The 54,538-nt window shown below is 44.4% G+C and overlaps 1 protein-coding gene across 2 annotated transcripts; it reads left to right on the top strand.

Moving 5' to 3' along the window:
• Positions 1 to 349: 349 nt before the first annotated feature.
• Positions 350 to 40,748, top strand: Il1rl2 (interleukin 1 receptor like 2). Of its 2 annotated transcripts, XM_032899527.1 has the most exons (11): positions 350 to 422; positions 1,131 to 1,200; positions 2,078 to 2,313; positions 3,627 to 3,825; positions 15,349 to 15,511; positions 18,707 to 18,778; positions 23,775 to 23,904; positions 24,622 to 24,758; positions 30,758 to 30,901; positions 37,392 to 37,553; positions 39,824 to 40,748. In XM_032899527.1, exons 3-11 carry the CDS (start codon positions 2,099 to 2,101, stop codon positions 40,201 to 40,203), a joined length of 1,602 nt encoding a protein of 533 aa, XP_032755418.1. In that variant the 5' UTR covers positions 350 to 422; positions 1,131 to 1,200; positions 2,078 to 2,098; the 3' UTR covers positions 40,204 to 40,748. The 2 variants fall into 2 exon arrangements, with proteins under 2 accessions (XP_032755418.1, XP_032755417.1); XM_032899526.1 differs by lacking the exon at positions 350 to 422 and having other exon boundaries at positions 1,137 to 1,204; positions 2,083 to 2,313; positions 39,824 to 40,203.
• Positions 40,749 to 54,538: the final 13,790 nt, after the last annotated feature.

Here is a 54,538-nt window from a genome sequence, read left to right on the forward strand (position 1 = left end):
TGCCCGCTTAGAAGCTGCTGGTCTGATGGCATTTGCTATTTCTGCACTTCCTAGTGCCCAGTGGGGTTTCCCGTGTCTCTGGGGCAGGAAGACAGGTCCGGGCTAGCATCGCTTTATGGCAAGTTTAAACTGTAGCATTCAACCTGTCGGGAGTCCGTTTTTCTGAAGATCTAGAGGGTTGATCCTAAGCCATGTGGAATGGCTTCCACATCTGGAATAGTCCATATTAGGGCAATGCTGGGCATGTTAAGAACTGCTCAAACAGTGCTTGGAAAGAAATGATAATTTTTTTTTAGCGATGATCTGAGGCATATTTAAGCCGACATTCCTGCCAGATGAACGTGCTGGCCTAGGATCAGGCAAGAAAAGACTGAACGCCTTTCTAAGGACGGATTCTTTCTGTACTGCTCCACTTGGGGAAGGTGAGTCTGCCCCGCCCGTGGCGGAGAGGCGATGCCCAGGCTGCTGAATCCCGTCCCTGGCGTGGTTCCAGCTCTGCTCTAGGAGACCCCGCGCTCTGAGACCTCGTTTGCAGGTGGAGCAGCCTTGGGGAGCAGCATACTTGCTAGGGGAGGGGGAGGGAGCTAGCGATCTTCACTGGGCGGCTAAGCGACTCTCTCCTGGAAAGTGGGCTGGGACTTGGGTCAAACTCTGGGATTCCTGCTCACCCTTGCCCTTCCCAGGTGGTCCCGCGCTCACCATGAAGCCAGCGGGCATCTGGGGTTTCAGGGGAGCCCCTCAAACCCAGGCCGGTCCCAGACGAACGCTGGGCTGGGCGGGGCCATAGCCTGCTCCGGCTTCCGTAGGATCTCCTGGCACTGGATTGATCCAAGCGCCACTAAATCTGGCCCTGTTCCCCCGACTCCCCATTCACAGGCCAGACTGAGTTCCTTGGCTTCTGAGGGTCTGGGCAGAAAAGCAAAATAGAGTGGGGATGGGGAGAGGCGCCTTGAAATGGAGAGGCGGATGTGGAGGGCTCCCCATGCAGAGGGGAAGGCCAGTGACCTGGATTGGAACTGATATTCTGGGTTCTCAGAAGTCTGAGTCCCACTGTGTGCCCCACTGTGTGCAAAAGGTGCTAGCCTCACAGCATCCCTTGCTTCTGCCATTGTCTTCTTTTTCCCATGTAGCCCGAAATGGGGATGCCATCCTTGCTCTTCTGTTGGGTGTCTTTCACGCTTCCACTTTTCGGGGCAGCAGGTAAGTACTGTGGGTCTGAGAGTTCTTGCATCCCAGGGACCTACTGCCTTGTTGGCAGCATCCTTTGTCATTCTTCCCCATGCCCCTGGCTCACCTTTAGGGGTGTCAACTAAGTCACTTCTTCCTCTAGAGGATCCAGCAGGGTGAGTCAAAAGGGCGTGGCTGGGCGTTGGGGTGGGGGTGGGGGAGGAATAGGAAAAATTCTTCCCAAGTTCTCGGAACCCCAAAAGTCACCTTGGAACTTCGGTCTAACTTAGGTGGTACAGAGAAGTCCTCACTCCAGCAGACTCAGTTCCATTGCTTAAACAGAAGGGTTATTAATGGCATCTATTTCATACAAAGGGTTATTTTAAGGTCCAAAGCTACCAGAGAGTACACGTTTCCAAGGAAAACTAACTTGGTAGAAATGGGCTTTAAAAGGAAGCTGTCTTTAAAACCAAGGACTGTGTGGGATGAGGGGACATCTGACCACAACTATAGGCAGGTAAATGACCAGGTTGGATCTGTGCTGGGACAGAGAGTAAGGGCAGAATAGTGGACAGATTCAGACACATGGGCCTTTGTTCTGCAGAGGGACCTGGGGAAGCCTTGTCCTCGATATAAATTTGAAGGTCTTAGTATTATGCTTCTAAGTGAATGGACGCATTTGGGGAAACGACCAAAGTAAACCACTAAATAAAATTTCACATTGCCCAGAGCAGAATATTTCCTAAGAAGAATAGTGATTTTTTTGTTTTAAAAAATTATATTGGGTTAGGGATTTAGCTCAGCAGTGAGCGCTTGCCTAGCAAGCGCAAGGCCCTGGGTTCAGTCCCAGCTCCGGAAAAAAAATATATATATATATATATATATATATATATATACTTTCCTTCCCTAGGTAACTGTAACGGATGCCTATATGCATCATGAGATGATTTCAGAGGGTCAGCCTTTCCCCTTCAACTGCACATACCCTCCAGTAACAAACGGGGCAGTGAATCTGACATGGCATAGAACACCCAGTAAGAGCCCAATCTCCAACAACAGACACCTTAGAATTCACCAGGACCAGTCCTGGATTTTGTTTCTTCCGTTGGCATTGGAGGACTCAGGCATCTATCAATGTGTTATAAAGTAAGTCCTCCATTTATAGTAGAACTAATTCCCGTGTCTCCGACTCCGTTTCTAAACACGTCTTTTAAGAAGATGGGTATTGTTGACCTTTAATTTTGAGACTAGTTATATAGCCTGGACCAAGTTTCCAAATGTTCTCTGAAGTACTGAAAGGACAGATGTGAACCACCACAACCAGCAGCTACACAAATGCAGGATGGTCTTAAACTGCTGTGAGATGGCTTCCGGCGAGCACATTTGGAAGCAGAACAGTTTTGGGCCAGACCAGCGTACGGATTGCTGCCATTTCCTGAAGATGCTTGTGTTTTTGTTTTTGTTTTTGTTTTTGTTTTTTTTTTTTTTGAAAACTGGCTGATCCAGACCCAAATGGATTATTCAAACACTTTTGATAAGGAATCTGCTTAAAGCAGACCTTTAAAAGCTAGCAAATCTGGGAAATGTTCTAGAGTCTACACGAATCCTTGTGCCAGAGGTAATGTTTCTGAGTGATGGTGGACTAGTGAGCTATTTCCATGGAGGACAATTTTGCTTGGAGGGTACTAGAGTCTGCTGGAAAATTCATGTCCCATCAAAGGCTCTTCTCCCCCCGCCCCCGTGTGTATATGTATATTGCTGCTCTGCCTGTCTCTCTCTAGTGCCCCTCCCCTGCCCTTCCCTCTCTCTCTTCCTCTCCTTCTCCTTTTCAGTTTTTAAAGATTTTTCAAGACTTCAGTAAAACCTACCTGTAAAACACATTTGGCCAGAGAATTTTAATTCTGACTTTCCACACAGGCTTGACTGGCAACAATTTGTTATGTGATCTCTCTACATCTTGACTTTTCCACCTGTAAATTGGGCACACTGCATCAGTCTTTTAATCTCTGCTCATCTGGAGCAGCTCTCAGCCCTTAGGTATCATGAAGATCGTTTTAAGGGACACAGGCAGTCGTTTCGTATTTCACCAACCCTTTGGTTTATCAGATGTGTGTTCGCGAGAAGGTGTAAGTGACTTTTATAGCCAAACTGAACTGTAAGCACTGTATGGAGTCTCCAGAAAAATAATTCAAGAGGCTCACGGAGACCCTCAGCTCCTCCCAGGCCATGCTGAGATGCCAGTGTCTACTCTGTATGAATACCACTGACCCTTGGGTAATGCATGGTTTCCAGCTTCCTCTTTACTTCATAGGAGGCAAAGGGTTTGTACAGTGTCTAGAAAATAATTAGGAAAGATGTGAAAATGGCTTACCGAGTCCTGAGACTGCTTGAGAGTTCATTGGCTGTGTCCTGCTGTGCTTCCGTTTGTTTGTTGTTTTGCTTGTTTTCCTCTTTTCCAGGGATGCCCACAGCTGTTACCGAATAGCTATAAACCTAACCGTTTTTAGAAAACACTGGTGCGACTCTTCCAACGAAGAGAGTCCCATAAATTCATCAGATGAGTACCAGCAATGGTTACCCATAGGAAAATCGGGCAGTCTGACGTGCCATCTCTACTTCCCAGAGAGCTGTGTTTTGGATTCAATAAAGTGGTATAAGGTAAAAAAGCTAAAAAACAAAACGACAGCCAAATCCTCTCTTGATAGTGTTTCTCCACTTTCCCACCCCAAGGGTAGCCGGATTCCTTCAGGGCAGGTTTGGTATTGAGGTGGCCTGAGACAGGTGGTAGTAATCCTGATAATTACTTTAAACAATTTTACTGTTTTGAAATGTGGTTGTACCTTCCCTATGCCCATGATTACCCAGTTTTCAAGCTCCTGCTGTCTTTTTGTCACTCACCTTGGTTTGTTAGAATGGCTCTGATATTCGGTGCTTTGAAAATTACAAAGGACACAAATTCACACCTAAGAAAGACTCCTGTGGTCCCTGCTCTGTTACTCACCAAACCTTACCCCAGCAATGGCTGGCTGCTGCGGTCAACTCCTGCCACACGCAGCCTCACGTAGGCTGTATTTGAAAACTCAGTTGTATCCCAGCCATTCCTATTGAAATGTAAGCAGAGTTTCCCATGCTTCTCTTTCTTCATCGTGTTTTCACTCTGACCTGGCTTTGTCTCCACAAGGCACAGTTAGAGCTCTCCTTGTCCCAGTCCAGCCTTGACTTTCCTTTGAGGCAGTGCTTCTCAGCCTTCCCAACACTGTGACCTTAGGTTGTGGTGACCAACCCTCCCCCCCCCAGCCATACAATCATTTTCATTGCTACTTCATAACTGTACGAATCATAACACAAATGTGCAATTTGTGATTCTGTGGGGGTCATGACCCCCAGGTTGAGAACCCCTGCTGGTGCTTTAAGGGTTTTGCTCCCTTCCCCCATTTCTTCTGTGGTTCAGGATTAGTCAACAGTCTTACTGTCTTACTTTTTCCTGTGCTGAACTTCAGTAGGATTTCGTTTCCTAGGGGATGACACATGTCCTTGTAAGCTATTTTTCATCTCTTCTTGTCTGTCTACTTCCGTGGAGGAGATCCAGTTTGGTTCTCATTACAGGGTAGACTCTCATCTTTATCTCCCTAACCCAAGCCCCTTTGCACAAGCAGCTTGTCCTTCAAGACAAAACCTTCTGTCTTGTCAGAAAGCCCGTTTGGCTCTTGGCGATCATCTCTATCTGCTCTGTGTTCGTATTCTTTGCCTCCCTGTGTGGCGCGTGTGGGCAGGAGCATCCTTACACCTGTCTTGTGCATCTGTGACAGAGGGTGAGGCTCTCAAGGGTGCTTTGATTACCAACCCCTAGAATTGACAGGTGCTAAAGATGCAAATAAAGAATTCACGGTTCCACTGATGTCACAGACTGCTCCCAAAACTTTACATTAGTTCGACTCAGGAGGACTATCACCTATTTCTCCCAAGCTTAAGATAACTTTGTATGTAAACAAAATCAGTTAGACCTGGGAAGCAGAACTAATGTGAGATTGTCTAAATTAGGAAAGCAGGTGGATCTTTAGGAATTTAAGGCTAGCCTGGTCTACAGAGAGAGCTCTAGAACAGCCAGGGCTACAGAGAGACCCTGTCTCAAAACAAAACAAAACAAAACAAAACCCAAAACAAACAAACAAACAAAAACCAGAATGAAATCAAATCAGTGTTGTGAGCATGAATTGGGCAGTTTGGTTATCCTCCATGATTAGCCGTCGGATTGACCATTTGCCCTTTGTTGAGCTGATAAATCCTCTTCAGATGGACCCATGTCTTTGGTTGCATTTCTCTGTTAACTTTTCTCCCTGCTTTACTGCAAGCTTATAGGGGATTCTACACATCTCTTTAAGGCCTTAAGAAACAACTGACATGCATTAAAGTACTTTTATTGACTCTTAACATGTATATGTAGAAAATAGATGAATGACCTACAGGTAGGCAAGGATCGTCAGAAAGTGAACATATGTTTAATTGCAGTTACCACCAAGGTCTAGATTAACTATTACCAATAGCTCCAAACACTTCCTCTGTAACTGTAACCAACCAACCAACCAACCAACCACCCACCCACCAGACCTGTGCTTTGTTCATGCCCAGGATCACTGGATCACCAGATCACTGCTTTCCTAATTCAGAGGATGTTCTGTCTGTTTCTGAACTTCATGTTCAAATTATCTGTGTGTAGTTAGCTTCTTTGTACCAATAGTGAACCTGTGAAAACCATCCACACTGCAGTCTGTACTTCCAGTAAATGGTCCATGTGAACTGTTATGTAGCACTGCATTCTCACTGTTAGACTCTCGAGCTGTTTCCAGTTACAAGTAAAGCTGGTGGGAACCTTCCTGTGCATACCACTTCATGGGCACACCACTTCATGGGCACACCACTTTGTGGGCACACCACTTCATGAGCACACCACTTCGTGGGCACACCACTTCGTGGGCACACCACTTCGTGGGCACACCACTTCGTGGGCACACCACTTCATGCAAACACCACTTCATGCAAACACCACTTCATGCAAACACCACTTTGTGGGCACACCACTTCATGGGCACACCACTTCATGGGCACACCACTTCATGGGCACACCACTTTGTGGGTACACCACTTCTTGGGCACACCACTTCATGGGCACACCATTTGGGTCACACATGCTTAGACTTTTGTAGGACATTCTGCAGAAGAATGGAGCAGTTGGGTCATAGAGAATATGGTCAGTGCTAGAATTCTAATGTTTCTGTATCTGATAGGGAAGGATGTAGTCAACTGGCTCTCCCTCTTTTCCCTTCATCCCCCAGTGCTGGGGATGAAACCTGAGAAAGGACTTTGCACTAAGCTCCCTGCAACTCAGCCCCTGTAGCCCAGCCACTGCAGCCCAGCTCCCTAGAAACCTGTTCCTTGAAGTGCTGGCTTTTCAGAGAATAGACTGTCCCATTCTGTCTTTATTACATTTCCTGATGACTGATAGTGGTGGTACCTCTTGAGTTTGCTTGTTGGTAATTGTATATGAGTGTGTGTGTGCGTGTGTGTGTGTGTGCGTGTGCGTGTGTGTGTGTGTATGTATATGTGTATGTGTATGTATGTGTGTGTGTATATGTGTGTATATGTGTGTATATATGTGTGAGTGTGTGTATGTGTACTCCTGCCTACCATGGCATGCATGTAGAAGTCAGGGTAATTGCGGGGCTCAGTTTTTGCCCTTCACCATGTGGGTTCTGAGGTTCAAACTCTTGTCTCTATGCTTAGATGCAAGCCTCTTTACTGATAAGCCTTATCATCAGTCCTTTGTTGAGGTTTTTCTTTAAAGAGCAGAGTGTTCGTTGGGGCCACATTTAACTTACTTTTTCCTCTCTGTGTGTTCATGGCCCACCTATCTTCTCTTCCTCGTTTTGCATGCCCACTCTGTCTTTAGTCAGTCTGATATTTGTGTGAACCCCTGTTTCTGAGCACTTTGTTGTGTGGCACGCTCTCTTTACCTCTTACTTATTGTGACAGTTGTCCCATCTGGAACGTTCTCTACAAACCCTCTAGCCTTAACATTCTCCTGTGATAAAGAGTAAAAATTCACCTGCATGGGTACACAATTTCATAATCAAATCGCTTGTTTTTGCAGCAAGCTTTCTGGAATTTAGCTCCTCTTTTGCTGGACTTACTGTGTTGAAAATATGGCAGGGTTCCTTTCCGTGTTCTCCTTTGAGCGTCTCTAGTCTCCTGGAGTACTTTATGTTCCTACCTGGGTTTTAAAATCAGTGCATTCACTTTCACAAAATAATCTTAGGTTGTTTTTAATTATAAATTAAGATTAATATAATTACAGGATTTTTCTCCTTTCTTTTTTCTTCTTATAAATTTGGCTATATAACCTTCCTGCTCTCCCTCAAGTTCCTGGCCTCTTCTTTCATTAATTGCTATTGCATCTGTAGATGTATATGTATGCATGCGTATATGTATATACATATGTTCCTAAATATAACCTGCTCAAACTGTATAATATCTTAGATTTTAATTAAATGGTGGCACTCAGAAATGTATCAAAGATTGATAGCTTTTACAACTTTGAGTCTTTTAAGCTATGACATGTCATTCTCTCTCATTTAAAATTACTTGTGTACATACATTGCTAGTGCTAAATTTATTCTTGGTGAACTGGTGTTTACTGATACTACTGTCTCAGTGTGGTTGTGTTTTCCTACTCTGTGTGTTGCTACTATAGGAAAATACAATTTCTTTTTGTACATTGGCCTTGTATCTAATAACCTTGGAGGGTTCCTGTCTTGTAGCTCGACTTCCTGTCTAGCAGCTCAACTTCCTGTCTTGTTTCTTAGTTTGTTACTCTTTCCAGGAGTTTGTTAATCTTAAGGATGTTGTGGAAATATTAACTGAAGACCTTATAAATCCGTTTTTATTAGTTTGTTGTTTGATTTATCAATTTCTGTTCTTGTCTGGTTCTCACTCCTTTGTTTGACTTTTGGTTTTAATTTGCTGTTATTTTATGAACACTGTGAGATAGACTCTTCTCTCATTAAACCCAAGTTTCTGATATATAGGTTTAAGGTCATGGCTTCCTTCTAAGCTGCATCTTGGTTGACTTCTGCAGGTTTTGATCTTTCATTCCATAAGCAACCCATTCAGGTCATTCTGATTTTCCTGGTAATTTTGTCTTTGACTCTAGATGTTTTTGAAGGACTTCTTAATTTGCCAATGTAGCAGTGTTTGGGTATTTTTAAAAGTAACTTTCCTGTTTGTGGTAGACGGCAGCTTGACAGAGAACACATTCCAAATAATCTCAGAACTTTGAAATTTGAGGCTGGCTTTTGGACCAGCATGTATTAAACCTCTGTAAACGTGTCTTGTGTGTTGAAGAGAATGTAAACACTGAAAGTCGGGCTCGTAGATGGTGTTATGCAAGCCAGTGAGAGAAAAGTGTTAACGTAAATTAGTGTGGTTATTCATTTCGCTGTACATCTGACATTATTAGTGTCTGCACTTTGCTTTTGAGATATTCTTTACAGAGATATTTTAAGTTACCCTGGCTTCCTGCTGCATTGAGCTTCTGAAGCCTTTTTGATTTTTCTAGACGTCTGCCTCCTTTGGTACTGATACAGTAATACCAGCTTTCTTGTGGTAGCTGGTGGGCTGCAGAATCTTTTTTTTTCTATGTTTTTACCTTTACTTTTTTCTTTGTATTTGTGTAGTCTTGGGGCATATTTACTTTTAAGTAGAAGGCGTTTGGGTTTTTAAAAGCTCTGGGCTGGGATTCTTTACTCCACGTATTTTCTCTGTGACCTTTGAACCCTTTTGCTGCTGTTTCCCATCAGTCATTCTGGTTCCGAACTCATTTCCTATCTTTTTCTTACTGTTGCTTTGAATCAAGCATTTACTATTCATGTTTATTTTTATGAATTTCATGATGGACATCTTCAACTACTATTGACTGGTTACTTCATCCACAGTCAACCTCGACTTACTGCAGTTCTATATGAAATAGTACTTATCGCCTTCTGAGGAAATGAGGGGCTTTAGAGTTTTAAACTCTCTCTAGCAGGATTTTGGCTTATGTGTTACTATAGCTGTTGATTTTAATTTTCTGACGATGGAAACACCAAAGACATTCTGGTTACAGGTGATCGAAACTCTTCTCAATTTTCTTTACACATTTAATTTTACCTTTTTCTGTAGTCCAGCCATTATCTCCAAGCTTGTGTCTCGAATCATTTTTTTTTTAAGATCTCTTTATTTCCGGCTTATGTGTGTCAGTGTTCTGGATGAATGTGTGTGTAACAGAGGCACTACCCATGGAGACCAGAAGAGAACATCAGATCTCAGGAGCTACAGATGATTATGTCCCCAAGTGGGAGCTGGGAACTGAACCAGGTCCTCTGAAAGAGCGACAAGTGCTCCTAAGTCTTAGCCTGAGAGGCCTCTTTCCAGCCCTTGGAATGATTCCATGTATTATTCGTGTGCCCAACTAACATCCCTTAGAAAATTTATGAATTTTCTTAGTGCAAATTATCTCATTTTCTGAAAATGTTTTTATTTGTCCTACCTGTATTTTTTTGATATTTTTGTAAACTATTCTTCATGGGTTGACGTTTATTTTTGCTCTGCGCTTTCAAGCCATTCAAGAATTTAGTATTTCCTGTATTTTTCATGCTCTGTGGACTTTTCCATTCCTGTCTTTCTGCCCCCTTTGAAGGTAATATGCCTGAACCTATGAACTCCTCAAAAATACCCTCCTTGACTTTGGAGTTTAGTAGTATTACTCTGATGAGTTAGGAGAGATTTCTCATCCACTTTGCGAATGCCTTTTGAAATATAGTGTATTGTGCCATTTCTCCATTATTTCTTAGTTACTCCTTTCTTTTGTATTTTCTTAACTTATTTTCTTTTTGTCTTCTTTGGAACTCTAATTAAATACATATTAAATCCTTTATTTTTTTTAAAAGAAATGTGTTTTCTGACTCTCACATGCATTTTCCTGTTTTAGGACTTTGTGTGCATTTGCCTAAGTGGGAATTTCTTCCTGACTTGCTTTCCAACCTTTTATTCTTGGGTGTGTAAAACTGTCTATTAAATCCGTTCATTTGCTTAATTTTAGCTACTGTAATTTTCAATTCTCTGTATAATTTTTCTTCTCCCACTTTGCATGTGTGTATTGTGGGTATTTTTGCATGTGTATGGGCATGTGTGCAAGTGTGTGCAGTGAGTTGGTGCCTGTTCAGATTCACCCTCAATTGCTTTTCTACCTCATTCTTGAGGGAAGGTCTCTTCATTAAACCCAGCACTTAACCATGTGGCCAACGTTGTGAGTAAGCTAACTCTGTGGATTCCGTGTCTCTGCCTTCTGAAGCTGGAATGACAGGTGGTGGCCGTGCCCAGCTGGCATTGAGCTGGGTTTCCACAGATCCAAATTCTGGCCCTCAAGCTTGTGGAGCTAGCACTTACAGCACCGAACTGGCTACTCAGGAGAGGGAGGGAGGGAGGGAGGGAGGGAGGGAGGAGAGGAGAGGGAGAAGAGGAGGGAGGGAGGAGAGGAGTGTAAGTCTATGTGGTGTGTCTGTGTATGTGTCTGTGTGCATGTCTGTATGTGAGAGTATATATGAGTGTGTCTCTTTGTGGTGTGTGTGTGAGAGTGTATATATGTGTGTCTCTGTGGTGTATGTGTGTGTGTGTGTGTTGTGTAAACAAGACATAGACAACAGGTGATTTCCTCTGTCTCTATCTTATATTTAGAAACAACACTGACTTGACTGGGCTGGCTGACCAACAAGCCCCAAGGATCTGCCAGTCTCCTGTGCACCTCCACAGCGATTTTATGAGTTTATGGGGAGAAAGCAAGGTCCTCATGTTTTCATGTAATTTATAGTTGTCATTTTCATAATGTATCTAGACATGGAGGAAGTCCCCTGCACTGCTGTTAAACTCCTGGTCTTCAGGAATGGCCAGGTTTTAACCCTCAGAAACCCTTTGTGGTTTGGGGGTTGTCAATAGTCTATTTGTTGCTGTCTGTCTTTTGTCCATCTGTCTGTCTTAGTTTGTGGTTTGGGGGTTGTTCATTGGTCTGTCTTTTGCTGAGTCTCAATCTGTCCTTGTGCCTGTATTTATTTGTACCTGTTTGGTGACTTACTGTCTCTTGCTGTGTGTCCCTAACTAAGTGTTTTTGTTCTGTATTTATTGAACATTGTAGCATCCCATGGGACAGGAATGAGGGCTACTTTACACAAATTTTCAACAGAAATTTACAAGGGATTGGGTTACTGACTCCAGCTGACCCCAAAGCACTCAGTTCTAAAAAGTATACCATTTTCAAACTATATCTGTATGTTGTACCCAATATTTATGGTAGACGGTTGTATGTAAGATCACCTTACACCCATTTGGTGTTTTCAGGATCTACTACCATAACATGCATACATGCACACATTCCTTTCTGCAGCAGGGAAGTGGAATAGCATGTAATTTAAATTTACAGATATGTACTAACTTATGTTGGAACTGACACATGAGGAATCCAAGGCAAGTAAAGTTGGCTGTTGTATGATTCTCTTAAAGGTAGGTTAAAACCAGGCTGAGCACACAGCAGGAGATCAGGATAAGTCTTGAGAGGATCTTAAGGTGCATAGCAACTTGGCTATATGGCCCAACAGAAGTTCCAGTCTCTCAGAAATAAGATCCATTTTCGTAATAATGTCTTTCCATAACAATCTAACTGGAAAACTATAGATGGCTGCCCTCGTTGTTATTGTTTATGCTTTAAATCTTGATGGTGAGCTATCCCCACTTGGGATTAAAAAAAGAAAAAAAATCAAACCAGTGGAAAGTTTGTACCCTCCAGTAGATTGGGAAAATGGCACTTCCAGTCCTTGCAAGGGGCGGGATGATTCTTATACAGCAAGGTCGGTGTTAGTGTGATTGGTCATGTGGGTAATTGGATGAAGCAATGAGTCAGAGTTGCAGTTGCTCAACCATGAAGCACAGCACAGATCGTGCCTCGCCGGGAACTCCTCAGTTAAGCCCACAGGAGAGAAGTTTTCCAAGTCTAAGGATTCAAGCCTGTGACTCTAAACCCCTGAAGAAGTAGATCATGAAACTCATACAACAGCAAACTAAAGACAAACCCCACACCATAAAACACAGGTAGACAGAAGAAACAAGGTGGGAAGAAGAGAATTCAGATGTGAGTTTGCTTTGGGTCAAATCAATCCAAGGGTTAAGTGCTGGATTTTTTTCCATTAATGTGACAGACACATTTTGGTACCCCTGAGGTCAGCTTTAATGTGTCTAATGAATACATACTGTGAATAATATTCTAAGCCCAAGGTGCCATATAAATTTAAATGTCTCACATTCCCCTATTTTATAGGATATATCTAACTCTGAAGATACATTTCCCAACACTCTTCTGAATGTCTCTTGTATTCAAAATGCTAATTTTATTGTGAGGAGTGATACCTTATCCACCCAATCCCTAATAGAAGGTCCCATCTACTGGTGAGCAGTTGTCAGAGGGTAACTAGTGTTTCTTTACACAGTATCTATTGAAGCAATTTATAAGAAATTTAGGAAGTTGTAGGTTGTAAATGAGCATTCTGACATTATTTATGACCTGCCCATGCAGAGTGGATTTATTTCCTCCTCTGGGGTGGAGATTTAGGACTCACTCCTCTGTGATGGGCTAAGTAATGAGAGAATGTACCACTGAGTTGGTTACACTTTTATTGAATTAGGATTTTATCTGTTTTAACTATTAAGTTGTGGTCTTCATGAGGACAGTAAATGCAACAAATTCCTGCATGGCCAAAGCCTCTCGTTGTGCTGGGAAAGATAGGAACTCAGATATTTGAATAAATAATGGACTCAATTAGCCAAGCAGTCTCACCTTGGAGTGGAGCTCCTCAAAGGAAGGGACTGGTTTGACAAGTGTGAGAAGTGGGTGTGTGCGGTAAAGGCGATTAGCTGGATACAGTGAGTTACTAGAGCAGGGAAGGTAGATGGAAGGTGGCTCATTTGGCAAGATGCTTGTCTTGAAAGCATGAGGACCTTGTTTTCTCCCCATAAATACATAAAAAAAGGCTGGATGTGGAGGTGCACAGGAGACTGGCAGATCCTTGGGGCTTGTTGGCCAGCCAGCCCAGTCAAGTCAGTGTTGTTTCTAAATACAAGATAGAGACAGAGAAAACACCTGTTGTCTATGTCTTGTTTACACACCACACCACACACACACACACACACACACACACACACACATACACTCTCACACACACACAGAGACACACTCATATATACTCTCACACACAGACACACACACAGACACATACACAGACACACTCACATAGACTTACACACAACGCAGACTCACACACAACACACACAGACACACAACACACACAGACACACACACACACCCCACAGAGACACACACATACACACTCTCACACACACACCACAAAGAGACACACTCATATATACTCTCACACACAGACACACACACAGACACATACACAGACACACTCACATAGCTTACACACAACACAGACTCACACACAACACACACAGACACACAGACACACACATACAACACACACAGACACATAACACACACAGACACAAACACAAAAACACACACAGACACACACACACACATATGGGAGGGGTATGTAAGTCTTTCTAAGACACATAAATGGGAGCCTTTCATTGTCTGTGGTTGCTGGAATGACAAGAGAGAAAGATGTTTCATAGACTAATGATTGGTAGTTGTGTCAGTCCTGAAGAAATTCTATGAGGTGTTCTCATTGTAGACTGATGCATGCTCTCTTTGGTCATTCAGGCCTCCTATTAGTTGGTATACACTGGATTCTATAAAGCAAATTCTCTCATGAGTGGGGGGTCGAGTCTCTTGTGTGGTTGAAGCAGTCATTATCCAATTCATCTGGGCTTGTGATGCTGGCAAAGGCACTTGGCATCATGGGGTGGGAGCCTGCAGGGAGAGATGGGACTTGAGGTGGAGAACATTCCTCAGCTGTAGCCGTTCTCCATGAAACCTTCAAAGCTACACGTTTCATTCTTCTCAACTCCTATTGGACTTAGTGTTTGTATCACCCATTTTAGAGTGTAAAATATTCCTTACCAAGTCTTCTTGCGATAGAAATAAACAGATCTCTCTCTGTCTCTCTCTCTGTCTCTCTCACACACACACACAGAGACAGAGAGACAGAGAGACAGAGAGAGAGACAGAGAAAAAGAGAGAGACAGAGAGAGACTAAGTGATGAGTGTCCACACTCCTTTTCTCTATGTCAATTGTCAACTTGAATTGATTGAGAAGTACCAAAGAACTTAAAGAACACCTCTGGGTGTGTCTGCCACGGTATTTTCAGTGAAGACTAATAAGAGGAAAATACCTGCCCAGAATGTGGGTGGCACCGTCCCATAGTCTATGCTCCAGATGAAACAAATAGACATTTTTTCTAATCCTGGCCTCGGAATGTTCTCCCATGCCCCGCCCCACACTTCTCCAAGTGACAGAACTTCTGAAGCCACAAGTACATTAAATCTGTCTTCTTTAAGTTGTTCATGTCAAGTGTTTTTGATAAAGTGACAAAATGTGACTAGCACAGTAACCTCCATCTTTTTGTCCATTAATCCAGTTATTGTCCATCCATCCATCTGTTCAACCATCCATGTATCTGTCTGTCACTCATTTTACCTATGTATATAACTATCTGTCTGTCTATCTATCTATCTATCTATCTATCTATCTATCTATCTATCTATCTATCACCTCTGTCATATTTGATGCATTGTCTTCTGGTTAGATGGTTAATATCTAAGATTTAGGTTGTAAGCGACTAAGTAGATATTGGGCAATGGTTTTCAATCTTCCTGAAGCTGTGACCCTTTAAGACAGTTCCTCATGCTGTGAAGACCTCCAACCATAAATCTATTTTGCTGCTCCTTCATAGCTATAATTTTGCTACTTTTATAAATCATATGTAATGGGAATATCTGATACGTGATCACAAAGGGGCTGCAACCCCCAGGTTGAGAAACAGCGATATAGATGTGTTTCCCCACACTTCATAGGGTGATGCTAACAGAGTGACTAGAATTTGCCAGCACTCACTCCCTTCTTGTGTGTGTACCTTTAGGGTTGTGAAGAGATTAAAGCCGGCAAGAAGTATTGCCCTACAGGAACAAAGCTTCTTGTGAACAACATCGACGCGGAGGATAGTGGGAGCTATGCATGCTCAGCCAGACTGACACACTTGGGGAGAATCTTCACGGTTAGAAACTACATTGCTGTGAACACCAGTAAGTTGTTTTTTTTTTTTTTTTTTTTCAAATATGGTTGCTTGGTTCTCAGCTTTACAGGAGCCAGATGACTTCCTGTTTCAGGCTTTGGAGATTGGATTTTGATTTTGCGGAAGAGTAGCAGAGCCCCAGCCGTGTTAGATCAGAGGGCCAGAGACTAAGACCGATGGACAGAAATGGCTGGGCACAAACAGCTGACTTTACTTTAAAAACAGAACATTCAAAGCTCTTAGCTGGAGATCATGGAAGAGATCGTGTAACAGGGGAATTTCCTGGGTGCCTAGCAAAGTGTTGGCGTCCAAGACAAGGTAGATAGTGCTAATACTACGCTGTTTCCCATCATCTCGGCTGGGTGAGTGTTGTGCTGTATCTTTCCAGGGTTGGTCCTGCCGCAGCCTCAGAATCTTTGGAGTTCAGGGTTTGTGGATAGGGTCCTTAGATAACCTACTGTGTCGGGCCAGTCCTTTTGGGAGCAGTCATGTCACTGCCCTATCACCGCCACCCATTGTCTTTGAATGCATGATAGTCTGCAGACTGTAAGGGAGTGCCTTAGATGAAGCCAAAAGGCTTCAAATACTCATCTGGAGCAAATTCTTATATAGTGCAGAAGGAGCGACTTCTCAGCAACCATAGAGCTCATTAGAAGCATCATCAGGGTCAGAACTGTGGCCTTTGGTACCCAGGTAATTATTTTTCCTTCTTCTCTACACACTGAGTGAAGAATTCATCTCTTATTTGATGGTTCTCCCACTAGGGCCTTCATGTTTATTACTGCACTTAAGGAAATACAGCTTTCTTTTTCTTTCAGATTTATTTTTATTTTACATATGTCTATGTTTGCCTACATATATGTCTGTGTATCACTTGCATGCCTTGTGACCAAGGACATCAGATACCCTACAACTGGAGTACAGATGTTTGTAAGTCACCATGTAGGTGCTGGGAACTGAACCGAGGGTCTATCAGTTAGTGGATGCTTCTTACCATCTTACTCTCTCTCCAGCCACAACATAGCTTTTTTTTTCTTTAATGGAGTTGCACTGTTGGACCATCTGCTCCCTTGGTGGTTTCTTGCTGCTTACCTGGGCTGCTCTGGAAAGCATCAGGGTGGATAGTCAGAGATCCTGCCATTTTCTGTATCTTAGCCTTGTTCTTCCTATCACAGTTCTTCCTGGCTTATCCTGCACTGCTCTTAGCTGAAATTATGAAATTTAAATATTTAAGATATAATTTTAATATACTGTATAAAATAATGAGTACTGAAAATAAAATATTTAATATATAAATATAATAAAATAAATATGCATAACATATGACATATGATATGATATGATGTATAATATATGATCTATGATCTATGATGATCTATGATCTATGGTTATATATTATATAATATATAATATATGATCATATATTATGTAAGTATATAATATGTTTAGAATTTTATATATAAACTTAATATATAAATATTTAAATACTTTTGAATACTCTTCACTTTTGATTTTCTACCTTGTCATTAAGAAAACAGGTTGTAGTTGATTTTGTGATTGTCCAGTTCTTGATCTTTCCTGTTGATGGCGTCTTCTGGAAGCCCCTCACCTTGTTCCTATTTAGAGCCCCCACTCTCTCCTAGGAACAGATCAATTCATTGACTGAATAGCTGACCACCACAATGCTTAGTCTTACATGAGTAGCTGAGGATGTTTCTTAAAAGGTTAAATTCATGTGATGCTGTAGAATCTAAGAGTCCTCAAGCCACATCAATAGAATCAACATTTATGTACCGTCATGAGGTATGAGGCTGTTTTGTGATGGGAGAAACCTGCCACAGGATAGTTTGAAGAAGGAGAAATTAAAGCAAGACTAGGGTCCGGTAGACCCCCTAGGATACGTTAGCAACATCCAGAAAGTGTTGACAGTCTGGGCTTGAGTACAGTGATTATCTAGTGACTCTTCATGGAGGCCCTAGGGAACAGGCCCTATGCCAGGTAGAGAGGAAGTGATGGGGTGGAAAAAGCTGTGTCATGCCATGACAAAGCTTGACGTCTGAAGGCCGGGGAATCAGAGACAGATGTTAGACAATCCACTACGAGACACGTCATTACAGAGGAGATGATTGCTTGCAGATATTCCAAAGTAGTATATTGATTGATAGAATGGCTTAGGTATCTACAGACAGAAGACAAGAAGCTGTGGAGGCCTTAGGACAAGAGGAACCATGTTGTGTCTGAAGGATAGAAGACAGACAGGTTGGATTGGGTTGATGAGATCATGGCAGGTAATGAGGTTAGAGACTCAGTCAGGAGTGAGGAGTAGGTGGAGTTTGAAATCTAGACAGGGCTGTGCAGATTTTACTCTCAGAACAATGGTGAGCACCCGGTGGGTTTGATGGCCTGAGAGCAGCCAGTTTGGTATGCTTTTAATGTTGGAAGTATCTGGCTGTCCCTCAGAGGGAACATCAGGACAGGGGTTAGGGGGCGGGTTCAGGTGAGACATCATGCAAGCATAGGCACGTGGTAACATGGATGATGGGAAGATGCAGCTACTGTAAAACATCTCCAACACCTTTTAGTGTTACTTCCGTAGAAGGGAAGAGAGGTCCTGGGTTCTAGGCCTTGGGGCATATGCTGCTGGGTGGAAGGTGACATTAGCCAATGAAACAAGACAGCTCAAGGGGAAAATAGGTGTTGGAGAATTTGATCTTCAGCAAGTTGAGCACAAGGCATGCAAGGAAAATGGAATAGGTCATAACCTCTGTCGGTCTGGAACTCAGAGCGAGTTCTGGAGTTAAGACTTCCTGAGGACTGTCTTTCGGAAGGCAATTCAAGCTGTGAGCAGGTAAGATGGAGTAGAGAACAGAAGACAGATGGTTCAGAAGTAAAGACAGAGTAGCAGATTGGGAAGAGTTAGAAGGCTAAGTGTGTTACGTTGTTCAGGAGGACAGTGAGAGAGTGGTTGACTGGAGTGATCTCCTGGTTTGATGAGTGTGACCTAGTAGATGGTGATGGTTGGCTACCCAGCTCTACTCATGAATAGTAAACTGAAGAGCTTTATAGAACGTGGTGATATTTTGGTCATCCTGATGTCACACACTTAACTTTTCTTGACCAATGTTTTTGAAGGTCTTCTCTCCGTGCCATTACATTAGGTTTTTGTGGTTCTGACACAATTCTTGTGGGTGTGATTTCTTATCAGAGGAAGTTGGGTCTGGAGGAAGGATCCCTAACATCACGTATCCAAAAAACAACTCCATTGAAGTTCAACTTGGTAAGTGAGAAGCTGTTGGAGCTGTCCAGTTACCATAGGTAATGCTCGCTGCACCTACTACTTCAGTGGATGCATTCAAAGATCAAGGTAGAGACAACTCCTCTACAAGGCTAATTTCCAACTTGGGTGATCCTGAGCTCACCAGGGGAGTCTCACTGAGTTCTGTGAATGCAAAGGCAGCGAGAACAGACATGAAGTGTGAAACTCCAGCTACGGAATAATCTAGATCGAGAATTCTGGATTACATTATCTTGTACGGGAAAGTACATTCAAGGAGTAAGGGAACTAGCTACATTACAGCCTTCATGTACACAGTAAAAGGCCAAAAATTCAATGCTTCAGAACAGAGACCCTCACATGTTCTTAATGTAGAGGCAGTGCCAATAGATAAAAGTACTGAGAGCACTTTCCTCAGACTCAGTCAATGTCATAATTCAGTTAGGATTCTGTTGGTCCAGTAGCATCCTTTTCCAAAAGAGACATGTAAAAGTTCATGGCCCAAAAGATTAAAAATAACAACATTAAGAAGGTATGATTTACAAAAATCATCATAAAAAAACAGTCTGGGTAACCTTTCAAGAAAGACCCCAATGAGAAAATAACAAAGTGAGTTACTTTATTCTAACTAAAACTGCAGTGCCTTTCAAAATGCTTTGGTGTTGTCATTGATACTGGTGATTGAATCAATGGCCTCACACACCGGACAACCAGTGTACCACAGGGGTTTATCCTGAGTCCTTTCACCTCTTTATCTTGAGACTAAATTTAACTCACTCTCTATTCCAGGCAGGCCTTGAATTTCTCATTTTCCTGCCTCAGTTTCCCAACGTACTGCTTTACCAGGCCTAGAAAAATAGAATTTTTATGCCATCATGTATCAACTACATAAAGCTAAAAGTCTTAGAAAATACAAGAATAATACAACATGGCAGGACAATTGTATCTACATAATAGGAAACCTTGATATAACGGAAGCTTTGACAAGTTTATTAGGCATGTGAAAACTCAACAGATTGGAGATGCCACTTGAGGAGGGGACATTGTACAGTTGCAGTGCAGAGTCTGGGAACCTGTAACTACATTCAAAACAATGAAAAGCCCACCCGTTAGATATGTGAGATAGCCCATTTGTTACTTAGCTTTGTTCTAGTTGGGTTACAATGGCTGCAATGGAACTCCATGACCAGAGCAAGTTGGGGAGGTAAGGGTTTGTGCAACTTACACCTCCATAGCACTGTTTGTCATCAATGGAAATCAGGATAGGAAATCAAACAGGACAGGAACATGAAATCAAGAGCTGATGCAGAGGCCATGGAGGGGTGCTGTTTACTGGCTTGCTCCTCATGGTTTGCTCAGCCTGCTTTCTTATTGAACCCAAGATCATCAGCCCAGGGATGGCACCACCCACCATGAGCTGGGTCCTCACCCACTGATCACTAATTGAGAAAATTCCCTACAGCTGGATCTCATGGAGGCCTTTTTCTCAATTAAGGTTATGTCCTTTCAGGTTAAGTTTGTTTGAAGTTGACACAAAACCAGCCAGTATAGCATGATTTAGTTACTCCATAGCATAAACACATAAACACATAGAAACATCATGTTGTACTGTTTAAAAATATACCATTCCTATTTTTTTCAATTAGAATTTTAAAAATCTAAAAGTAAGAAAAGTTAAACAAACCACATTTTCTAATTATTAGCTTTCTTGGTTAGAAGTCAAGTCAGAGAGTCCATTCACAAAATACTGACAGTGAGACACTGCCAATCAAATGTAGTGGCACGTGGCCAGTGCTGCTCCCAAAAGATATTGGTTTTTTAATACCATTATAATTAAGTGCAGGAATAATCAAAACACTTAGGTTTCTTTCTAAACAGCAACTAAGTATTAAAGGTGAAAGTAGAAACAATGTATTTACTGCTTCTGCTAATGGTGGTAGTGAGAGGAACAAGGTCTCAGAGCAGGTTCAGGAGGAAGGCCGGTGGCTGTGACAGGAAGGACTTAAACCTCCAGGGAATTCAAACACCAAATAGCAGACTCAGAAATGTGAACATCTGCAAAACAGTGCCAAGGACAACCAAATCTGCTTGAAAGGCCCAGGTCGGATTGTTTTAGACACTCGTTAAAATGGTTGGAGAGCTCTGAAGTCCCTAACAGCACACTGGTGTACTGACTTCCTTGCCAAGTGGACACCCGTAGACTTCACAGAAGCCTACGAAGACTAGCTATTAATAATTTAATCAACTTTGTCTCTCCATTTCTTTTGAAATTTGTAGCCAATATATTTAGAAAATTAAAAAACTCACAGGGGCTCCAGCAGTGGTTCTTAACCTGTGGGTTCTGACTCCATTGGGAGGGTCACATATCAGATATTTACATTATGGTTCATAAGAGTTGGAAAAAAGTCACAGTTATGAAGTAGCAATAAAATAAAAAAAAATTTATGGTTGGGGTTCATTGCAACCTGAGAAACTCTATTAATGGGTCTCGGCATTAGGAAGATTGAGAACCACTGGGTTAGACAGACAGCTCCGCAGGCAAAATGTGGAGTAAGCATGAAGTCCAGAGTTTGATTGCTAGAAACCATGTAAAAAAGCAGTGTGTGGTATCAAATGCTTATAGGAAAGGTACAAACATGTACATCCCTGGGGCTTACTGATCAACCAGACTAGCTTATTTAGTAAGTTCCAGGCTAATGAGAAATTTTAACTGAAAAAAAATAATAACATGGGCGTTGTCTGAGGGATGACACCTACACATGCTATACACACATGCAAACACATCCCCCATACATATAAACTTACCAAAACACATACCTATACCCAAACATACATACACATACACACAAATGCACATGAGAGAGGCCGGAATAGTGGGTTTTTAAGAAGGGGGGAGGGTAAACATAATCATGTTGAAGGATCTTTTATTTTCCATGTAACTATTCTAAGGAAATGATCTAAAAATGCCACAATAACTAGTATTTTTACTTTAAGACTCTTCTGATACAATAAAACCTTCAAAGCCGGTTTTACACCTTTGAATTACTAGTATAGTATCTTGATATTAACAAGATATTTTTTTTGTAAATGACTCTGCCAGACTGTTTTCTTAGGGACAGAGGTACTACAGAGGATTACAAGTTGGCAAATGTTTGTCCCATTGGGCTCTCCCCTTTGCCACCCATCTCTGAGGCACCAAGAGCACTTTTTCAAAGAATATTGGTATAACTATGTTGATATCAAGACAGATATTAAGGCAAAAGCTTTATTATTAGGCCAGTAGAGGTGTGATGACGAAATTTCATTTTTGAATATGTAAATACTTAATATAGGGTGGCCTTAAAAACTTGTACACACAGAGGAACAGTGTTCACAGTCAAGTATTGACCTTTTTATAGTTCTCTCAATGGATTAAAAAAAATCAGATTACTGTGTTCTCTTCCATAAATTTCTGACCTTGTTTTGGCTTTATAAGAATCCATGAATTTTAAATGATTAAGAACTAGATTGGAAGTTAATGGTTTCAAGATGTATTAGGAGGCTAAAACATTTATATAGTCTATATAATAATTGAAGAGAAAGATCAGAGGTGGACTCACACACACCAGGCTTTTGGTTTTTTTATAAAGATTACAGAGAAGTCGATAAATTATAATGTTTAAAAGGAGAGAGTTACACGTAGCCCAGGCTGGTCTTGAACTCCTGATCTTGCCCCCATCTCCCTTAGTGCTAGGATTATAGGTGTATACTACCATACTGGACTGGGAAATTAAAACTGTTTAAATAAATAGTACTTGCCTATTAGATTTAATATAGAGTAAAATGAAACTTGACCCCTCTAGTACACAATATAAAAATAATTCACAATCCTGTGAAATTGACTATTGATGTAGCCACCACAATGCTGGAGGTTATGCATACCTACCATATGCACAGAAGTATATGCATACACACACACACACACACACACACACACACACACACACACACACACACAGAATATATTCATGTGAGCCTCAGGAAGCATGCATAAGAGAGTTCCAAGAAGATTCTCAATCAAGTGTCAAATATAAGAAATATATACAACACAAATGAGTAGATCTCAATTTTAGAAGAAATAAAGAAAAGTATGTATTCCACTGTGAAACAGCAAAGATGGGCCTGTGAAGGTAAATGGTAAGCAACAGGAGCCAGAATCTGGGGATAAATGTGCAATCAGTGCAAACTAAAGGAAGGGAAGGCAATGTGGGAAACTCCAGAATTCTCAAAATATAGTTTTCTTCATAGAGGAGACAATTTGGATATTTAGTTTATTATACCCCACAGATATTTAGCTATAATCATGGTTCTTATTAAACATGTTATACATTAGAATAAATTATAAATACCATATATGAAAAATAACTCCTCTTGAAAGATGAAGTGGACCTCATTAAACTGAATGATATATTTATTAAATTTGTTAATTATGCTTCGGGATGTGTAGACATAGGGTAAGGGACTCCCTCCAAAGCATGTGTCACCTTACAGGAAGTTACTCTGTCTGTCTGAACCTGAGTTTCTCATCTGACACACAAGAACTACCTTCTAGTTTTCTGCTTTGCTCAATTATTTCAAAGATCCCCAGTACAGACCAGGAGGGAAATGATCAGGGAACACTGGGTAGACAGTAAAGTACTATGCAGTCGTCTGTGGGGGTCGATGAAGTACTATGTAAGTCTCATGCTGTGGGAGACTTTCCTCAGAGGTGTGGCTGTTGGGCAGTGCATGCAGATCTGTTTGCAGCACAAAGGCTTCTCCTTGCTCTCCCTGGCTTTTATGCAGAAGGAGAATCAGTCACATTGCCATCAACCTGGGGGAATGCTTATGGCAGTTAAGATATGTCAGGCTCAAAGGCAAGGCGTATTTGTTAACAAGATGTTGTTAATGTTGAGAAGTCTTGACAGTTTGAGAAGTCGGTAGCATTTCCAGTCAGTGTTTGTAAACTTGATTGCTCCAGGCTCCACCCTCATTGTGGACTGCAATATAACAGACACGAAGGAGAATACGAACCTCAGATGCTGGAGAGTCAACAACACCCTGGTGGACGACTACTACAATGACTCCAAACGCATCCAGGAAGGAATCGAGTAGGTGTAAGAGTTACTCTACCTGTACGGAAACGCCAGTACCACTGCTTTTGATGGATGGTTCCACCAGACTTGGCATTTCTTCTCTTGTCTTTTAATGATCAGTGTGTGCTGTGTGTCACCAGGCATCTGGTTTGGGCAAATGCAAGATGTCTATGTTTCTGACTGAATTGCAATGTCAGTGCAATATGAACTGTAGCTTAGAGAAACGGCCTATGTGTGTCAGCTTCCACTCAAATCCAGCCTGTCCCATCCAATGACATTGCGAGTTGGTGGCTTTCAGTGAGGAGTTAGCAACGTGAAGATCACTGCAGTTTCTTGTGGGAGACTGTGCATAGTCAGTGGTATTTAAGCACAAATTATGGTGCTATGATTATATGTGACGTCAACAGAATCAGGACTAAGGTCCTCAGCGTGCCCAGGGTGAGGCTTGCTGTGCGGACACATTAGGATATAGTCTGGGGGACAGAAGATGCCCGTAAGAGCTGCGCATGGGGCTGTCATTAGCGGAACTACCCTTTCTCATGACTGTCCAGGAGAAAATGCAAATACACCTACAGAATCTCTATGCGTTCAGTCACTCTCATACGTATTCTTAGAGTAAAACAATGGCCAGAGAGTTCTCTAAGGGAAAAAAAACAACAAATTATTTGTGGAAGATGAACTATACCTTACGTTGGGTGATGGCTTGTGTATTAATGGCTCTTTCTTCCTTAGAACCAATCTGTCTCTGAGGAATCACATTCTGTACACAGTGAACATAACATTCTTAGAAGTGAAAATGGAGGACTACGGCCGTCCTTTCACGTGCCACGCTGGAGTGTCCGCAGCCTACATTATTCTGAAACGCCCAGGTAAAGCCCAGTGTCTCGTCTGCTGCTCAGAGCATTGCAAACCATGGCTAGGGAAGGCTTACTAATGAGAAATGATGTCATATCTTCAATAGGAGGCAACAGGGGGCACCAAATAGAGAACTTGGTGCACCCCTATGTTAAAGATAAAATATCTGATAGTCAAGATAGAGAACTCAGGCACACCATTTCATTTAAGATGGTGCTGAGTCATACAGCTGTCTTGGGATAAAGCTGTGATTCTATCAAAGTGTGTTTTAGACTGAGTCATCTTCATCATCATTGAGTTTTTGTTTTTGTTTTTGTTTTCCACACTGAAAGTCCAGAAAAGTATGCATGGTTTCTCTCTAATGACCTTGGGCTAGGCTCATTCTCTCTCTGGTTACATCAGTACGAGTAGACACACAGTACTGGCTTCCTTGTATCCATCTCTTGGGGTCCCTTGTGCCTGGGTTGGGTGGAAGGAGCATTAAGCCTGTCTGTGTCCACTACATACTTGTCCTTCTGGCTTTTCAAGATACTCTTTTCTCAGGTATTCACTGACAAGCACTCCTTTAACCTCTCCGTCCTCACCCCTGGCAACCTTCTTCTCTCTGTGGCTTCCATTACCCCAAGGTAGATGCAAATACATTCTTGTATCCAACTGTGTTCTCTTTTCCCTCATGGCAACTTCGTGGCCTTACCTGCTCTTTACTAGTCTACAAACTTAAGGAACAAGATGAAGAATATATTTAATGTCCTAACTTTGTTTTCTTACCTTTGATAAATAGACCCCCATATTTCCCATGTACTATAGGATCAGAATCTGGTGTCATCTTGACCCTTATCTTGTGACAATGGCTGACTAATGTGTCTCATCTTCTACAGGCCTGCCTGCTACATCTGTCCCACATGCCCATTCAACTATTTGGCTAGATGGTGGGGTGCTTCCAATCTAGGATTTAAACATTAACGTTTCTGTGTTTAAGCCCTGGCTTCAGCACTAGGGGGGCTGTGTGATTGATCACCCAGTATCTGAGTCCTCTTACCTGTAATTGGATAGTGGGGAAAATGTTTTGAGAACAAATTGGAATTTTCTTTTTTTTATTGTCAAACATAATATACACACAAAATGCACACAATAGTTACACTGCCAATGAAATTCAAGTGAGATTACCATGCGCGTTAGGGACAAGGGATGAACATGGAGCTGGAAAGGACTCCATGCACTTCTTCAGTGAAATATCTATTTCCTGCTGTGACCTGTACACCTCCCACTTGCAGGAAAGTTGGGGTTTTTTTGTCCCCTTTGTGATATTTGTTGATTTCCCTAAAAAATAGTTTATATTTTTGCCTGCTTAGTGGCTTTATATTAAGAGTGTTAGATGGCATTATTTCTTCTGTGGCTTGATTCTTTCCTGAGATACTTGGGAAATGTTGGTGCATAGATAATGTAGCACGTCACTGTTTTCCCATCTGAATCTTGCTCTACTCAACAACCAGGTCACCTTTCACCGGTTGCATAAAAAATATGTGGTCATTTGGGTTGTTTCCAGATTGGGACAAGTAATGACACGATGGAAGTTTCTGTGTGCCCCACGTGAAAGCATTCCTTATGATACTTTTTTAGAGTAGAATTGCTCAATAAACTCTGGTCAGGCATCAGCTTTACTATATGATGCCTTATCATGCCACGTGGTAACTGTACCAGTTCATACTCGCTCCCCACAAAGCAGAGAGTAAGAGAATCAAGTGAGATAACTCTGCAAAGCAAACCGAGGCAACCAGCGAGGTCTAAAATATTGGGTTACTATAGTTGGTACTAGTATGGTTTGGGCCATTATTGTGTTGTGTGCTGTTTGGATGATTGTATTAGTTTTCCAAATGATGTCCTTGACTGGAGAACTTTCTCTAGTCCAGTATAAGTTTTTTCTCTGAGGATGGGGGAAACCCTACCATTCCCTGGCTCGACATTAGAGACACTTAATTTCTTCCTGAGATAGAAGAGACACTCTTGGCTTGGCATTCTGGGCCTTCCTTATAGAACTCCACTCACTAGCTTCTCAGCCATATTCTTTGTCTGCCCTGCAGATCACAGTCAGACTAAAGAAGCCCCTTCCAAAGGTGCCATATTTTGATGAGGTAGCTGACTTTAATCTAGTAAAGATATGTTTTCTCAGCCAAGAAGCAGAGAAGAACCTGAAGACATTCCAGGTTCTCAGCTTTGAGCCAAAAACAGGCCCGTCTTAGGTAGGTCAGAGAAAGTGATGTAGGGTCAACCCCAGAGAAGAGAGAAAAATCTCACTGTAGGACACACTTTGGGGGAGTTCCGTGATATCTAACATGGCTTCAGTCTCAATCTAATTTAATGTGTAAGCTTGACTGCTTATTTATTCCATTACTTTTGTGCCTCACTCTCGAGTGCCAAAAGACCACTAAGGAGTCGACTCAGTTGCAGTCAGACCAGGGTCTCTTTTTCAAGAGTCAGCTTGGGCCACAATGCAGTCTCTGACATAGCAGAGAGGGAAGGTGACAGCCTAAGCTCTAACCTAACGAGGTTTTATAGGAAATAGCAAGCAAGTGAGGAAGTCTCAAACCTGGCACACATCTGATAGGGAGGCTATTACAGAATTTTGTTGCTCGGCTGGTGCTGGGAGCCAAACCATAAACTTAACTTCTGCTTCCCTCTTGATTATTGGTTGTTAGGAAGTGAAGTGCCTGGAGTGGGGCTTGTAGTCTGGAAGCACAGGTTTGCTGGGGAATAACCTAGAAACTGGTGCTAGAGAGTTCAACCTTAGGTCAGGTTCTCTAAGATGGAGTCTGAACCCAAGATCTGGTCCCTCATTACCTAACCCCGAAGAGAGCCAAGACAGGCTTTGTTCAGGCTAACTACCTGGAAGCACTATGTTGGGAGGATTTTGAGGCCAAGTCCAGGCTCAGAGGGGCTAATGTTACCAATTAACAAGTTAACACCTCAGTAGGATCATCAGCAGTACACCAGAGGAAAAGAGCATTTTAAAAATATAATATAGATAGGCAAGTTTATTGGGAGGCTGCTCTTGGGTTGGTGAGTTTATTTGACCCATGGATTGAGGCCAGGGAAGTCATTATGGAGAGAAAGAAGTGGGGGACAAGCACTTAGAGCAAGAAAAAGAGAGAGAGAGAGAGAGAGAGAGAGAGAGAGAGAGAGAGAGAGAGAGCAATTTATTTATATGTATATGAGTACATTGTCACTATCTTCAGACACACCAGAAGAGTCCAATGTTACTGGTATTGTAAGAACAAGCCATACCCAGAGTCTCTTTTCTGCCATGGTGTCCCTGACTCGAAGATCCATGTCTTTGAGTTGGGACAGAAGGAAGCAAAAGTGGATGAATTCCCACTTTGTGGCCACATACCGTCAGATGAATCGCAAGAGCTTTCTTCTGAATCACTGGAGGCTGCTCGGATTTGTGACAACAAGTACATGGTGAAGAGTTGTGGCAAGGAAGGCTTTCATATCCGGGTGAGGCTCCACCCTTCCCATGTCATCCGTATCAGCAAGATAATTGCCCTGCGATGGGGCTGACAGGCTCCAGACAGGTCTATTTGGTGCCATTGGGAAGCCCAGGGCACAGTGGTCAGGGTTCACATTGGCCCAGTCATCATGTCCAGCTGCAGAATAAGGAACAACAACAACAAAAAAAAAACAACAACAAGGAGAAGAAAAACCAAACTAGCACCTGCCAGTCATGGGGGAGCAGGAGGGACTCTTTGTTCCTTCTCTTTGGACCCTACTTAGGAAACTTAGGTAAATTTATCTTGGTTTCTCCAGGTGCTCACTCCATCTCCCCACATGATGGCTTTTCAGTGGTTGGTCACGCATACCTTGTTCTGTTTGCCTTGAGTTCTTAGGAACCTCGCCCTCTTAAGTCTAAACTTGGTTTGCACGCTGGCGGCTTCTTCATTTGACTTCCTCAAATTCTTTGCTTCTGAAGATAATCTGCAGATTTGAGTCTTACTTGATTCATTAGGAGCTGGATCACTAGAATGGTTTCTGTGAAAGTCTTTTCCTTTTCTTCTTCTTCTTCTGTGTGTTTTTTTTTTTTTTTTTGGTTCTTTTTTTGGAGCTGGGGACGAACCCAGGGCCTTGCGCTTCCTAGGCAAGCGCTCTACCACTGAGCTAAATCCCCAGCCCCTTCTGTGTCTTTTAATCACCATTTATCCTACACTCTCATGTCTGGAGGCTGCTGATGGATGGTCCGAGAGCTCAGATGACAAATCCCATTCTATTTAAGATTTTACTTGTGTGCATGTTTTGCTTGCACATATATACATGCACCATGTGAATGCCCAGTGCCCATGGAAATCAGAAGAGGGCATCAGATCTCTTGGAACTGGAGTTAGAAGAAGTTGGGATTTGGACCCAAGTCCTTTGGAAAAGCAGCCAGTATTCTTAACCTCTGAACCATCTTTTGAGCCCATACAAATCCTATTCTTAATAAGAGTATCTGGTATACCAGCAGTGAGCTTTACGTTTATTTCCACTTCAAAGTCTCTACTCATCTGAGCTTCTTAGCTAATAAGACAATTCCAATGTCATCATCTTTGAGCGGGTTCACAGAGCCAAACATGTCCACACTACTCAGTGCAAGGAACAGTCAGACCACACTGCGGCTGCCAAGGGTTCTTTGAATCTCATTAAGTTCTGTGGGCTTAGTCATGGAATAGTCATATCACAGTTTATAATTCCAAGATCGCTATCATGGGCTTACGCTCTCCCAGACTAGATCCTCCCAAAGGGAGAGACACTGTTGCTCACACAGGTCTGATAAGAGCTGGCAAAAATGAGCAGAGGATAGACACGGGAGAGAAGCCATCTTATAGTTAGAAGGCAGATGACAAAGGTTATAAAGAGGGGGGAAGGCCAGATTGGGCAACGGCCTGCAGGTCAGTGTCCACTGGCTGCAGAGGGACTTGCTCAATGGACTGATTTGGGGTGGGGTGGTACCAAGTGCGTTTTTTTGTCTTTGTATTCTATCATGCTCTTATATCTAAAGGAATGCAACAATATGCAGGAAATCTTAGGCTCTCAGATGTTTACTGTATGTGTGGCCTGAGAAGGATTTGATAACCTACTTCTTGAAGATTTTATAAACCGGAAGCACTTCTCCGCCATGGGAGACTCAAACACTTCTCCCTCGCCCTACCCAACCCACAACCCCCCTTCCAGGGTGAGTGGAGAACCTGAATGGGCTGATGAAGGAAGTGGTTTATGCGGCAGGTTCGCTTTTTCTCTTCCCTCATTCCTAGGCACCCCTCCTCTGGCAGCACCCTTTTGGGCTGTGGCTTGTTAGGGTGCTGCTTGGTTCCTCTCTGTGGCATTCAGGAGCTGTTCGGGAAGCAACCAGGACTTCCCTTCTGGAGTAGCTGATTCCTCCCCCTGCGGTCTGCTCCCTCGCCTGTCATCAGGACGCTGTGCAGCACACTCTCATAGCAGGGCAGGCATGTAGTGCCACTACAGGAACTCTCAGACAGACGGTGGCCCTGACTTCAGGAGCCCTGGGGAGGGCTGCATGAGGACTGTCTTGTGGAGCCAGCCCAGCCGGTTTCTGAGCAGAGGGCCAGTTGTATTTACCATTTTTTACTAGGAGTCCCTCTGCTCAGCTCTGAGGGTCTTGGAAAGCAGTATGGTGGGACTGAAATCCAGATTCTCCAGGGGGAATCCCTGGGGGACATTCTAGATACAGTCAGATTGTACCCCACGAAGGCACCTGGACCCACACGCCCTAAGACAGTTCCCATGCAGCCCGGAGTCCTGTTGATCCTGCATCAATGCCCAGGGTTTCCCGGCTTTCAAGGAGACCACTGAAGGAGACCCAACCTTCATGGTGGGAATTAAACTTATCCAACTCATATGCTCACAAGGAAACTTAGAGACAGATTCAAACAGCATCCTCGTGTCTCCTACCTGACTTTGACTAAGAGCTCTGTAAGTGTGGAGCTAAAACTAACCTTTGGCCACTGACTTCTGTCATTTGTAGCTCCAGACTTCCGGGCTTACCTCATAGGAGGTCTCATGGCGTTCCTACTTCTGGCCGTGTCCATTCTGTACATCTACAACACCTTTAAGGTCGACATCGTGCTTTGGTACAGGAGTACCTTCCACACTGCCCAGGCTCCAGATGGTAAGTGTGTGTGGTGGTCCTTGGGAGGAGAGCCGCAAAATTGCTGCCCTCCCACCGGAGTGACCTCTTTAGATGTTCTTCTCTTACTGTTACGGGAGTAATCCTTTCTCTTGGATGGAAAATTTAGTGTGCTGTGTCTCAGCAGGACTTCATGTGTGTCAGAGAAGAGATTTGTCTGTGATTATCAGACTCCTTTGCCAATAGGCTGGAATGCAGGTAGCACCCAGGAAATAGTCACTAGGCGGCAGCAGAGGGTGTCAGTGGGCCACCCTGCTCTAAGAACCAGTGGGCCATCCTCCTCCTTGATGCATACATATGAGAAGTAAGATGTCTGCTGGAGCAGCCTGTTCATCCCCCAACCCCCTTAAAGTTCAATGGGTCATACAGTGGATGCTCTCCTCAGGGAAAACTTGCACTTGGTACCTAAGGTAATTTACATCTCATCTTCCAAATGAGACCTGCCTGAACTTACTCAGAGCTCTCCACTGGATGGTCGGGTGAGATAAGAAAGATGTTTTAATCTTTCTCTCAGCTACAGAAGGGGAGGGTCATAAAGAGGGAGGAAGGAAGGGAGAGAGGGAGGGAATGAGGCACAGGAGGGACAGAGGGAAAGGAAGGAACCTGTTTCTTTGTGCTCAGCAGGAGCCTGAGGCACCACTGGGGCCTTCATTGCTGCTCTGAAGGTCAAAGCCTGCTCTGAAGGTCAAACCTATCTTCCCCTGCTCTGCTGGGTGCCCTCACCGTGTCTCTGTCCTGCCACCATTTTGTTTGACACAGAAATGTCTCCGTGTTCCAGAACCAGCATTTCTCTCCATTCAGGTTGAAACACAATGTAATTTTTTTAAAAAAAGTTTCAGAATGAATGGGATCTAGTAAGGCCCTGAAAACAAACAAAAACAAACAAACCCAACAAACCATTCAATCTGCTTTGATGTCCCGTATTTGCCTGTAAAGACTAGTAAAAAAGACAAGAGAAATCTATACAGATGATATGTGCATTGGGATGAGTAAATGCATATCATTTTAGGCCAAACATCTTTCTTGAACAGAAGCAAGAGAATGGAGGAACTCAGAGTCCAAACACATTCAGAGCAGCTAATCAAAAAGAAAAAAGAAAAAGAAAAAAGGCGTTCATTCTAAGCAGCTGTTTGTGCCAAAAGTCACCACGCAAATTATTGTGTACTCGTGGTTGATAAAACACAGATGCTATAATTCAAACTGTATTTAGCTAAATGTCAGAATTCAAGAATTGGTAACTCAGAGGCCGGGGTGTAGCCCAGTGTCGATGGCTGAATGAAAAGGAAGAAAGAAATAGAAAAGAATGTGACAGCTCCTCCATATGGTGGAGGAGAAAATGTATTGTAGATAAAAGGGGAGCATAATGTGTGTGGTGAGGGGAGGGGCTAGCAGGGACATCAGGGGGAGTCCAAAGCCTTGAGGAGAGGGGAGAGCAGCTGCTAACCAAGAGGGCAGCATGGGCTAAGAGAGTAGGCAAAGGAACCAAGTAACCAAGAGGGTTGGCATTTATAGGGAAGGGTAGCTGGAGAGAGGTCAGTCCAACCCCTTGGAGAGTTCAGGTTGGGGGCAGGGTATACCAGTTCAGTCAGGACGATCCTGTGACAGGTAGGGACTGAGGGATACAGGGAGAACCTGACAGCCAGCTTTGATAGGTACCTCAGCCCTTTGTCCTGGGTTTGACACTTAACAGTGGTGAGATGTGGCCATGGTCCTTGCCTGGCCAGCCCAATACAATCTGAGGTGCTTGCCTTTTTCCCTGGCTGTGCCTGTGTGAGGAGACCACACCACTTACTTCTTCTGGAGTAGATAGGAGTGCTCCTCTTTCTTTCTCTGTTGACTCAGAGAGCGTGACATTATTTCGTGTGGTGTTTCTGGAAGCTCCGGCCCCTCTGGCCCCTTGGTGTTCGTGCCTCTGAGTCACTCTGACTCCCAGAAGTGTGACTACTACCTTGCCTTAGTTACACGGTCTGATAGAGCTGCCTGGCTGAGAGGTTGAGTTTTGTCAGCAAGAGACAGAAGGAGGAGTGACTCAACCCTGCAGAACAGGGGAACCCAACGGATGACACATCAGGACCCCTTTCCCCCAGATCAGCACAGTCAGGGGTGGAGGCTGTCGGGATTGGTGCTGACAACCAGCCAGGGAACTTCATGTCTTCGCTGTTGTGTTTTAATTCTGGAAAGTGAGTGCTTCGGTTTTCCCACCTCTCCACCTACTCGAACATCCCTGTGCTAGAACTTTGAATGATGTGTGTTGGGGTTGAAACCTCGGCCAGCGTCCAGACAGAACACACCAAGCCAACATGGTTCCAAGCGGAGAGGTTTAATGAGAGAAGAGTAGAAGAGGGGAGGAACAAAGGAGGCAGGCCACGGGCAAGTGGAGGGAAGGGGGTGGGGTGGGGAGAGAGGGGACAGAGGGAAGAGAGCAAGAGAGCAGAGAGGAAAAGAAGAACCAAGAGCAAGTGAGGAGGGGCCAAGCAGCCCCTCATATAGTATCAGGTACAACTGGCTGTTGCCAGGCAACTGTGGGGCGGAGCATACCTGGCTGTTGCCAGGTAGCTGTGGGGGTGGAGCTTAGACAGATAGCTTCGACAGATATCAACATCATGTCTAAAATGAGCAGCGAGGAGCTTCTGAGGTTGATCACAAATCCTGCTGACAGCCTGAATATTCTTGGGAGAATATTCTGGAACATATACAGTATAGTGAACATGGATGTGGGACAGGAGAAATTATGTCCTTCTTGGCGAAGTTCACTCTAACCCAGTTGGTCAAGCTTTGCCACACATAAGATAATGGACTCCCCATGATACAGTATGACAGTCACTCACAAGCTCAGAGTTTCATATTTCTATGCCGTGCCCAGGTGATGTCAGAACTGGCCTGTTAGGTGTGCCAGTATCTGCAAGATTAAAAAGAATGGTCAGCCACAGGTTGGTTGACAGCTAGGTGCACTGCTGTCTTTATTCAATCCAGACTTAAGCGCAGTGTGCACATGGACCAGAACGGTTAGAACTAACCAGTGCAGAGTAGGTGAGAGGTCTTGGTCTCTAAAGGTAAATTCGCTTTCACAACTGAAGCCAAGCCAGCTCATTTCGTATTTCTCCATACATGTTTCTGTGGTTTGTGAAATAACATAGATCATTCTGGGGCTCATTTCCAAAGACAGTTTCCTGTGGAGAGTCCCCTGTTTACAGTGGTAGTGCTAGTACTACGTAAGGAATCTGGGGCTTTTAGCATTTCCCTGTGTGTAACGTGGGTTCCGTCAATGCTTTCTATGCATGCTGGAGTGTTCCTCTATCAACTGCTTGATTTGCTCTGAAATGTCACATCAAGTGGGGGGCAAGGGAGGGGGATGGGGAGGGGGGAGAAGGGGAGAGGGGAGAGGGAGAGGGGGAGGGGAGAGGGAGAGGGAGAGGGAGAGAGAGGGAGGGAGGGAGAAGGGAGCTGAAAAAGCATTATTCAATTCCTCACAAATACCAACCTATAAATGTGGTATCGTTTGGGTTTTTACCGACAGCAATAGAGGTGTGAACAGATGCTTTTAGTTGAAGGAATGGTTTGATAGCCTCTGGGGGGGGGGGGGGGAGGGGGGGAGGGGGGAGGGGAGGCTTGGCCAGGCCAGAGATAAATTGCCACCTCTACTTTTGGGAGACAGGGATATTGGGAACCGCTTTTGGCATAGCCGAGTTTCCTCTGGACAGCCACTAGAAATTCTAGAAATTCTGGGAGGAAGTGGATTCATCATCTGTGCTGCCGGTTGCTGTTTCCTCCGCCACTATTCCTTAGCTATGGTTGGGAAACAAGTTACCTCAGAATTTTATGGTGCACAGCAGCCTTTCATTGTGAGTGTGTGGTGTGTGTGTTCATGTGTGTGTGTGTGTGTGTGTGTGTGTGTGTGTGTGTGTGGTGGGCTATGTAGATCAGAGCAGGCATTTGAGGCCTCAGTGGTTGACTGGCAGCTACCTTTGGTTCTTGTCCTCACTGCCTCTCCATGAGGGCATATCTTGTCAGTGTCTCTGGGTGGAGGAGGTGGGACTTCCTGGAAGTGTAATGTTGGCTTTCAGGAGATAGGCCAAAGGCTTTTTTTCTTGTGTTTCCTAGATCTGAGTTTTCTGTGTCTGTTCCATCACACAGGACTTTAGAAAAGGACTCAGTTCTAAAGGAGAGGGCTTACCCAGCACTGCTTTGTGAGGATCTAGGATACGGTTCTGAAAACACATGCTTAACCAGAAGCATTCTTGGTACTTCTAGTTTGAGGCATGGAGAAATCTGTCCCAGGTTTTTGATTCAAAATCATGTTAGGGCCTCCTCAGGAGAAATGATCGACTTGGGTTTAGAGAACTCTGCATGCCTTTGAGGAATTCGCAGCCCCGTTGCTCTCAGCTTTCCTCCCAGAATGCTAGATTCAAGCATTTCACAATTTAACTGAAAACACCCCGTGCTACTGTCTGATCCTGTCCTTAAAACATCAGAGGACTTGGGGCTAGAGAGATTAGCAGTAGTGGCTGCTCTTCCAGAGGACCCTGGTTTGATTCTCAAAACCACCATTGCAGGGGACGATTGTCTATATTTTCCAGTTCCTGGGGTCTGATGCCCTATTCTGACCCTCCTTGGGCAAAATGTCCACACATATGAAATGATAATTTTTAAAAATTGAAGGGCTTTGCCAAAAAAGGTAAATGTGGGTTGCAAATGTGTCTTCTAAAGTGATGATGAACAAGTCCTTAAAAGATACCTTTGCACCCGAGCTCCAGATCTTAGTCTGAGGATTGGTGGCTCAGCTAGCCCAATGGTCAAGCATGCTCACCAGCCTGGGTTTGGCCTCCAGCAAGGAAAGAAAACAAGCTTAGAAGAAAAAAAGACATACAACTTGGGGGTTTGTTTTGTTTGAGTTTTCAGAACATGTGGGGCTTTGTGCTACCAGATCTCTCTCCATCTGTTCCAAGTATAGAAAGTTGGAGAACAAGGAGAACTTGTGTCCTCAGATGCCTTGTTTTGAAAGAGGACTGGGATTCTGTCAAAAAAGAAACCACTTGGCAAATGTATTTTCTTTTGTTTTCTATTTAAGCAAAGCCAGTGGGGAGGGGAGATACCAGTGGTGGCTGTGCCTGGGTCTGGGCGTGGGTATAAGGTTGGGTGCTAGCTAACCTGGGAGCTGCACTTTCCAAGGAGGATGCTCCCTGCTGTAACCGGGGCACCAGACCATCAAGGCTTTCTGAGGACTTAAATCTAAACATGTCTAAATCTTTACATGGGAAGGCTCAATTCCTTCTCCATCAGCCAAGAAATAAGAGCTTATGAGCTCTCCACTTGTCTGTCTCTTCATTCTTTTCTTTCCCTCTCACAAAACAGCAGCAGCAGCAGCAGCAGCAACAACAACAACAACAACAACAACAGTAACAATAAAATATTTTTGAACTTTGGAAAGCCATCTTTTAACATTAAAGTCATTGGGTTTGGTTGTCTTCAAACACCAATTGCTCCCCCCTTAGTACATACTTAGGATCCCTAAACTGAATGCCTGTGACCCAGCCCCTCCTCTTCCCGTACCATGGACCTTATTGTCAAACTCTCTTAAGATGTTTGGTCAGCACTGACAGGGTTCTCCCCAGGTCCCAAGGTCTACAGCACTTTCCTTGCCCGACAATGGCTAGGGAGGCAGAAACACTGGTGCTGGCTTCTCTCTCACATGTATGCTGACTTGTGGTTTCTCTCTCACGTGCATGCTAGCTTCTCTCTCACATATATGGTGGCTTCTTTCTCACATGTGTGCTGACTTCTCACATGTATTCTGGCTTCTCTTTCACATGTATTCTGGCTTTTCTCTTACATGTATTCTGGCTTCTCTCTTACGGGTATGCTGGCTTCTTTCTCACATCTGTAGTAATCTCTTCTCCTAGATCCTCACTTTTTTCCTGATCTCTCCACTCTTTCACACGCGGGGGCTGTTACACACCTTCTATGAATACTGTTTATCATCTTATTTTGCATATGTGAGTGGCATGTGCAGTACTATGGTGTGTCTTGTTCAGATGGATACATTGACCACACGTGTTGTAGTGCCGGACTTTTCAATGATATGGGACAGACTAAGAGTCACTAAAATGATGACTTTTCTGGTATGCTAGATTAGGAGACACTCAACTGGTCTTGCTTGGCATAGTTAGTCCAGGTCTCAGTTGCCCACATCTGCAATTGGTGAGAGGTAGTGAGAAACTTTGGGTTCAATTAGGAATTGCAGACCTGTTCAGTCTGGTTTTATTCCCCTGTGCTGAGTGAGGACTGGCATGTCTCTCACAGTTCAGTTGTGAGAATGCACTGACATAGCATAGAATGTCCCATCAACCAGCAGGGCACATGGAGGTCACTGGGCCCAGCCTGCAGTGTATCATAGCAGTGACCCAGGTTTCATGCTGTTTACTTGAGGGATCTGGTAGAATCATTTCTTGAGCTGGTTTCTTTTCCTTTTCAGACGAGAAGCTGTATGATGCCTATGTCTTATACCCCAAGTACCCAAGAGAAAGCCAGGGACATGATGTGGACACACTGGTGTTGAAGATCTTGCCCGAGGTGCTGGAGAAACAGTGTGGATATAAGTTATTCATATTTGGCAGGGATGAATTCCCTGGACAAGGTATGTTCTAACTGAGCCTTTTATACAACAAATGGGAAAGGTATAAAAAAGAAAACAAAAGAGAAGGACCAGGCCTGCAATCTGAGCCTTGGGAATGCTGAACCAGGGTGAATGGAAATACACGGCCAGTTGGGCTTGTACGTACAGACCCTATCTCAAACAGACGACAACAAAAAGAGAAAATCTCTCCCCTCCTCTCCTCTCCCTTCCCACTCCTCTCCTCTTCCCCCTCCTCTCCTCTCTTTTATGTTATAATTGTTTGCCTAATGTCTGTGCACACAGAGACTCCCAGTCTCATTACCCCTTATAATCGAGGTCTTTGCTTCATTAGGCTTTATTGTTAGAACTCAGTGTTAGGGAATGCTGGTTTCAATAGTGTCCGTCTCTTCAGCATCAGGATACAGTCATGGGAACAGTTGGGCAGCAGCCTTGGTCAAAACTGAAGAAAGTCAAGTCTTTCGCTTTACGGTCACTGAGAGTGACTTCGCTATATTTTCTCATTAGTTTGGGCATGCAAATGCTATTGTGTTTAAAGCTGACTGTATAAACCACTCCTCCTCTGCGTCCATCACAGTGAGGAAGGCATAGCTAGCGGCAGGAAGGAGAAGCCAGCGGCAGTCAGGAAGCCAGCGAATCATATTTCATACCTGCATGGGAAGCTGAGAGAGAGAGAGAGAAAGAGAGAGAGAGAGAGAGAGAGAGAGAGAGAGAGAGAGAGAGAGAGAGAATAGGAAGTGGGGCCAAGCTCTAAAAACCTAAAAGTCCACCCCTCAAGACTTACTTCTTCCATTCAGGGTCCATACCCTGAAGTTTCCATTATACCATTATACAGTGCCACCAGCTGGGGACCAGTGTTCAAACAAAGATCCCATGGGAGACATCTCGTATTCAAACCATGGCACCCTCTGACTAAATAAGATAGATAGTTGTTTTATTTCTGTTCACTAGGCATGTAGTTTAGGGCAGTTCATGAACAGCAGCATTTGCATGGGTGAGACAGGAATGGATGGATGTTTTCCTGGCTTAAAAGACCTATAAATGCCATCACAGGGCTGTCTTACATGAACCCTCCCCCTCCTGTTCTTTGCTCTCCTTCTTGGAAGAGCACGCAGCAGAGTAATTGGATACTAAAATAAGCACCCCTTTCTTCTCACTAGGAAAAGCAATTTTTAATATGATTTAATGGATATGTATTGTTATCTCTAAATACTGGGCAGTTTATAGTAGAAATACAAAACCACAAACTGACTGAAAAGAAACTGCCCTTAGAAATGGCACCCCCTCCTCTTACCCCTCACAGGAGGCAACTGCCAGCCAGCTAGAATATGTAGAGTTAATACTAATAGGCTTCTCCCTCTTCCCTGGAAACCATCATGGTGCATTGTTCATCTTCAAAATTAGCCATGCTAACCTTGAGTGTTTAACTAACTATAAAGAACCAGAAGAGACGTTCTTTGCTCTTTAAAAATAAATTTTAAAACTACACCTATTATGTAGCTTACCTGAGACTCAGCTGCTCCAGGAATGCGGTGTAATGAGATAGGCTTGGGGAAAGAGACTTAACAATGAGTAACAGGACACAGGGAGCCGCTAAAGGAAACAAACAAGAGGTGACTGACTGTTGTGTTTTATAAAAAGATAAGGGAGAGAAGGGGTAAGTTTGGTGGATGTGCAGTCATGTGTGGGGGAAGGGGGTGACTCTGCAGGCCCATGCCAAGGCATCCCTTCCCCCTCAGGGACCAGCCACACGATGGTATATATAGCATAGAATAGAGTTTCTTCAGGGAATGGGGAGGGGAGTTGAGAAGGGAGTAGAGAGAGAGAGAGAGAGAGAGAGAGAGAGAGAGAGAGAGAGAGGAAGGAGGAGGAGGAGAAGGAGGGGGAGGAGGAGGAGGAATAAATGAGTAGAGGGCAGACATGAGCATGGGGAGAGAGAGGGGGGGGAGGGACAGAGCAAGGAGAGAGCAAGAAGGCAAGAGAGAGCTGAGGGGGTGAGGCAAGCAGTCCCTTTTATAGTGAGTCAGGCACACGTGGCTGTTGCCAGGTAACTGTGGGGTGGAGCTTAGACAAAATGCTAACACCATTGACTACAGGGGACTGAAGCACAAGCAGCGCAGAACAATGGGAGCGAATGCTCATCCCTCTGAGCATCAGTCCTGTCTATTTGAAAGTCCCTTTCCTTTACCTGGTGCGCTTCCTCCCGTTTCTGGTAGCATCACAGCCCTCGTGTTTCCATGCGGGGTCTAATGAATCCTTCTTCTCCATTCCAGCTGTGGCCAGCGTCATTGATGAAAACATTAAGCTGTGTAGGAGGCTGATGGTCCTCGTGGCACCAGAGACATCCAGCTTCAGCTTTCTGAAGAACTTGACTGAAGAACAAATCGCTGTCTACAATGCCCTCGTCCAGGACGGCATGAAGGTCATTCTGATTGAACTGGAGAGAGTCAAGGACTACAGCACCATGCCCGAGTCCATTCAGTACATCCGACAGAAGCACGGGGCCATCCAGTGGGATGGGGACTTCACAGAGCAGGCACAGTGCGCCAAGACTAAATTCTGGAAGAAAGTGAGATATCATATGCCACCCAGGAGGTACCCAGCATCTTCCCCCGTCCAGCTGCTGGGACACACATCCCGAGTACCAGGCTAGTGCAGTGCCACCACCACGGGGCTCATAACTCCTTGAGAGCGGTTAGTGTGTGGTGGCTCACACTACAACCTCTCTGGATCATCTACCCCGTAGCTTGCTCTTTTGTGCTTGTGAGCGACCTCGTCCTTAGCCACGTCATATTTTGATTTTTTGTTTGTTTTGTTTGTTTGTTGTATGCTTTTAGTCATAGCTGATTTGTACTACTCCTGTTTGCTTCATGGTTCCTGAACCCCCATAGACTCCCCTGAGCATGGGGTGGCTATCACGTTGGGCCTCCATATCAGCGAGATCTTGAGGACGACAGATCAGGTGACCAGGATGCTTAGTCCTGGTTTGGGATGGGAGGCTGGGCAGTCTGAGGATGCCAAGTGGCCAGCCTTGGGGAAGACCAGCAAGAGCAGTAGTTCAATGTCTGTGTTTGTCCAGGGTCCTCCAGGCTCTGGTCCTCAGGCACTGTAGACTGCATTTGAATCCCCTTCATTCTCCTATCGCATTTAGATAACTCACCATTGTGGGAACGGGACCGAGGACTGGGGGTTGAGGGGAAGAAAAAGGTGACGGAGTCACGCGATGAACCCTGGGAAATCAGACTCTGGATACCAGCATCAGGGTGCGATCTGAGTTTATTGCGCAGCACTATGTAGTATTTACAACGTTCGAGCCGATCCCAGGCCCCTACATGTTCAGCCAATCATATCTTGCCACACCATCACCATGCCCCAATGAAAGCCCTGCCCGATGAGGTAACTCAGAAAGAGTAGGGGTGGGGAGCATCATTACATGTTAGGACTTCCGTGACGATGGAGGAAGCAGCCTCCGCCCTGACCCCGGTTCCTTTTTTGCTGCTTCACGGATGCCCCCGGAGCCGCATTAGATCTAGTGCCGTGTGCAGCAGATCAGTACTCTGAGGAGTCGCAGGAGCCTTTGACACCTCACTCTCCACCCACTTTTTCCTTCATAGAGTTGACCTCCACATCCCCCAAACCATGGAACAATAACGATGCCCCTAGAAGCTGCTTAGATGTCACCAGGACCAATGGTCTCCGTTTCCCTCCTTCCCAGCCCCTGTGAAACTGACTATTCTAGGAAATAATAATTCTTGGAATAAGAGACACCCGTGTACCATTTCTCATTTTACTACTGGCTTCTTTCATACACCGCGAATTCCTCAAGATTCACCCAAAGACTCATCTTTGGTTTTTTTATTATTATCACTACTCTGTCTTTCTCTTCTTTTTCTTTCTCTTTATTTTTCCCCCTCCTCACAAGCACACGGAGAGGAGCACAGACTCTCTTCATGCCTGCAGGGTGATGAGCTCACTGAGGGCCCCTTCAACCTCATGCTAAGTTTTGCTTTTCAGTTTCTCTTTGCACCATGGGAATTGAAGCTTCTTACAGAGGATTTGGGGGTTCAGGTAGAGTAAGGCATTTGTTGCTTCCAAGGATGTCACCGACTGGCTCCTTCTTCTGTCTTCCTCATCCTGCATGGGCTTTTGCTTCCGGTTGATTCCTGGAAATTGCCAGCAGTACTGGTGAACCCTAGGGGCAGGGCCGACTAACAGGACTTGGCCTTTCTTCTTGGAGCTCAGGACACAGAGCCTGCCTAGTAGGACCAGGATACACCGGGTGGTTCCACTCTGCTCAGTGGTAACCTATCTGCCTATTTGACTTCCAGGCGGTACAATCTGGACTTTTTTTTTTAGCGGAGTGATGAACATTGGGTCCTTTGGTGAGGATGTGGGGGCATTTCTCCCCATTTAAATTTGGACTCTTACTTCCTTGGTCATTTCCCTCTGAAAAATTCATGAGGCAATGTGATTAGCAGGGAGACATCACCCTGCGTCTTCTCTATGAGTCTCCTCGTCGCACCTGTGACCACTAATTTTAGAAAATGTGTTTTCTAGAGGTGATGTGTTCATTTCCCTTGTTCTGGCCACACTTATTAGCTGAGGCTGTCGCAAGAAAGGAAAGACAACTCATTTGAAGTAAATATTTCCCGGAAATCCCTGACTTCTGTGAGGCCGATCATCTGATTTTTTTTAAACCGAATTTTCTTTTTCAGTCAGAAAGCTTTCCTCTTGCCAACATGTCTTAAACTTTTGCTTAAACTTATTGGAGATGTATTATGCACACTAATATGTGAGTGTGTTATATTAGCACATTGACATTTTTAATAAAGTATATTTTACTAAATCAGGAGAGCTCCTTTGCTCAAAAGAGTTGTCACCTCACGTGTTTGAATGCTGGGCACATGGTTCTGGAGTTGAATACACTCCTGTTTGTAGGCAGTTGCTTTGATGTGGGGTTTGTGAGAGTAGAGACCCATATTTTAGGGCTGGACAAGGGTCAAGCTACAGCTGTGAGCCCTACTCTCTTCAACAGTGACTCCATTCTGATAATTTGATAAAAGTCATTTAGTTTTAGGGTTTTTTTTGTTTGTTTTGTTTTGTTTTTGAGAGCAACCTACAGGTGCCTACCATCTTGGAGGTAGGTGGGGTTCTTACAGCCTTTCATTGAGATTTACGGCATGCCCGTAGGATCCACACCCCAAACTCTTTTACTGTTGTATTTATAAAACACGTAATGGTACAATTTTTACAGGAGTCTCAGTGGTAGGCCATGATCAGAAAGTGAGTCATTTGGATTCTTCATAAGGATTAATTGGGAAAAAGCCCCCTTGAGTTTTCGTTATGTTTTATCAGTTATTAGAGATCCCCAACTAATGTGTCGTAAATGAGTTTCAAGTCTACTGAGGCACAGAAAACTCCATATCAGCAGTAGAGTTGGTCCAAGACCTCCCTGTGGGTGCCTTAAACCGTGGCTATGCTAAATTCCGTATATGGCACGATTTTCTAACTGTTTGTATATAATGCATACTTTAGAAACAAGTTCGCAATAGTGAAAGGAAAATCAAATATTTCTAGTAATAGATTCTGTTACAAATTTATGTGGTGGTGTATTCTCTGTTCTCATCGATCCTGATCGCACTTGTCAGAAGAGATGATGCCTCTGCTGACTGTGAACAGCTAAAACCTCAGAACACGAGACCACAGATGAGAAGGCCACTGTGATGTCTCCTGCTGTGTTCAGAATCCTGGCCCCGTCTATTCATACTCATGGCCGTGTGCATACAGGAAAAAGATAAGGATACTCACACACTGTCCCATCTGTTCTGGCTTATCATGGAAGAAATGGAGGCCCAGAGAAGTGAAGTAACTGGAGGCACAGGTCTCTGCAGTGGAGAAGCAATGACTAGCTTAGATCTCTTGGACGGTATACCAAACCTTAGCCCAGGACACCACTGCTGGTTGGAACCATGCAGATCTTTGAGAGCAATGGAGCCTCTCAAGTTTCTTTATGTAGATGAGAAACAAAGACAACAAAAAGAGTGGAAACAGAGTGGTGAGCAGGCAGGAGCTGGTTTATTAAGAATAAGTCAGGAGGGACTGAAGCTTCCATATTGGGAAGGGTTCTGGGGAAGTTGACACCAAGCTCCTTGCCTGTGAGTTTTTAAATAAGACTCATGCCAGAAACTGGGCAAAGATTGATGTGATTTCTGGTTAATTCTGTAGGTGTAGCATAGGCAGAGCCAATGGCAGGCCTACATACTTTTTGCATGTCCCCTTGGCCTAACCAAGGTGATGATCATATGCTGGTTGCCCAAACAGGGACTCATCCTAAGTCATGTTCGCCCTTCATTTTTTTCTTGACCTTGGCTAAGTTTGCTAGCCCTTGATCTTGGCAGAGCCTGCTGGCTCTGAACCTTGGCTAGGTATTACAGATGTTAATTAAACCATGATTTCTTTGTTCTCACCGTTACATGACCACCTGGTAGTTTACCTTGGACTAGTGCCTTTTCTGGACATGGGGAACTAGCAACTAACTCCTGTTGAAGCTACCAATGTATCTGCAGTTTTCCTGGGATACCTACCTTGTATTTATTCCTTGTCCACAGGGTGATCTGAAGGGAATCTCCTTCCCGGACCAGGTGGAGGCATTTTAGAAATCACCCTTACAGATAATTCAGTCTGTTGCCGTTGTAAAGACATGCTGCTGTGTATTTTCCTCATGGGGGCTTAGTGAGGGTCAGGGTAGCCCACCAAGAACAGCTTTGCTGTTTTGCTAACAGCCTTGTTTCTCTTATCCTAGTGTGGCTACCTCAATGAGTACCTCATTGCTACTCAGTTGCAAGCCCCATTGTTTCCCTTCCTCTGGCTTCCTGACCTTGCTATTTGACCTAACACCATTTTTAACTTCACTAGTTTGCTTCCATTGCTGCAGAACCACACAGCTAATACTATAAAAACCCGGAAACGGAGTTCCAGACGCACATAGCTGTGGCCTCTCTGGTTTCTCTTCACTCACTATCAGCTTTGGGAGTTTATAGACTTTCACGCTGTGTCATCTTGTCCAGCGGTGAGCAATCTGATAGCTCGTGCATCCATGAGGGATTTAACAGTAGGGATCAAGAGTGCCCTGAGTGGACGTTTCATAAATGGATGCTTCCAGAGTGCTAAGGATTTTTAAGATGGGCGTGGCCAGTCAGGCTGTGCATCTGTTATTTCTTTGCACAGATTCCCGGGTGTCTTAGTTGGGTTCTCTAGAGTCACAGAACTTATGGAGTGTCTCTCTATACCGAGGGACTTTATTGTGATGACTTACAGTCTGTAGTCCAACTAACTCAACAATGAACAATTGTGAACGGGAAGCCCAAGAATCTAGTATTAGGTTCCAACAGATGTGCTGGCAGGTAAGTGCGAGCAGGTGAAGAGTGAATCTTCCTTCTTCCAATGTCCTTAGGTAGACCTCCAGCAGAAGGTGTGGCTCAGATTAAAGGTGTGCACCACCACGCCTGGATCTGTGCTTTGTCCCAGGCTGACTTTGAACTCAGAGATCTCCTTACCTCAGTCTCCTGAGATTAAAGGCATGCACTACCTTCCCTGGGCCTAAACTTTTCATGGTCACTAATGCCTTAAGATCTCCATGCCAAGAACTAGGTCAGAGACTTGTCTCTCCCAGCCTCAAGATCTGGATCACAGGTGTGCCCCCCCAATTCTGGATTGTAGTTCATTCCATGTATAGTCAGGTTGACAGCCAGGAATAGCCATCACACCAGGATTCATATGAGACAAAGCTTTAACATAGAGCATGGAATCAATTGAAGTTCACCTATCGACCAGAGCCTTGCTTCCGCCTAGGAGTCTTCAGACCCAGGGCCTGGTGATGGGAAGAACAAAAGAGTCTTCAGGGCCAACTCCACTACCATCACTTACATGGGGTGGGCTGGGGGAGGGCTGCTGAGATGACTACCCAATTTCCCTCATTTAGTGGCTAACCTGAAGCAATAGAAACATTTTGAAATGCAGTATGGACATGACAAACATGTCACTCAGAGAGATGGATTAGATATGTCTGAGAGAACTTTGGTGGTTACGGAAAGTGGTTATTGTGTGAAGGGAGCTCAGCCACTCAGCTGGCACTGGATGTTTTGCTGGGGACAGATGACAGTTTCCGGAAATCCTAAACCTTCTGCCAGTTTTTTAAAGTGCACATGCACACACACGTGCGCGCGCACACACACACACACGCACACACACACACACACACACACACACACACACACACACACACACACACACATCCCTGGAGACAACATGTTCAGAGTTAGAGTTTATGGAATGTGTCTCTTCTCCAAGGCAGGGTCCAGGCTGCCTGACATTCATGAGAGTTGTTGTCTTGTCCCACTTAGGGAAGTACCACAGTCCTTCCTGACCCCTCCTGAATGTTCACAACGTTTCATTCCTAAGGGCCCCTCTCCACCAACTTGCCTGATTGCCTGCTCTTGGTTCTGCAGAGGAGGAGCTTAGGGAACTTTGAAGGACAGCCCCAGCAAATGTATGCTAAAGATGGCTGAGGTGTCAGCATTGACCTTCAGGGACATCCATCCTGGCAAGCTATATCCTAAGAGTGTCTGTGGGAGGTGTCTTAAATAGACAGCCGCTATGGACAGTGCCATCTTGCTTGCAGCTCCCAAACATGAGGCTGGGTAGACAGCACCAGGGAACTCTTTCTTCACCCTCGAGCCACTCCAATGTCTGTCTGATGCTTAAAAGCTGTGATTCCAAATGAGCTGTTCAGAAGTTAACATCCACCTATAAGCATCCACCTCTTAGGCGTCACTCCCCCTCCCCCTCCCCCATCCCCCATCCCATGCATACTCGAAACAAAACTTGGAATTTCCCCACAGGACTCTGCTGCCTCTGTAGTTGAGGTTCAGGGCAGTGGTGGTAGAGAAAAGCTTAAAGGAACGTCTGTAGTGTGATCCAAGTGGAAAATTCCAGAAGTAGAGAGGCGCTGTTGCTACGCTTCATGGCGTTCTTAGTGTGGTAATGTCATCATGTACTGCTGTACCCAGGACATGGGCTGCGTCTTTGTTTAAAGCATCTGCACTGTATGTGCTACCCACCAGTTGGAGGCTCAATGGCTTGAGCTCTCGTAACTCTTATCTTGCTTAGTGACGGCTCCAAAGTGTCAGCGTGGTCGGGCTGGTAGTTCAGGTCCTTCCTATGACTGTCACCCATCATCCCAAGACGGGTCAATGTAGCAAAGTCAGAACGCTATAATTGTCAGGTATTGTTATGAATCTCTTACTGCATCAAAAATTTAAGTTAAGCTGCATGATAGGAATGTTCATAGAAGAAATGCATGTGTGTGTGTGTGTGTGTGTGTGTGTGTGTGTGTGTGTGTATGGTCTGGTATTATTCTCAGTTACAGTCTCCCTTAGAGAATCTGGGATGTGTTCCTCTTGGATAAGGAATACTTACAGCCCTCTGCCTCGAATAGAGAGAACATCAGCTACCATAGCAAAAGCTTTGCTGAATCCAAGAGGGAGGTTGGTGGGAAAGGCCTGGGGATTCTTCCCATTCAAGCTTCTCCATCAGTCTGCTGTGTCGGTGAGGCAGTTCTTAAACACACCTTTTCTGCTATCTGGTGCACATGCTTTTAATCTCGCTCCCCAGACAGTGGTGAGAGTAAAGACGAGGGGCCTTCCTGCACAGCATCTGGGAATGCAAACTCCTGCAGCCATATGGAAACCAACATGGAGGGCTCCCCCAAACAAACAAAACGCCCCAAGGAAAACAACAAAGCCCAAGCAGACCTACCCCATGACCCAGGTGTTCCACTCCTGGGTGTACACACCAGGGAATCTCTGTTAGCATGCTCGAGACATACTGATACCTCTCTGTCTGCAGATGCACTGTGTAAAATACCCAAGATACAGAAGCAACCTGAACGTGTGTGAACAGAAGAGGAGGAAAACATGTGGCCCATACACAAGGGAACATTATTCTGCTGTGAAGAATAAGATTCTGTCATCTTCAGGGAAGAGATAGAAATGCAGATTCTCCTGCTTTGCAAAATAATTCAGACCCAGGAAGACAATAGCATGTGTTTTCTCTTACGTGCAGAATTCGAGTTTTAAGAACATGAGTCATGAAAGTGGCAGGGAGGTCTCCAGGGACCATGGATGTGGGCTAAGTGGAGTGGGAATAAGAGAGGGCAAAGGTGGGGGTGGGGGCGTCCATAATTCTCTTATATACACAACAAACAGGACATCATGAAATCAGAGTAGAGAGCATTCTAGGCATGACTGGCAGGCAGAGGGTAGGAACAGGAGAGAGTTCCAGAAGGTGACTATGAGCAAAGTGGAAAGACAGACATGTTTGAAAATGTCAGGATGAAGCTCATCATTTTGTTTGCTAACCAAAGGTTATCTCAGCAGCTAAAACGTAACAGGATGGTAAAGACGAAGGAGTGGGGCTGGCGAGACAGATCAGAGTGTAGGCTTAGAGTTTCCAAAACCTACCTTGATAAGGGTTCTTAAAGGTTTCCTTCTAGCCCACCGACCAAAGGAGGGGAGAGAGATGTTTAATAGGACACGGGGGGTGTAGATATGTCAGAAGTAGTTATCCGGGGCTGATATCAATCTTCATTGTCAGGGTCTCAGCAGTCCAGTTTGAAACACCAAACACAAATCAGCAGCTCGGTCAGAGGAAGCAGCAAGAAGCAGCTGGAAGACCATGATAAGTCCTTTTGACACTTTTCTCTCTATGAAGTCACCTCAAGGAAAGATCAGTGAAGAGCCGCAAAGCACAGCAAGGCGAGCCAATGCGATGGCGCTGTTGGGTTCTACTTTTACTCTTCCCAAACATCACGCGTCCTCTCAAGTGTCTGCCTCAGTAAAACATCCTCTCATAAGAGAGTTTCCAGAAGAACATCGCGTGACACAACTGAGTCTCCAAAGAAACCAGAAATCACCACTTCATCAGAGCATGAAGGTACTTTTGTGCAGGCTTGGAGACCTGCATGTAGAAGCTACTTAGCACGGAAGGGAGAGAACCAAGTCCATAAAGATGGCCTGCAACCTCCATACATACACTATGGCACACATGCTCCAACACACACACACACACACACACGAGTGTGTACACCAGTGCGCACAGGAGCGCACACCATGATCTGCCCAAGAAAGTGGTCTGAGATGACAATGAAGCACATTTCATAAGGATTCAAGGCAGGTATGGACTTTCAATGAAAGACCAACTGGAATAAAAAAAAAAACTATATCTATTTGTCTATGTCTGTATTTCTATGTTTGCCTATGTCTATATAGATCTATATCCATATATATGTCTATATCTATATCTATATATGTCTATATCTGTATAGATAGATCTATATATCAAATCTATATCCATATATTAGGTATATAACTAATCTGTATCCATATAGATATAGATAGATAAATAGATCTATATATTTATCAGATCTCTGTCAGATCTCTAGCTCGCTCTATCTATCTATCTATCTATCTATCTATCTATCTATCTATCTATCTATCTATCTATCTATCTATCTATTCATCCATCCATCCATCCAGGTATGTATGCATGCATGTATGTATGTATGTATGTATCCATCCATGTATGTATGTATGTATGTATGTATGTATGTATGTATGTATGTATGTATGTATCTAACTATCTATCTATCCATCCATCTCTATCTATCTATGCCGGCCAAGTGTGACAGTGCAGCCTGTAATCCCACTGCCTGAGAGGCTGAGGCGGGGGATTGTGAGCTCAAGGTGGTTACATAGTAAGAACCTATCTCAAGAAAGCAAACAGTAGACAAAAGATACTGTTAAACCTCTTGATTAAGCCGGCAATACTACCCGGAGAACTGTATGTGGGGGCTCAATCTGAGTTTCTTCTACCCACGTGCGGGACCCCACAGTGACTCCAGTGGCTTTTGGCCAGGTCACAGCTGACCTTCCCCCAGATCTTGGCCCTGCTTTCTGTTTACAAACTTTCTCCCATCACGTGCTTTTCTGGCCTGTGGATGCAGGATGTGTTGAAAGATGAAGAAAGTGGAGAGTTCCTTTCTGTCTTCGCATAACAAATGCACAGAGTTGGCTTCATGTTCCTGCACTGAACGCTGCTAAGTGCTGGAGTTCAGCGGCCAGGGCCCTCTCCACTCAAATGTAGTTAGTTTCTCTGGGTCATTGAAGGTTGGGACACAGTGTGCACACTCTGAACCTCACATACCCAGAATGCATCTGGAGACCCCGCTGGTTGCCTTAATGAGAGAACTCCACAGTCCCCTGGTTGTCCGCGGCAGATTTCTGATTTGGGAAGGGCTCCAAAGTCCTGGGTTTCTCCCCCTCACTGGGCGCTCAGCTGCTACAGGGGTTGCCTGACTCCTGAAAGGGAGGCTCATCAGACACGGAGCCCACGGGGTGCTCCGTTGCAGATTTTAGACTAGGAAGCAGAATTCCCTGCTCTCATCCTGAGCTGTGTGTATAGCTCTGCCTCCAAGCAGCCCAGGAAAGGAGGCTGCATCTCTCTCTAGGTCATTCTCTAGGTCGGACTCCAGCCGGGCTCAGAACAGAGTGGGCACAGATGACCACAGTTTGAGTACACCTCGTGTTACTGTTTCCCTTTTCTCTCGCATGCTGTTTCCACGTGCAGGGTTAGGCTGCATTTGGAGTGTGGATGCACAGCTCATCTTGCTCTCTGCCATTGCCTTCATAGTCCAAATCCTCTGGGTGGACTTCAAGGTGGGATCATCACACGGGTTGTGGCCCTGGAGTCTGCTGGAGACCTGGGACTGGGTGGTGTTTGTTTTTTCCACACTATGTTTCCTCAACGAAAAATTAAACTGTTATCATGAAACTGACAGATATCCCATCAGTAAGGGTTTATCTTCACATTCGAAAGCAAAACAGAGTTATCTGATTGGCATCCATGTGAAAAACCACAGGTTTTTTTTTTTTGTCAATTTATCAAGAAACTATTTCTAATCCAAGCCAACAGTCAGGTCATTTTCTCCTGGTCTTCACTGTCCTGGCGAGAGGTGTCCCCTCAACAGCTTGACAAGACCTGTAGACCTGCAGAAATTTAAGCCAGATTAGCAGGAGGCAGCCAGGAAGCCAGCGCAGGCACCCCTCACCAGAACTCTTGCAAACATGCATTGTGCACTGGATAGTTTCAAGGGGCCATAGGAGAAGAACCAAAATTATGCTGTTTGCAGGATAGTGGAGACAACTGGAGATCATGGTGCTCAGGAAACAGTAGACGCAGAATGACAAATGTCGTGGACTTTCTCCCATATGGGGATCTTCATTTTGCAAAAGGATGAAGCAGAAAGGAGACTGTGTGGGAAGAAGAAGGCAGGGAAAACGATGGTCCTTGCTTCATAATAAGAGTCCTGGAGGCCCTCGCTTCATAATATAAGTTTTGAAGGACTAGAGTTGTGACACTGAAGTCATATAGCCAATAGTTGGAAACTGCATCAGCCCAGAGAAAGGGTACAAAGGGCAGCCTGCAGACTGGGTGCAGAACAATGGTATTTATATCCCCTAGTTCTTCCAAGAGATACAAACTTTTGTAATGCCTACCTAGTATTGCCCCCTTCCCATCCTATTGGCTCAGGACAGCAAGTCTTATCAGTTAATAGCCTGGCACTTGACTTTCTCTCCTTTCCTGGTTTGAGGAGCCTGTAGTATGCAGCAGACTGCTGGTGAGCCTAGGCTGAACCCCACAGCACCTAGCCAAACAGGCACCAGTGTCATGAAGAGGGAGCATAGGGTCCTAGTGCCCCCGGCTCATCTGTGATTCTCTGGGAAGCCTCAGTCTGAAAAGGTACCGGGACCATTCATTTCTTACACAGGGAATCAGCGTGAGGTCACAAGAGAGTAACGGGAAGCTGGTGTGCTTAACCTTCATAGGATATACATGTCTGAAGGTGTCATGGACAATTGGGTTATGATTAATACCTGCTAATAAAGATATCAGGAAACAGTTAGGTTGGTATACGGAGCACCCTGTGAGTGAGCTGTTTTTCACACTGACATGCGTGGCTGGGTTTACTCGTGTTGTGTGTTGCTGTCTGTGAACCTGGGGGACTCTCCACACCCAAATTCTTACCTTCTGGTGTTGTCCGGGCCCCTTTTTTCTCTCCCTTTTCTTTATTTCTCTCATTAAGACTTAACCCCTCCCTCGGCAATATAATTAATATCATTCTGAAGAAAATAAAAAAGAAGCCACTTACGAGGAAGAATTGGGGTAATTCTTCAAAAGTCATACGGTTACGGTCAGGCCACGGCAGTATTTGTATTCTCTCCTAACGAATCCCAGAAGCAAGGTAGCATGGAGGTGCAAAGGCTAGACCCCCAGTTTAAGCCAACACTGGCATCAACCACCCATGAGAGCCACGGAAAAAACAGTTTGTAAACTGTGACAAAGTGTCTGGGGAAAATACACATTTTATTTTGAATTCAATATATCCCTACAAACACAGGACATAAAAAATTAGGGTCTGTGATCTCTGTTCTATTTCGTTTTAGTAACTTTGTTTTAATGAACCGCATTTGCTTTTGTTATTTGTAACCTTGCAGTTTACCTGTCAACCTTGTTTCCAGTGACTATACTTTTCTGCGCATGTAAAAAGGTGACATCAAGAGGAAAAGAAAACAGTTCATGGGCAAAAGAGCCCTGAGGAAAAAAGAGTCAGGAGGCTGGGGGGAAAGTCATACCTTAATTTGCCAGAGTAGAGCAAAGACGCCATTTGACATTTCCCCACGGCGCTGTGGCGCCCTCTCGTGGGGATTATGGGAATGCTTCTGCTCCCCCGGGGTTCACGCACCGGAGTAGGTGGGTGGGTGGATAGGCAGGACACATTGTTTCTAGAAGGTTCTTGAACTTCAGGCTAAGAATGTGTTCTTTCTCTTTAGTCTGAATTATGCGGATAGGTCACTGCTTCTAAGCTGAATTGCTTCTCAGGCAAGCCATATTGTCTATGTTAAAGCACCCCACCCTCACCATACCTTGTAAGAAAATGTGCTGGTGAGGCCTCGATGAACATATTGCTGTCACAGATGAGGTCGTCTTGATGTAAGACCGTTGGGACCATATCCATTTAAGACTGCTGATTTTGGGGGGTAGGCCTTGAACTATTTAAATACGAATAATGAGATACTTTGGGGCTGGAACCCAAGTCTGATAACGAAATTTTATTTATGTTTGATATGCTGCATACACACAACCTCCAGGTAATTTAGTTTCCATGTTCAGTTCATTCTGATTTCAAATCTCATGAGGGCAGGCTGACTTTTCTGTAAGAGGTAATGTTGTATAAGTGGAAAAAAATGTTGCAGATTTGAGAGCATTTCAGTCTTTTTGAGACCACTGGCTCGGCTTGTAACTGTAATAATTATTAGTCCTACTGCATTAGTATTACTTTTAATGCTACATGGTATCTGATGTTTACTGGATAGGTACAATGGGTCAGGCAGGAGCTCCAAACACAACAGCAGCACCTCTGTAGTAGCAGCACCTGTATAATTTTGGTAGAGGAGCCAAGTGGTGGTCTGGCTGCTCAACCCATGAAGCATGACTGTGGGAAAGCAGCCGAGACTACCTCATCTGTCACTGTCCTCATCTGTCGCTGTCTTCAGACACACGAGAAGAGGGCATCAGATCTCATTACAGATGGTTGTGAATCATGATGTGGTTGCTGGGATTTGAACTCAGGACCTCTGGAAGAGCAGTCAGTGCTCTTAACCACTGAGCACCCCCCCTCTCCCTCTCTCCCTCTCTCCCTCTCTCTCTCCCTCTCCCCTCTCCCTCTCTCCCTCTCTCTCTCTCTCTCTCTCTCCCTCTCTCGCCCTTTCTCTCCCTCTCTCCCTCCCCTCTCTCTCCAGCCCAATCCTACCCCAGCAGAAGGGCAGCTGGTAGGTTCCAAACCCAACCTTTCCACATTGTACAGGATTGCTTCTTTTGTCCTGCAGGGGGCACCCTCGTGCTTTCCCTTCTGTCTGAATAGAATCTGTTTGGAACTAGTACTGGAAGGCTCTATGCACATTACTGGAGGTAGTAGAGGAACCATTAGTCTTACCGAGCTGTGAATATCATGACCTATAAGATGCCTACTAGAGCCTTAACTACACATGGTGTCTTTCAGATATTCTTAGCTGCTGCCCTGGTACATTGCCAAGGATATCAAATGGGTTTCGGTGACACCTTCATGTCCTTTGACAAATTTGAGTCTGCCCAGAGCTCTGACAGCGGTGGTTCTGGGAGAAATATATCTATGCTTAGGCTGCCATGCTATGTGGTAGCCATCTTGGGTCTTGTGCTCCTCAGAGAGAAGCATTCTAGGGGTACAGGTAGAGCGCGCAAGTAGTCAAGGGTTATTTTGATCAGTCAAGAAAGTAGAAAGTACACCTTCTAGAATGCAGAGTGCACTGAGCTGTGGCCGTGGCAAGCAGCTACTTATAGCGCATTAATCCTTTAATGGTAGCAGTGCAGCATTTGGCGCTCCCGCAGTTCCATGTACCGGAAGTTCCTGCCCCAGCTTCCTGCAGTGGTCTACTCTCAGATACACCAGTCTGCTCAAAATCTTTTTCCATGCTTTTCAGAAACCAGAAATTTTTTTTTTGCCCAGGTATGAGCCTTGCCTAAGTGTATCTGCAGGACTCAGGCAGCACCCCACACCCCGCAGGGGATGAGCAGTTGCCTATGCCCATGTCCCCCATCAGGCAGCACCCCTTTTTGTAGTTTACTGATGTCTGCTTTGGAGGCACAGGATCTGAAACCGGCCAGATGAGCTGACACAGGCAGGGTTACCTACCCAGTTCCTCTTTTTTTCCTGGTACTCAGTTCTAGGAAAATTTATCTTAGAGATCCTTCTTCCTTATTTGCCTGGCTGGGCAAGGAAGAGATACTTTTTGTTGTTGTTGTTGTTGTCATTTTTGTTTTTTTTGTTTTTTTTT

The sequence above is a fragment of the Rattus rattus genome, chromosome 4 (genome assembly GCF_011064425.1).
Source record: "Rattus rattus isolate New Zealand chromosome 4, Rrattus_CSIRO_v1, whole genome shotgun sequence".
In the NCBI taxonomy this organism is placed as follows: Eukaryota; Metazoa; Chordata; class Mammalia; order Rodentia; family Muridae; genus Rattus; species Rattus rattus.

Excerpts from the sequence above, each read along its gene's own strand:
- Il1rl2 (XM_032899526.1), top strand. The coding sequence starts at position 1,137 with ATGGGGATGCCATCCTTGCTCTTCTGTTGGGTGTCTTTCACGCTTCCA. Across the intron at positions 23,905-24,621 it reads CGCATCCAGGAAGGAATCGA|AACCAATCTGTCTCTGAGGA; the intron begins GTAGGTGTAAGA and ends TTTCTTCCTTAG. Across the intron at positions 30,902-37,391 it reads CACTGCCCAGGCTCCAGATG|ACGAGAAGCTGTATGATGCC; the intron begins GTAAGTGTGTGT and ends TTTCCTTTTCAG.